General features: G+C 43.8%; 1 protein-coding gene across 1 annotated transcript; it reads left to right on the top strand.

The window, feature by feature from the left end:
* The first annotated feature begins 20757 nt into the window (after positions 1-20757).
* Positions 20758-57996, top strand: EFCAB2 (EF-hand calcium binding domain 2). Its single transcript, XM_054021472.1, has 7 exons — positions 20758-20855; positions 34033-34117; positions 47286-47358; positions 53498-53577; positions 54534-54576; positions 54684-54750; positions 57747-57996. Exons 1-7 carry the CDS (start codon positions 20804-20806, stop codon positions 57860-57862), a joined length of 516 nt encoding a protein of 171 aa, XP_053877447.1. The 5' UTR covers positions 20758-20803; the 3' UTR covers positions 57863-57996.
* Positions 57997-72089: the final 14093 nt, after the last annotated feature.

The raw sequence follows: 72089 nt of genomic DNA, 5'->3' as shown, positions 1-72089 counted from the left end.
GTCTCTAAGGTGCCACAAGGACTCCTTGTTGTTTTTGTCTTTTCCCGTGTCTTTTAAATTTGGTGACACCAGTTTATGTGCCCCCATTGGGGGGTGAAGGATAGATTTAAAAGCAGTTGGGGTTTTTTGCTTTGTCCTTTAATTATCAGTAAGTGGAGTGACTATCAGAAGTGTCTGTTCACTTTCCTTTCCACATGCAGCCTAACCTATGCCTGATTCAATCCCTTGTGTTCACGTAGCAAACAACAGAATGACAATCAGACAGATGATCATCAAATATTACAGCCATCTTCCAAGTCCTTTAAACTCCCATCCCATTATGGTTGCTTAATTGACAACCTGAAGTTGATTACTTTGGCTATCTTTCTGTATCTATTTGTATTCTTATATGGCCCCCTTCACTGTAGTATTTTACTGCCTCCCACATATTAAAAAGCCACATATTCAATAACAGTATATATCATTATCTGTCTCTGTTTCTTCCTTCCTTCCAAGTCTGTACAAGTAATAGTTTGATTAGTTTATAGGATTTGTTTTCTTTTGTTTGTTTGCTTGTCGAAGTTGGATTATGTTGTGTGTCTGGTGTGAGTATGAAGAAGTTAATGAAGGAAAACTATGCTGAAGGGATGAGCTTTGCATTTAGTTATGAATCTCTTGTAAAAGTAAGTTCCATTGTCTAAGTCCAGCTCCTGTGAAAGTTCTGCCTGCCTCAGTCATGAGCCTCCTCTGTGGGCTGACAGTTTCGTTGTTTTGGTAAAACAGAGATGTTGTAGGAGGTCATAGTCATTGAAGGAGAGGCAATCATTCAGGTAGTTAGGCTTTGATTATTAGTACAGGAAACTTGAACTTGACTTTATATTCAATAGAGCATCAATGCAGAAAGCGGAAGTGTGGTGAAGTGCTCATAACAGCCTATGTTGCTAAGCAGATGGACTATTGCACTTTGTTCCAGTTGAAGTGTTCTCAAGGACTTAGTTGCTAGCTATAATGAATTACAATAATCAAGCCTGGAGGTTACCAATACATGGATCGCTGTGTCTTAGAGAATGGGGCACAGTCATCTGGATAGTTGCAGGTTGAAGTGGAGGTTTTTGCTGCTATGGCTACTTGGGCATAGAGTTCAAAAGGCCCCCAAGGCTGAGGAACCTCAGTAGTGTCTTTTGACAGTGAGGGATGTTAGTGAGGGGTAAGTTCATTCAAGTGTTTCCCTCTGCCTATTAGTGTCACCCCTGTTTTGTCTAGGTCCAGCTTTTGCCAACTGGATTGCTTTTATCCAAGTGCTGATTTTGATAGGCATGGAGAAAGCTGGGAGATAATGGTGTTCATGATTAATGTGAGGGAGCGGGAATGGTGTTCTCTGCATATTGCTGACACTTCAGCCCATGTTGTCTCACCAACTCTCCCAAGATCTTCATGTAGATATTGAAGAATACTGGGGAAAGGATTGAGTCTTGTGGGACTCACAGATGAGACATTTGAAGGTAGAGGAACATTTACCCATAACTCCTCTCTGGGTTCAATCTGAGGTGAAGGATCTGAGACACTTCTTCGTGGAAGTGGGAGAGAAGTATTTGGAAATCAATAGGCTCAAGTGCTGCTGAAAGGTCCAGCAGTATAAGTATGGATATATATTTAATTTGTCACTGGTGGGCAGGAAGTTATCCTGTTTCTGTACCATATCCTCACCAGAAGCCTGACTGAGAGGGAACTGGAATTCTGACACCTTATAGGTGGTGCTGTATTTTTTTTTTCTTCTTCTTCCTAGCTTGTAGTTAACTTGCTTAGAAAAAGGAGATTAGATAATGATTGGTAGTTTGGAAGGCCTCTAGTGTAAAATAATAGTTTCTTTAATATTGCTTGTATAAAGAATGAAGGAGGTATCTCTTTTTTATGAATACCATAGGCACTACAGTTTATCTGCTTGGTATTATTTTGTGAGTCTGCATGAAGTTACATCAAAGGAGGCTGTTGGGGGAAACAAACAGAAAACGAAACAATGATAGTGAGAATATCCAGGATCGTTAGGAAAATGATGAGGGATCTATTAACTGGGAAAAGCCCACCTACCTGGCTTCTGCCAGGCTATCACGTTTATTTTTCCCAGGCCTTTGCCTAAGATCAAATGCACACTAACCCACTAAAGCCCCCTGTATCAAGAGGAACAAGGAGTTGGTGGGCAGAAGCAGCTGTAGGTGAATCTTTGACAGAGAAACACTGTAAGAATTTTTCATACACTGTTTGTTTCTCTCAGGCCAGGAGTAGGGATGTCTAGCTTGAGTGAAACTTACCAAAAACATGTAAGGAAAAGAATCAAGTTTAGGTAAGAACCAGACATATAGACCTTTTGTTGTTTTATTACTTTTCTCTGCTTGCTATGTACCTTTGGGTGAATAAATAAAACATTTTGAAGAAGCTATTTTTAAGTCACTTTAATCAGTAGTTAGTAACAGGGTCCTGGAGAAAAACTGTTTCGAGGTGCCAAACACAGATGGGCCTTTTGTGTTTCTAAAAATTGATAAAGAATTTAGTCCAAATGTGGTAGGACTGTGTGGTTCCACCCAGAGACAGGGCAAGGTAGTAGCACCTGTCAAAGAGAGGGGCACTTGAGAGGGGACTAAAAAAAAAATCTAACACTCAGCTCGCCCTGTACCTGTGACAGCTTGTTTGGGGGTGAATGGTAAATTCCCTATAAAAGGAGGTATTGACAGTCTGCTAGTAGAGGTGTTAGATGTTCATTCTTTTACCATCCAGAAATTGCGGGGGTCAGTGTGAATGGAATAAATCCTCGAAAAGAGGGTGTTCTTGGTGGCCTAAAAAGGTGATCACCATGAAATAAGATGCCATTGATGCTCTTCTGTGTCTTATCCTTCCTTGCATTTGCACAATGAAAATAAAAATACCCACCAAGCTTATTTAGCTCTTTATCCTTCCATTTTGGGTTACGACTAAATACAGAGGCTATTTGTGAATGCCTAAAGTAAAGCAGCAATGAGCCATGTGGTTATGAAGCAATTAAGGGCTTGTTCTGAGAGTCCAGTGGAAAGCAAAGCTTCTCCCACATCTCAAGATTATTGTTGTCATACCCTGATTGGGGAGGGGGAGAAATTTCTTCCCATCCCAAATTTGACAACCAGTTAAGCCCTGAGCATGTGACCAAACTTTGTTATGGTTAAGCCTCTAATCCTATTTACGCTCTGAGATACTATTGGTAACTAAGTAATTGTTCATTTCCCCCCACCATCCTAGAAGGTAGATTTTGACTGTATATCTGGAGACAGAGGATTTAAAATGTTGATTGGCCTTTGAGAATAAAAAAACTCTTTACTTATGGTACTTATTTATTGAAATTGACTGGTTCCACATATCTTAAATGTATGAAGACAGAGATGGTCTCTCAAAGAGCTGGAACCCAAACTATTTGAGGGGCAATAATTTCAAAAATGAACTGCGTTCTAATTTGGATTGCGAATCATCAACATCATCATTAAATAGGTGACTTTATATTACAGAGTCAAATTCTATCCTCAGTTACACCTGACAAAAGGAAAAAGCAATGAGGTTTCAATAATGTAACTAATGGCAGAATTTGGCATGTAGACTGTTAATTAAAAGTGATGATGCATGAGCCCAAAAGAACCCAGCTTGACTTTCAGATCCTAGATTGAGTTGCAGAATTGACAGCTAGAAACACATCCATTTACTTGTGAACTGAGCTTTTCTTGGTATGGTGTCACTGAGACAACAAACCTGCCATTTCCATGATACCTATTTTACAGAGTCATTTTTCCACAGCCGATCTGTTCTTTAGGCACTTGAGCCTATTGGCATAAAGGCCCCAATTCAGGAAAGCATCTTTGATAGTCTCCTCAGGGCACCCAGAATCATAAGCCACTGTGCTATCTCTCTGCCTCAGCAAGAATGAGCTTTGCTGGGGCTTAAACTGTGTGTCAGTTCCCTGCCATACCAGTCAGTCTGTCTCACCAGCCCATTCCTCGAGACACAGCCCATCTAAACCTGGCCTTACAGGTAACAATCAGTGAACTCTTCTTCCCGAGTTCCCCAGAGACATCTCTCTGTAGTGTCCAGTCCCTCTCACCGGACATTCGCAAAATTGTGTTCACTGACTCCAAAGAGACAATACTCGCACCAGCCTGTTGGTTTAGCTGAGGACTTACCCTTTACTTCAAAGTTACAGCATTGAGATATTCTTAGTTCATAGTAAAACTAAGTTTGTTAATAAAGAGCAAAGATTTAAGTGATACTAAGCAAGAGCAAAAGGCAGGATTACAAACAAAACATGTTTCTAGTGTCCAAGACCCACTTTATCAAGCCACAATCTTTGCCTAAACAGCTATCTCACTTATGTCAAGTTACCAGCATCTCTAGCCCTTCTGTCAGGAGGATCCAGCATTCTGAGAACTAGAGGGTGCTGTCTTCTTTATCCCCTAAGCAATGGATAACTAAAATATCTTTTTGCTCCTCTTATATTGCCAGAGTCTATTGCCTTTGTCTTAAGAGCTAGGAAAACCTCCTGCAGGTTCAGACTCTGGTATGTCCCTCAGTGTGCTCACCAAGTTGTTACCTGTGCTGCTTGTTAACTTGTTGCTTTGCTTGCCTTATATATAAATGTACTTTCATTGTCTATGGCTTACAAACCTTGACCCAGACAGGTAAATCCACATTCCTTTGCCCAAGACAGACTTATTTATCAACTCTCTCCACAACATATTTTAGCAACATATTTCCTGCACACATACATAACTCTTTATACACAACCCATAAACACACCAAGCAAGGATATTCTTGACCAGCGTGTCACCAGTTCTTATACCCTATAAGACACTGTTTGACTAAATATTCTGACAACAGTGTGTTGAATGTGCCCTTTGCCACCTGGCATAAAGGGACTCTTAGGGTTACAGCATCCCAGGTCAGGACATAAGTATGTGCTTATGGCCTAATAGGGCTTAAGCACATGCTTAAATATTTCCTAGAATGGAACTCAGAGTAGGCAAAGGCCATTTGCTAATTCTAGTGGTTCCTTTCTATGCTTTCCTAGAATTTGTATATTAATATGAAGGTAAGGTTTCTATGCTCAGTGTAGTATTACTAAAGGGGATTCACCATGACCTTGCACAATTGTATAAATTTGTCTTGTTTATAATAATGATTTTAATGCAGGCACTATCATACCATTATTGGACTTTGCTGCAATTGACCAGTGTGTTCCCACCATTCAGGTTACTGCTAACCAGAATCCCTAAATCCATTTCATAGTTAGTAATTTCCAATATTTTATCCAGCAATGTATAGGTTGCCTTATTTTTAGATGCAGAATAAATACATTTGTTCATGTTAAAATTAACCATCCGTTTCATAGATCCTAAAGCTTTAGGTCAATTAAGGTCTAACTTTATTTCCAATTTTTATGCCATGAACAGCTTTCTCCGTACTGTGGCCACACCATAATTAATGGAGGAGGCGAATGGAAAGAGCCTGGAGAAGGGTATCAAAAATTCAGTGACTGAACTAAGCCAATGGTAGTTATACTTGTGTTAATTTCTCCTGCTGAGATATTCCCTGTTGGTTCTGGTTATTTTGAAGGGTAGCAATGAAGCTCTCATCATAGTCTGAAACAGCATAGTCTGGTTTTACAATCCCATTTTGGGTATTTCCTTCGCACACAGCCAGTCTCTCTCAATGGACCTGGATCCACCATATGATCTTTTCCCCCCCCCTTCAGCTATTGAGACACAAGCTGTTTCCTTCCCAAATCTGTGTGATCACTAACTTGTCTTCCAGGAATGAAGACTGTAGTATGAACTCCCTGCTTTGTTTTTTAGGGGGTAGAATAGGTGTAAACCATAACATTTAAAGACAATACACAATTAAAAAACACATCATCTTGCTAATATATGTCTGGCTTAACTGAGGATGTAAATAGGTACGCCAGTTCTGCACAGAATATTGGTATTTAATTTTATTATTGCCTCTTGTAGTGGTTACTAATTCATTTTCCCCATGAGGAACAATGCATAGATTTTTTTTTTAAATTGTAATTGGTCCAACAGAGGGAGGTTCCAAAGTCAATGTCTTATATGACAATTATTCAGAATGAAGATTTTGTGCTTAAATCTAGCAGCTATTGTATTCTATTTTATAGAGGTTTTTATACTATGCTTGTCACCATTGCATCTGAGTGCCTTCCAGTAGGACATTAAGCAGTGTGAATAACATCTGTCACATGTTTGTTCTCTCATTCTCTTCCTAGGGGAAGGAGAATGAGCAGTGGAGTGTTTCATTTTAGTAAGGTGGCTTTTCTGTGTGTTTTTAATATACATGTTGCTATGTATTTAAGTTATAGAAGGCAAGGTCAAAGAAATGTACTTTGCACTTGGATTAGGAGGTGTTTTGTGATGGTCCTTAGTTCCCCAGGGAGATCATTCCACAATATTCTTGGACTAGCCCCCACAAAGTTCTGTCTCCCACATAGATGAGTTTTAGCCTTGTTATGGAGCATTGTACCAGAGGACATGATCTTCATCTTGGACCTTTTAGACAGTATTTTAGAAATCCTGGACCCAGGCCATAGAGCACTTTGAAAAGGGCTGAGACCTTGAACTTGATAGTCTACAGGAAGCCAGTGTAGAGACCAGGAGACAGGTTTGATGTGCTTACAGTAGCCTGTATTGCTGAGAAGAATCTCTGCAGCATTCTGTACTACTTGGAATATCCTAAGTGCTGAGGGCTTCATGCGCAGATATATTAAATTGTTTTAGTCCAGTTGAAAGGTGACAAAGGCATATCATCATCCACTGGAATGAGACAGACTTAACCAAAAGTTACAGAAAAAGCTACTTGTGGGGGCTGCCATGTGGGAGCTTAGCATCAGTGAGGAATCCACAAGGCATGTCTACACTGCAATAAAAGACCTGCAGCACAGCCGTGGCTGGACTGGGTCAGCTGTCTCAGACTGCAGGGCTATAAAATTGCAGTGTAGACGTTCAGACTTGGGCAGGAGCCCAGCCTCTGGGACCCTCCCCCCTTGCAGGGTTTCAGAACTCAGCTCCTGACCTAGCACAAACATCTCCACTGCAATTTTATAGCCCCACAGCTGGAGCCCCATGAGCCCAAGTCAGCTGACCTAAGCCCGCCGGTCTTAGTTTTATATGGCAGCACATCTGTACTACCGACTATTACATACCATTGGGAACATATCTACTTAACATTTTGTTCAGCATTCAAAATACAGTACTAGAGTCTGTATGGAAAGTACCTCCCAGGGTATGTGTAATAGGGCCCTGGAAAGTGGGAACCACTCACAGAGGGCTGTTTGTGATGCAATCTCTTGGGCACAAATGGATAGAGTTAAAAGTATAACATCAATAAACTTTGGTGGATTCAGTTCTTAAATTAACAATGCAAGCTTCTTCCATTGCTTTCCCTGCTATTATTTCCTTAAGAATTTGAAACTATTTTTTCCTTAAAAAAGCTTTAAAGGGTACATTCTTTTCAGAACTCTTAAAAATCTTGTGTATAGCAGCTGACATTCCAAGCTGTTCAATTAGTTGCTCCGGGTTTCCTTTAGCATTTGTCTGTGCCAAAACACGATTAGTAATTTCAACCCACTCATACTCTTGAGTGAGATGTTTGTGCATTAAGTTAAAAGGGACATAGTCACATAGTTTAGGTCCCAACACTTGATCATCACTATAATTGTTACAATTTTTCTACATGTAATTTTTCAAGGCATATTGCCAGGAAGCTTAAAAAAAAAAAATCACTATTTTAAGAGACATCCAGCACTGTGTTCTGCTCTTGTAGTTAGCTGAGAGATTGAAGCCTTGAACATTCAGGAGAAAAACAGGTGTTGACATTAGGCCACAAGTTACTTGTAAACAGAAGGAAACTCTAGACTGGAACAGGAAACATGAAAGAAATCTCAGTTTTACCATACCTTCACCCAAGCGGTTGAGAGTCCATTCACAGGATGGGACTAAATGCTGTTGCTGAGCTAAATAGAGCTGTAAGTGACAAAAGACTCTGCAGCTACATTAAAGGAAGCAGAGCTAATGCTTGTGGAAACAAAGGATATTTTAGATCTTCAGTATAATGCTCTCCTGAATGAGCTATTCTGGCCATTAGTGAAGTCTTCTCTTGGGCAGTGCACATTGGAATGTTGATATATTTGGTACATGAAGGGGAACCAGGTTTTTCCCTTGCTTGCTTAATTTGCTTTTACATATTCTTGCAGCCCTTATGATTGTGAGAAATGAAAACAGGCCTGCAAGGAAGAGCTAACCTCAAAGACCTAGTCTGCTGAGGAGGCCAAAGCACAAACCTCTGGGGAATCATTGACTTGCTGGGATGATATCAAGGCACAGGTCTGAGTGAAGTCTTTGCCTCACCTCCTTATTCTTGCAAGGACATATTCGAGGTTATAGGCTACAGTGAGAAATAAAAGATCCTTGAGGAGCATAATGTTTCTGCCCAGTTTCAAACCAGGGGTTTCACAGTCTATGGGAGTGGGTTGGATTAAAATAAACAAACAAATAAATAAATAAAAGAGTAGAATAGGATTTTTAAAAGGCATGTGTTAAGTGATGGGTGAGGAACCTCCAGCCCAGATCTGGCCTGCTGCTTCATTTAATCTGGCTTGCAGCAAGTCTCTGTGCCGTGGACCTAAAGCCCCGAGCCTCAGCGCCCCCCACACCAGGCTGGAGCTGCAAGCACCAGCATGTCCCTGTGGCCCCTAGACAGAAGAGTGATAAGAGAAGCTCCGCAAGCTTGCCCCACCCACAGCACCAGCTCCACAGCTCCCATTGGCCAGGAACCATGGCCAATGGGAGCTGCGGGGGTGGCAATAGCCCACACCACACAGAACCACCTGGCCCCTCCACCTATGGGCCAGACATGCCAGCCACTTCCAGGAGCAGCACAAAGCCAGGGAGCCTGCCTTAGCCCCGCTGTGCCACTGACCAGGAGCTGCCTGAGGTAAGTGCCGCCCAGAGCCTGCACCCCAAACACTCTCCCACACCTCAACTCCTTTCTGGAGCCCACACCCCAACCCCCTGCCACAGCCCTAAGCCTGCTCCCACACTTCCAACCCCTTGGCCCCAGCCCAGAGCCCCCTCCTGTACCCCAAACCCCTAATCACCTGCCCCACCCCAGAGCCTGCACCCCCAGCCAGAGCCCTCACCCCCTCCTGAACCCCAACCCAGAGCCCACTCCCCACCCACCCCCCATTTCTGGCCCCACCCCAGAGCCTGGGAAAGCTCTGAGCCACCACACCCTCTCCTCCACAGTGCTGGAGCTGCAAGCAGCTGCTTGCTCCGCTGCAGGGGAAGCCCTGAGACTCCATGCCCCCCTTCCAGGACTGTATGTGACCCCCAACTAATTTTCTATATGGGTCAATGACCCCAATAGAAAAATTTCCCCACCCCTGTGCTAGGCGAATGTGACAAGCACTCTGACAGATACTGTGCTGAATTCAGAGGCTCCAATGAGTCTTATTAAATTAGGAAACCAGAGGGGAAAAAATGCCAGTGCCAGGGAAAGAGGAATAATAGAAAGAAAAAAATGAAACTGCAGAGCTGTGATTGGGGAAAGGAGGCAATGGGAAAGTCCCTGGGTTAGTTTTGAAATGATGATGTCTCATCATTCCTTAGTTTCAAGCATAACTGCTTGCAATGGGGTGCACTCCTCTCACAAGCTCCACCTGGTCAAGTGTGTTCAGGCTTGCACTTTCTCTCCCCGTAGCCCTACTTGGGCTTAGGTCCTTAATTAGTCCCATAGTCTATCACTGGTCTCAGCACCATACTTCCTGGCCCTCTCTGGGTGTTTTAGGCCCCAGCTCTCCTGCTGAGAGGAGAAAAGGTTCAGTTCCCCTTCTGGGCTGCCTCAAAGTCCAGGCCACTTTCCCCTTGTGAATAATAGGGTGAGGGGGACCCAGGCTCACCCTCTACTCCAGGTCCCAGGCCAGGGACCCTGTAGATAGCAGCCATCTACCATGTCCCTTCATCTAAGCTACACCACCACCCTAATTTCCTGGACCACTTCCCCATGGCCCCACACCATCTTCACCCTTATCTCAGGGCATTGCCCTGATGGAGTCTGAGGCCTGGTCTACACTACGACTTTAATTCGGATTTATCAGCTTTAATTCGAATTAACCCTGTAACCGTCCACACAACGACGCCATTTAATTCGATGTAAAGGGCCCTTTAAATCGATTTCTGTACTCCACCCCAACGAGCGGAGTAGCGCCAAAATCGATTTTAGCAATTCGAATTAGGGTTAGTGTGGCCGCAATTCGATGGTATTGGCCTCCGGGAGCTATCCCACAGTGCATCATTGTGACCGCTCTGGACAGCAATCCGAACTCGGATGCACTGGCCAGGTAGACAGGAAAAGCCCCGCGAACATTTGAACTTCATTTCCTGTTTGCCCAGCGTGGAGAGCACAGGTGACCACAGATACCTCATCAGCACAGGTAACCATGCAGGCTGATAATCGAAAAAGAGCACCAGCATGGACCGTGAGGGAGGTACTGGATCTGATCGCTGTATGGGGAGAGGATTCAGTGCTTGCAGAACTTCGTTCTAAAAGACGAAATGCAAAAACTTTTGAAAAAATTTCCAAGGGCATGATGGAGAGAGGCCACAATAGGGACTCTGAGCAGTGCCGCGTGAAGGTCAAGGAGCTCAGACAAGCCTATCAAAAAACAAAGGAGGCAAACGGTCGCTCCGGGTCAGAGCCGCGGACATGCCGCTACTACGCCGAGCTGCATGCAATTCTAGGGGGGGCTGCCACCACTACCCCACCTTTGTTCGTGGATTCTGGGTCGGGGATAGTCTCGACGCCTGAGGATTCTGCCGATGGGGTAGAGGAGGAGGAGGAGGAGGATGAGCTTGCAGAGAGCACACAGCACTCCATTCTCCCCAACAGCCAGGATCTTTTTATCACCCTGACTGAAGTACCCTCCCAAGCCTCCCAAGCCAGTACCCAAGACTCTGACCCCATGGAAGGGACCTCAGGTGAGTTTACCTTTTAAAATATAAAACTTGTTTTAAAAGCAAACGGTTTTTAATGATTACTTTGCCTGACTTTGCATTCGCGGTCAGTTCAGCTACTGGAAAAGTCTGTAGCTACTGGAAAAGTCTGTTAACGTGTCTGGGGATGGAGCGGAAATCCTCCAGGGACATCTCCATGAAGCTCTCCTGGAGGTACTCCGAAAGCCTTGCCAGAAGGTTTCTGGGCAGTGCATCCTTATTCCCTCCTCCATGGTAGGACACTTGACCACGCCATGCTTGCAGCAAGTAATCTGGTATCATTGCCTGACAAAGCCTGGCAGCGTATGGTCCCGGTGTTTGCTGGCATTCAAGCAACATCCGTTCTTTATCTTGTTGTGTAATCCTCAGGAGAGTGATATCACTCCTGGTAACCTGGTTGAAATACGGGAACTTAATTAAGGGGACAGAGGTGGCCGTTCCTACTGGGCTGTTTGCCTGTGGCGGAAAATAAATCCTTCCCTGCAGTTAGCCAAGCGCAGATGGGAAATTGGCCCTGAAGTTTTCCGCGTTTGGCTAGCAGGGATCTTCCCTGTTACCAGCCACGCGGTGGGGGGAGGGTACCGTGATCATCCCAGAGAATTCATGGCGAGGGGGGGGGGTCGGCGGCGGGGGGGGGGGGGTAGTTTGGTGCCTGCAGGGATCTTCCCTGATACCAGCCATGCGGTGGGGGGAGGGGTACCGTGATCATCCCAGAGAATTCATGGCGGGGGGGGGGGGGTTAGTTTGTTTTCTGGTGCTGCTGAATGTTAACAGAAAAACCGCAGCACTCTACTTGCCTGAAGGGGCCCAGACAAGCCCCCCCACACTGCCCCCCCCCCAACTGGCTGAGATTGGCCAGGCTTCTGCAGCACTCTACAGGCTATGCTTGGTATGTGGGAAAGGAGGGTGCAGAAGCTGTAAAACAATGGCTTACCATGGCCTCATGCAAGCCGAATTCTGTTGCCCAGACCTGTGATCTCTAGCAGCAAAGCCACAAGCACTCAGCATTAAGAGGCAAAATGCGACCTTGCACAGAAATCACATGTGCTATGTAATGTGAACAGTGTTGGTCACCGTGAAAGAGTATAAGCATTGTTCTGCAAAATGTAGCTTTTAAAACAATTCTCTCTTTTTTCCCCTCCCTACAGCAGCTGCAAATTCCTCAAGCCTCCCTCCTCCATCCCGAAGGTTATCACAGATAAGGCGTCGTAAGAAGAAGACGCGGAAGGACATGTTTTCTGAAATTATGCAATCCAGCAGGAGTGACAGAGCTCATCTGAATGAGTGGAAGGAAACAGTTTCAAAGTATAGGAAAGAAGTCAGTGAACGTGAGGAGAGGAGGGACCAACGTGAGGAGAGGAGGGACCAACGTGAGGAGAGGAGAGACGATCGAGATGAGAGATGGCGGCAGGAAGACCAGAGGATGAAGGATGCAACGCTGGGGCTGCTCCGGCGTCTGGTGGAGGTTCAGGAACGGCTGCTGGAAAACAGACTGCCGCTTCAGCCCCTGTTCCACCCTCCCCCCTCCCCATGTTCCGTATCCTCCTCACCCAGACGTGTAAGAACGCGGGGGGGGAGGCTCCGTACACCTTCCCATTCCACCCCAGTAGACAGCCCAAGCAAAAGGCTGTCATTTTTTTAACCTTTTCTTTGTGGCTTTTTCCTTCCCAGCAATCCTCCTCCCAAATACCACCCGGGTTCCCTCCCTCTTTTTCTAATCTATTAATAAAGAATAAATGATTTTTAAATGATAGTGACTTTATTTGGTTTGAAAGAAAGCTGGGGGAAGGGGCAGGGTGGGTTCCTTACAGAAAATCAGTCAGTAAAGGGGGAGGGTTTTCATGAAGGAGAAACAAACAGATATTTCACACGGTAGCCTGGCCAGCCATGAAACTGGTTTTCAAAGCTTCTCTGATGCACAGCGCTTCATGGTGTGATCTTCTAATCGCCCTGGTGTCTGGCTGCGCGTAATCAGCAGCCAGGCGATTTGCCTCAGCCTCCCACCCCGCCATAAAGGTCTCCCCCTTACTTTCACAGAGATTGTGGAGCACACAGCAAGCAGAAATAACAATGGGGAGATTTCTTTGGCTGAGGTCAGAGCGAGTCAATAATGAACGCCAGCGACCTTTTAAACGGCCAAATGCACATTCTACCACCATTCTGCACTTGCTTAGCCTGTAGTTAAACAGCTCCTGACTCCTGTCCAGGCTGCCTGTGTATGGCTTCATAAGCCATGGCATTAAGGGGTAGGCTGGGTCCCCAAGAATAACTATGGGCATTTCAACATCCCCAACGGTTATTTTCTGGTCCGGAAAGTAAGTCCCTTGCTGCAGCCCTTTAAACAGAGTAGTGTTCCTGAAGACGCGAGCGTCATGAACCCTTCCCGCCCAGCCCGCGTTGATGTTGGTGAAACGTCCCTTGTGATCCACAAGTGCTTGCAGCACCATTGAAAAGTACCCCTTGCGGTTTATGTACTCGGTGGCTTGGTGCTCCGGTGCCAAGATAGGGATATGGGTTCCGTCTATTGCCCCACCACAGTTAGGGAATCCCATTGCAGCAAAACCATCCACTATAGCCTGCACATTTCCCAGAGTCACTAACTTTCGTAGCAGCACCTGAGTGATTGCTTTGGCTACTTGCATCACAGCAGCCCCCACCGTAGATTTGCCCACTCCAAATTGATTCCCGACTGACCGGTAGCTGTCTGGCGTTGCAAGCTTCCACAGGGCTATCGCCACGCGCTTCTCAACTGTGAGGGCTGCTCTCATCTTGGTATTCTGGCATTTCAGGGCAGGAGACAGCAAGTCACAAAGTTCCATGAAAGTGCCCTTACGCATGCGAAAGTTCCGCAGCCACTGGGAATCGTCCCAGACCTGCAACACTATGCGGTCCCACCAGTCTGTGCTTGTTTCCCTTGCCCAGAATCGGCGTTCCATGGATAGAATCTGCCCCATTAACAACATGATCTCCAAAGCACCGGGGCCTGTGGTTTCACTGAATTCTGTGTCCGTGTCCGTGTCCATGTCCTCATCATGCTTGTCGCTGCGCTGCCGCCGCCGCTGCCTCCTCGCCTCATTTTTCTGGTCCTGGCTGAGCATAAACTCCACGAGAACGCGCGAGGTGTTTGCAATATTCATGAGTGCTGTCTTGACCTCAGCGGGCTCCATGCTTGCCGTGGTATGGAGTCTGCAGTGTTCACCCACCCAGGAAAAAAGGCGCGAAAATGGTTGTCTGCCGTCCGTTGCTTTCATGCAGGGAGGGAGGGAGGGAGGAAGTGAGGCTGTACCCAGAACCACCTGCGACGATGTTTTTTGTCCCATCAGGCACTGGGATCTTAACCCACAATCCCAATGGGCGCAGGAGACTGCGGGAACTATGGGATAGCTATGGAATTGCTACCCACAGTGCAACGGTGCAGAAATCGACGCTAGCCCCGGTACTTGGACGCACACCACCGAATTACTGTGCTAGTGTGGCCGCACTCATTTCGACTTTATACAACCTGTTTCTCAAATCCGAATTATCTAAATTCGGATTAATCCCGTAGTGTAGACATACCCTGAGGAACCAGCACAGAATTCCTTCTGACTCTCCCTGGCTTCTGGCAGCACTGCCCTGTCCAAGGTCCTGCAATTTTCTCAGCCAGCCATACACACCATCCACACTCCTCCAGCAAGGAACTGATCTCACACTGGTCCTGCAGCTTGTCTTATACTAGCCTGGTGGGCCCTGATTGGCTGCTCCCTTACGCCTCTCTGATTGGCTGTGTCCCACATAGCCGCTCTAGGGCAGTTTGAGGACTTCTCTTCTGCCCTTTTCTGGGGTGGGGCGTGGCAGGGCCACGAGGCCTCCAGCAGGGAGCCTCCAAACCTAGTCTATTTCATATTGCAGCTCCACTGCACAAACCCTCTTAGTCATTTCTCCAGTGTGAACTGAGAGTTCTATTTTGGTGGGGAGGTGGAACCACTAATAGTTAAGGTGGAGGCAAGCTTTGACTGATGTCAGAGAGCAATGTTTGTTTGGAATTCTTCCTTCTTCTCCTGTCCCAAGAGTCCCTTTTTGTCTCTGTCCTGCCACCCTCCCCAAACTACTTCCCCAAAACTTTCATCAACTTCAGCTGGAATGGGTTCACACTCCTAATGAGGTCAATAATTTCTTTTTTAGTAATATTTAATATTTCTGTGCACTGGTAGCATAGATCAGATAGACCACAACATTTCCTGCTGCATTACAGAGGCTGTGGATGAACTCCTAGGGAAACAGATCCTAAAGACAAAACCTAAAGACAGACCAAGTGCCAGCTCATGCCAAGACCCCAGGCCTCACTGAACAGTGACAAATACATAGCTGGAAACCACTCTGGCTTATCTGTATGTTTTGTATAGCTAACATAGGTATTATACTTGTAACAGTGTGTTTAGACTTCATGAAATGCTTGTAAATTGCTGCAAGCATTAATCTCACTTATGGTATCTGTAACCCATATTATAAGGTAATACTTAAGTGTCTATTTTGTAACTATAAAAATGTTTGCTCTGAAACTGTAAATCCAGTCAGGAAAGAAACATCACCAAGTGTGAAGTACTGGTTTGCACCCATGAGGATGGGTTATCTCTAGCCCATCAGGAAGGCCTATTGAATCCAAATGGGCCATTGTAAGCTATCAGAGAACAAGGACTTTGTTGATTACTCCCAGCACATGAAAGGGGATGTCCAGAAGCACTCATCACATCAGCTTGGACTCTATGGAGATGGGGATAAAAATCTCTGACCAGAAGGAATTAAAGTATTTTTATGCGGTTTGGACTCTAAGGGTAAAGATTCCTAAACATAAGCAAAAGATCCCCAGGATTAACCTGGGTTAACCTGAAAGGATTTATAGAGCTGACTTATTTCCGCAGCTCTATTGCCATCTGAAACCTAAGACTGCAGATCATTTGTGTGTGTGTTTACCTGTTTTAACCTTGTAAATAACGCTCATTTCTTTTTCTTAGTTAATAAATCCGTAGTTTACTATAGGATTGACTACAAGTGTTGTTTTTCAGAGTGTTTCAGAATGCCCAAGGGTACTGTCTGTGACTCCATGTTAAGGCTTTTGTGATGCCATATAAAAAGGGAGATGACTGTTTGCACTAATATAGTCACCACTGTTATAAGATTGCAATAAATCTTGTACAAAGTGTGCCTTGTAAGGTATCATTGGAAGAGCTGTGATCTGTTGAACAATGCTGTCTTGTTGAAATGCATGTATTATCACTGGTATGAAGTCATGAAACTTTGCTATGTGTTTGTGTCTCAAATATGTTGTGTTCCTGGGTAACATCTACAAAACAGATTTACATTGAGACTAGCCAGCCATGTGTTGATGGGCCATAAAGGAGAATCAACTCTTCCAGTGGGCCCCTCCTGAAGATGCCTCAATGAGCACAGAGACAATGTATGCCTCATGACTCAGCAAGGCACTAGAACATGTGATTCACGACTCCATGTTTGAGATAGTATTTTTCCAGGTATATGGAGGTATAAATTGGAGACTGTGACATCATCTCTTTGTCTCATTCCTGCCTCTCATCTCTGGCCTGTGATTTCTAACAAAGGCAGCTTGACAATTGTATTGTGCCTGAGGAGTTTACACTTGTTACGTGGTTGGTGAAATCTATATACAGAACTCACAATAAGTCTGGGGGTTTGTGCCCTTCTTCTTAACAGTCTGCCCTGTTGTTGGTATTCTTGCTTGTGAGCCACTCCAGACAAGGACACACATGGAGAATATTATCAAATTGTGTGATCAATGAAGGACGCTAAGAGAGAACAAAAGAAGATGGTTCTCTCATGTCATATGGGAATATTGTTATCTTGCAAACTGCAAGAGAGCAATATTCCCATGTGACATGATAAATAGATGCACTGATTAAAGTGGCAAAAGAAGATTGGCTTGAACAACAGTGGATTGATATACAGAATCCTTTGTAGCAAATGCCATTAGGAAAGCCTACCAAACCATCAAAACTCTTTTGAAAGGTTTCCCTGGCAGGAAAAAATACCATTTCACCCGACATTTGGGATAAGTATTGCTGTTAACTGTATAATATGATCAAAATGAACTCTAAGTTGGAAGTGAAAGAGGCAGAGGGGATCTACTTGAGAAACTTGACTTATCCTAATGAACCTCCTCCTCCAATCTACAAAGTTGAAGATGTGATGTGGACACTGAAAAGCAATAAGGTCCCTGGAATGGATAACATACAAGCAGAACTAATTCAAAGTGGTGGAAAGGCACTCATCTGGGTATACCATACGCTTGTCAATGTGATTTGGGAGTCTGGTAAATGGTCCAAGACTTGGACACAATCCCTGATGGTTCCTATTCCTAAAAAGGGGGACCAAGCTATCTCATTATTGACACATCAGAGCAAAATATTATTGCACATCATCCTGAAGAGAATTGCGCCCAAGATAAAGAACTTTCTGGCTAAAGAACAAGCTGGGTTTGGACCCAAAAGAGGTACAGTGGAGCAAATATTCAATCTGTATGTGCTGTGTGAGAAAGTAATGGAGATGATGGGAATCTGGCCCATCCCTCTGTGGATTTTGCTAAGGCATTTGACAGCATATGGCACAAATCTCTTTAGGCAATCCTGCAGCTGAGTGGAATTGGTGAAAATGTAATAAGTCTGATACAATATCTCTATGGAAATGCAATGGCTTCAGGGTGTGAGCAAAGTAGTTGGCTTGACTTGAGGACTGGTGTCAGACAGGGTTGCATGCTATCACTGACCCTCTTCAACTGTTATCTTGAAGAAATTTTAGGGATGGAAACCTACAGGAGGGTGTACCTGTTGGTGGACGAAAAAATAGTCATCTGTGCTTCACTGATGACATTCACCAGATGGGATCATTGCAAGAAGAGGTGCAGAAACTGCTAAAAGAGTAGTGGTGGAAGGGGAGAAATTAGGTCTTAAGATATCACACAAAAAGACAAAGACAATTGTGGCAGCTAAGTCTGCTGAAAAGGCAAAGATATTCCTACCCAAATCTGAGGAGGCCCTGAAGTGCATTGAGCACTTCAAACACATAGGTTGTGTGGTAAACGTCACTTAGAGATCTGACATAGAACTGGAATCACAACTGTTGCTCTAGCGACACTCAGACACATTTGGAGAAGCAAAGGAATTACCATGAAGTGTAAAATGAAATCGCTGCCATCTCTTGTCTTCAGCATCTTGCTACACGTTTGTGAGATATGGATCCTTAGGCTATGTCTACACTACCACTTTTGTCAGTATAACTTTTGTTGCTCAGGGTTGTGAAGAAAACACACACAGGAGTGACAAGTTACACCAACAGAAGCACCAGTGTAGACAGTGCTATGACGCCGGGAGAGCGTCTCCGTCTCCCACTGACTTAGCTACTGCCGCTCATTGGGGGTGGTTTAATTATATCATTGGAAGAGCTCTCTCCTGTTGGAATAGAGTGACTACATGAGAGATCTTATAGTGGTGCAGCTGTATTGGTATACCTGTGCCGCTGTAAGCTCTGGTGTAGACATGACCTTAGGAAACAGGACATTGAAGGCAGAGAGTCTCTTAAATTGAAATTCTACAGGCTATTGCTGTACATTAGCTATAGCTTGTACCCCTGACTAACGAGGAGGTAATTGCCCAAATGTACAGCATAACTGGAGTGATACCTGATATCATCAAGATGATCAAAGAAAATTTGAGTTTGCAGGACATGTGGGTGGAATGAGCTGAGGAAGATTGCTGAAGCAAGTTTGCAGGGACTGGTGCCAAGTGCCAGGGGCAGGAGGGTGCTCATGGCAAACATGGTTCGATGATGTGGCTAACTGGGCGGGATGCGTTATGGTGTTTTTCTCAAAGCTGTGTGAAGACCAGGAAATATGGAGGAAGATTGCTGGCCAAAGACTCCCATCTGTTGTGTTCACTTTTAATTGTGATGTGACTGTGGTGCTTTGCACTAAGAGAGACTGTATGTATGTATGTAATATTTAGAGTAATTTGCCCAAATGTTTCCAATCCATTCATAACCATTCAAAAGCATCTATTTTACTCAGAGAGTATAAAATGTTGTCCCAGTAGGCTAATTATATGTTGTCTTAGGACTCTTATCGGGCCCATTTTTTTTATTCTACATTATGTTTGAGTAAAAGAAAAAGACAAAAATAACTGGTGCAAGGGGTACATGGTTTGGTCATTTCAGCAAATAACATGTTATAGTATTAAAAAAACATAATTTGTTTTATCAAGCAATGAGGTCTGGCTTCTGTTCAATTTTATAGCTGAACTGGCTGTTCTACATTTTTATTATTTTGCATGAACTCTGAACTCACCATAGCTGTATGTTTGTTTAGGAAAAAATAATCACCCACTTCTGCTTTGCTGCACTTCAGCATTAAAAAAAGAAGCAGTTACATAGGGCAAAGACAAGGGTCTAGTTCTGGGACTTTCATAATGAATGTGCTTGATGCGAAATCCTACATGAATACTATGGATGCATCTCAGTGAATCCTTGACTTAAACATTAATATTCCTAAATAATCTTGTTTTCTCATTTAAAAAAAATAATACTCCAAAATAACAAATGACACACCACTCTCAGTGCAGCTTAATTTTATTCTTTTATCTATATTTTATATTTTTCAACTTTCACAGTTGATTTTGAAAAAAACATGAATTGCATACATGTCTAAGTTCTCAGTCAAAATTCCAATCTGGATTTCCCCTCAATGTCAGTGGATATATAGAATATCTTAGCTATCTCTGTTTTTCTTTTTTTAAGAATAAAATATCTTTTAATTGTTTGATGCATAGATGGAGATTTCTTTCATTGCTACTAAATGCTATTTTGTAAAAACTGATACCGCGAAAGGGCAAGATTGTATAATTCACAGCACAACATTATTCATTTGGGGAGGCTACCCCAAAAGCAAACATTTTACGGGGAGAAGGGACTCTTGATAGAAAACTCATATATTAGGGACTTATGCTGCAGACAGAATGAAGGGGGATTGCTTACTACTGAAATCAACTTCAGATTGATTGAAAGCAGAGTGGAAATGCTTCCACTCTGTATGCATCCGAAGAAGTGGGCTGTAGTCCACGAAAGCTTATGTTCTAATAAATTTGTTAGTCTCTAAGGTGAGTCTATGATTCACAGCCGTGAGGCTGCAATCAGAGGATCACCAGGAAATGGGGGGTTAGCGCGGGCCAGGGCCAGGGCCCTAGCTGAGCCTACTCGATGCGGCCTGACAGCACACAGGCCCGCAAGCGCGTCTGGCTTCCCTCCCCCGACACACACGGTTCTGGGGGGGCTGCAAGGTGTGGGCGCCTCCCCAGGATGGGGGAGCCGGGTGAGGGGCGAGTGGAGCCTCCGGCCGCCCCGGGGCCAGGTCTTGTCAGCAGCGGGCCCCGACGGTGCCTCCGCGTCCGCCCCTCAGGCTGAGGAGGCGCTGCCGGGCACCGGGCCGGGGTTTGGCTGGGGGCGGACGAGGGGAGGCGCTGTCGGGCACCGGGCCGGGGTTTGGCTGGGGGCGGACGAGGGGAGGCGCTGTCGGGCACCGGGCCGGGGTTTGGCTGGGGGCGGACGAGGGGAGGCGCTGTCGGGCACCGGGCCGGGGTTTGGCTGGGGGCGGAGGAGGGGAGGCGCTGTCGGGCACCGGGCCGGGGTTTGGCGGAGCTGGGAGCGCGCGGGCGGGGCCGGGCCGGCAGGAGCACGCGGCGCCCCGCGTTGCCATGGTTACGGCTGGGGCCGACATGGCGGAGGAGAAGGAGGGAGCCGCCTCGGGTAAGAAACAGCAGGGACAGAGAGCGGCCCCGGCAGCGCTAGAAACACCCCCTGACCCCGGGCTCCTCGAAAGCCCAGAGACCCCCCCTGAGCCGGAACCGGAGGCGAGGGAGGGGCAAAGATACTGTGGCGACACTGGGAGATGGTATAGGGCAGGGAGGTGGTGCACAGGGACACTGGGAGATGGTACAGGGCAGAAGGTGGTGCACAGGGACACTGGGAGATGGTACAGGGCAGAAGGTGGTGCACAGGGACACTGGGAGATGGTACAGGGCAGAAGGTGGTGCACAGGGACACTGGGAGATGGTATAGGGCAGAAGGTGGTGCACAGGGACACTGGGAGATGGTATAGGGCAGGGAGGTGGTGCACAGGGACACTGGGAGATGGTACAGGGCAGAAGGTGGTGCACAGGGACACTGGGAGATGGTACAGGGCAGAAGGTGGTGCACAGGGACACTGGGAGATGGTATAGGGCAGGGAGGTGGTGCACAGGGACACTGGGAGATGGTACAGGGCAGAAGGTGGTGCACAGGGACACTGGGAGATGGTATAGGGCAGAAGGTGGTGCACAGGGACACTGGGAGATGGTATAGGGCAGAAGGTGGTGCACAGGGACACTGGGAGATGGTATAGGGCAGGGAGGTGGTGCACAGGGACACTGGGAGATGGTATAGGGCAGGGAGGTGGTGCACAGGGACACTGGGAGATGGTACAGGGCAGAAGGTGGTGCACAGGGACACTGGGAGATGGTATAGGGCAGGGAGGTGGTGCACAGGGACACTGGGAGATGGTACAGGGCAGAAGGTGGTGCACAGGGACACTGGGAGATGGTGTAAGGCAGGAAGACTAAACCTGCCCAGACCAACACATGGAAGGAGCACCCTGGTATGTTTGTTTCTTCACATTCTTTGCTGGGGTCAAGAATGTCAAACCCCCCCCCCCCCTTTTTATCCAGCCACTGTGCTTTTGTTTCCTGTCATGATGCATCATATTATAGTTATCATTACTGACTTCAGGGAGTTCACAGTCCAGAATTAAAAGCCAATATCAGCTCACATGTGAACCAAGGATGAAACCTGTCTTTATAGTTTTAATTTTTGGATTTATGGTCTTGGTCAGTTTGTCATTGTTAAACTCCTGGTTTGCTAAATAAAAACAATCTTGCCCTTTTCAGGGCTTTGTTACCATAATAATTATTATATATATCACCTTAGTTCATAAAATGATTTAACAAACTATATACAGTAGAGTGAGATGCATCTGACGAAGTGGCCATTCACCCACGAAAGCTCATGCTCCAATACATCTGTTAGTCTTAAAGGTGCCACAGGATCCTCTGTTGCTTTTTACAGATCCAGACTAACACGGCTACCCCTCTGACACTATATACAGTACCGTACATGGTGAAAATAATTCATCTACCACTGAAGTGTATTTGTCTGAGGTGAAGGGGATTACTTTTGGCCAAGTACTCTAGGGCAAACCTTACAAAAAGTGTCATGGGATTGTTAATGACCGTGGAGAGTAGACAGGGGTTTTGTTTTACCACAGCAGAAAGCCACTCACAGTAAACTGTATGCAACTTAATTTATCTACGTTGGATGAACAAACAACCAATCCCCTCTTGGGATCTGACTTTGTGTTTCCAGAGGATCTAAGTAGTTGGAATCAGATGTTTCAACCAGTTAGCTGTTCTGTCTGTACAATTTGTTATATTTCATTTTCAAATATTGCTAGTCACCACTGCCAAGAAAAAGTCATCAGTGTGATATCATTAAATGAAGTGATAATGTTCATGGTATTTCAGTATAGGAGGCATTAACAAAGACTATGTTTAATGGACCACAAGTATGATTTGTAACAAGAATATTCAAACATCATGAATGCTAAACTCATTATATCCCAAGATAAAAGAGCAATAACATTTGATTTCCTATAAGTCTCAATATTTTTATTTATTTTAACCCTTATTCCTCCTTTCACTCCCTACTAATAACAGTTGTTATTCATAATTTGCAAACTCTAAACATTGTATTTGAAATAATCAGATTTCAGTAGTGAACAATGTAACGTTTGTTAATTAAGAAAAACGGTATGATCAATAGAGCAGTTCTACAGAAATATTTGTTGTTAATAGCTGTGATGAGAAGTTGGAAATTATTGTTATATGTATTTCTAAGGAACCCATCACTGTCATATGTAGACACCATACATAAATTAAGAAAAAACATCAACCTTCAGAATAAAGAACTGATTTTTTTTCTCCCTCTATTCAGTTTTATGGGACTAATAAATGAGTAATTAAATCTATATAGTACACTTGTTCCTGTAGTCAGGGCCACTTCATGCATAAATCTTAGGGGAATGCCTACCAAAAGGGAGAAGTCTTGCATCATGATCTGAAAGTAGTAAGACTTGGTCTCATCCTGATTTCTGCTCATAACAGATTCCACAGCTCAGAGCCTTCTACTTACTGAGCATTCACCAGCAAATTAGAATCTGGGTTGTATCAGCCAGTGTTCATGTTGAAGCAGCTACTATGGTAACTTGAAGAGGGCCTTTGAAGTAGCTTGACCCTCATTTAGACGCATAGGACTTTAAAGATAAGGACAAGGACTTTTAATAATAACTGGAATTTGCCAGTGTCGCACACAGAGTATTGTGATGTACTTTCATTGGTCTGTCCAGCGGACTAGCTGCTGCATGTTGAAGCATGTGTAGTTTGTGGGTAGACCTCTGGCTCAGGTAATTTGGTAGAGTGAGATGCAGTAATTCAGTCTCAAAATAGTTCCACATCTTCTAATATAACAATACTTAGTTCTTATGTAGTGGTTTTCATCCATACTTAGCCTTTTCTGTAAAAGCACTTTAAGTTGTATGATTATTATTCTTATTTTACAGGTAAGGAAACTGAGGCACAGACCAGCTAAGCAGCTTTGCCCAAAGTGACACAGCATATCAGTGGCAGAACTGGGAACAGAACTCAGGGTACACGATTAAAAATCAGGAAGTTTAGCTAATGACCCATAATACCACCTAGAGAAAGTTGAGTGAAAAAGGTCCAGCTAGTGTCCTGGCCAACTAACAGTAACGGGACATTTCTGGCTCCATGTCTTTCTGGCCATCATTTAATAGGATATTGGGGTTTTGCACCATTTTGGCAATATAAGACCAGACAGAGGAGAAGGTCAGAATTCCTGGTGGATTGTGTGGCTAATGTTATTAATGCTCTGGCATTCTGCACAATTTTCACAGTGAGAATATTTTTCTGAAGACAAATCATGGTGATATTGAAGAAATCCTGCACCTTTTGTTCAGTTTTGTTTTCTCAAGTTTTGAACATCATTCAGAATGTTATTTCTAATAGGACTAGTTAAGAATAATAATATCTCCTTTGAGAAGGATAGTCCAATGGTTAAGGGCACTAACTTGGGACTTGAAAGATGTAGGTGCAGTTCCCTGCATTTTTAAACTTCCTGTGTTATCTTGGGCAAGCCACTTTAGTCACTCTGCCTCAGTTCCCCATCTGTAAAATGGAGATAATACTTTCCTACTTCACAGGATTGTGAGAATAAATACATTGAAGATTTTGAGGTGCCCAGATAATACAGTAGTGGGGCCTATCTAAGTAGAGAGATTTACAGCCATTCAGTGGGATTTTCTAATGTATCTAAGTAAATTAGGTGCCTAACTCTCATTGAAAATTGATAGGAGATAGGCACCTAACTTGCTTTTTTAGCATTTGTGAAAATCCTGCTGTGATGGAGCTTAACTCCTATCACCTGCAAAGCAAGGGGAAGAACTTATACCTGCTCTGCACCTGGTGGGTAATTAAATAATTGCCTCCTGGCCAGAGCAGATGGAGCTAGCTAGGCCTTATAAATAGACTGAGGGAGTGTAGTTGTGTAGAAGAGATTTGTTTCTAGCATGGAGAAGTGCATAACAGGAAATGAGGGTGAATGCATACTACAGAAGCAAGATAGCTCTTGCAAGTGAAACCTTGAGGTAGAGCTAACAAGGGAGCTACCATGAGGTTTGAGAGGGGTGGAAGGGCTGTTATTTTTGAAGATTTGTTTGGACTTATTTATGCTACCCTTGAAGGGGTATAGACTTTTATGTGACTTGGCTGGAGGGCCAAGCCACAGAACACCTAGTGGGGGAGACAGGAGAAGATAGAGGCTATTACAGGTCCAAGGGAGAGCCCCAGTAGGTGGTACTAGAGCTAAAACCCCCATGCAATGCTGTGATCTGAGGGGAGGCCCATGAAGTGAGGATGTGCTACTGTGCATTTGCTATTCCTCATAATGCCCTTGTATTATTTCCTTTTTACCAATGATGAGCTGAAACTGTGTGGTGAAGTGACTTGCCTCATTAGTCTTCAGAATTAATCCCATGCTGAGATGAACAGGAATGGTTTGCTCCCCTTTCAGATGAAGTGTTTCTGCAGACTCTAGGTAGGAATCAATTAGGGCTCTCAGAATTGAGGCATCTAAAATCACTAGTTGCTAGAGCTGGATGGAAATCTTATAATGAAACTACATTTTGTCAGAAAATGTTGACTTACTGAAGTGAAAGTTTGCCAAATCTATTACAGATTTGATAAAACTTTTGCTGAAACACTAGGAAGCCCACATTGCAGGGCTGCCACAGACCCTAGGAGCCAGTCCTAAGACTTCCAGGTCCATGACAGGGACCATAGCAAAGCTGAAAGCCTTGACTCCCTGCCAAGAAGCAGCTGAATGAAATTGACATTCTTGTCAGTTTCACGACTGCTATTCATTCAATAACAGCAATAAAACTGACAAGAATATGGATGTCATATTTTGTTTTAGGATTGCCATATCTTGGAGTCTTCAGAACAAAACTTCCAAATTGGTACAAAAGCAAATTTGTAAATACTGAAACTACTTGTTAAGCAAAACTCCTGAGTTTGGCCAGTTATACTAGTCGCTTTTGAAAATCTTGGCCCTAGTTTGTAACCAAATAACCTGTGTTCTACAGTATAAAATAGAAATTGCAGTGTGTATATTGTGGTTCAGAGAGCACAGTAACATTAATTGCATTGCCAAATTAGCCTTTGGGGTATTCCCAGAAATTCTTTGTTGTAGGCTTCTACTAGTTTTCATGGTTAGTGCTTCCTTTGGGGCCTATTATTTTAAACTTTTTTTCTTCATATGAGTTTTAAGTTCCTGAGTCTGTGTTTTATGGATGTACACAGCAAGAGACAGTATAGGAACAAATGCTGCCAATTCTTGTGCACGTGCTGAACTTTACTTGCACAAGTCATCCTCTTAACTTAAATGATTATTCATAAGAATAGTCTCACTGAAGTTAATGGGACTACTTGTGTGAGTAAAGTTATGCATGTGCATAAATGTGTGTGGGATCAGGACCATAATCTATACCTATTCTCATTATCGATTATTTTGTTTCTTTATTGTACTGCTATTTTTTTTCCTAATGGTCTTCTGAAAATGTATTTTATACTCAGCTGATTCTATTATTCCTTTTTTTTTTTTTTTTGCTCTCCACTGTTTCTCAATATATGTATTTTCCCTTCTATCATTCTGTGCTTCTTTCCCTTTTCATGCTGCTTAATTCAATCTGTTTTCTTTTTTTTTGTGCTGATGGTTTCTTTACACTTTGACATAACATGTCAAGGCTCCCAAGCTTTAACATTGCATAGGTTAATGCTGCTGTTGTAAGAACCTGAAAGCAATATGTCAAATGGTGCCCTACTAGAGCCTAATGTAGAACTAGTGAAAATAGGTCTCTTTTCTTCTTCCAGGTGGGATTTCAGTAATCATATAAAAGGCAAGTGTTGAACATCCTTATATCTTTATGGGAATGTCATGTAATTGATCAGTCTTTCTGATATAATAAAGATGGTCTGGTGGGGGGGGAGAGCAAAGTTAAGATTCATAGATATTAAGGCCAGAAAGGACCAATAGATCATCTAATCTGACCTTTTGCATAACAGAAGCCAAAGATTTTCACCCAGTAACAACTTGTATTGAGCCCAGTAACTTGGTTTGACTAAAGCATATCTTCCAGAAAGGCATTCAGTCTTGATTTGAAGTCTTCAAATCATGGAGGATCTACCACTTCCCTTAGTAGCTTGTTCCAATGGTTATCAATTGCTTTTTTTGGTAGTTTGATTACTGTTTGAAATATGTATTCACCCTTGACAACTTCATTCCCCTACCTGCATTTTGCAATTTAACATTTCATATATAGGATTACATTACATTTAAAATCAAATACAGAACATTGCCAACACGGACATGAGTGAGATCCCATCCCAAAATCATGAGGTTTAAAAAAAAAAAAAAAAATCATAATTTTTAAGCCAAAAATAACCCCGGGTGGTGGTTCTTTGCTTCTGGATTTTGATCCTGTAGGTTACTCTTACATCCATTTCCCAGTTTTTCTTTGTAACATGAAGGGCTAGAAATGTACTACTTTTTTCAATCAGAGATACAAGGGAGGTGAGGTAATATCTTTTATTTGACCAGCTTCTATTGGTGGAAATGACACTCAAGCTTCACAGAGCTCTTCGGGTCTGGGCTAGGTTACTGGGGTGTCTAAAATAAAATCTGAATTTCTGTTTTAATGCCCTGATTCCAGGAAATGGGACTTTAAGAAAAGCACTAAATATTGCAAAACTTATGATTAAATCACAAGAGCTGGCAATACTGACTACAGGTAGCCTAAATTAGTGTAACACATACCTTCTTCTGGCTCCTTCCACATGTGTGTTACCTATGTCTACACTAGAGACCTTACAGCAGCACATCTGTACTGATGCAGCTGCGCTGCTGTAAGATCTCTTGTGTAGCCACGGGAGAGAGCTCTCTTGTCAACATAATTAAACCACCCCCAACAGACAGTGGTAGCTATGTGGGCGGAAGAAGCCCTCTCACCAACATAGCGCTGTGCACACTACCACTTTTGCCGGCTAAACTTACATTGCTCAGGTGTGTTTCCCCCCCCCCCCCCCCAAAAAAAAAAATCTACACCCTTGAGTGACATAGTTATACCAATATAAGTTTGTAGTGGAGACCAGAGCTCATTTAGCAATGTTGGGAGCCAAAGCATAGGCAGGCTGCTGGCTGCTATTGAAATTTTAAGCCCTGTGGCCCAGGACTTCAAAGGTATTTAGGCACCCAAATCCTATTGAAATCTATGGGAATTAAGTCCCTAAATATCTGAGGATCTAATCCTGTGTCCTTTAGGTCTTCTCAGAGCATGTAGAATCAATACAGTGCTCAGGCCCTGATGCAGCAAACCACTTAAGCACATGTGTAACTTCAAGTAATACTACCGAATGGGAGAACTAATGTGCTTTAAGTTGCACATATACTTAAGTGCTGTCCTGAATCACAGCTTTAAAATGCATTATGCAATTTTCTGCATGTTTTCTAATTTTGATAATTTTTTCACATTGCAGCCACTCGATTTCCCCCACTCTCACAGGCCTTGTGAGACAGGCCAATCCTTGCTTACAGACCGCCCCCCAGCCGGAAGCAACTACAGGCCACAGAAACACTAACCCAGGAACCAATCTCTGTAACAAACCCTGTTGCCTTCTCTGTCCCCATATCTACTCTAGCAACACCATCATAGGACCCAGCCACACCATCAGGGACTCCTTCACCTGCACATCTACTAATGTGATATATGCCATCATGTACCAGCAATGCCCCTCTACTATGTACATTGGCCAAACCGGATAGTCTCTTTGTAAAAGGTTAAAGACATCAGGAATGGTAACATACAGAAGCCAGTAAGAGAACATTTCAGTCTCCCTGGACATTCAATAACAGATTTAAAAGTAGCCATTCTTCAACAAAAACAGACTTCAAAGAGAAACTGCAGAGCTACAATTCATTTGCAAACGTAACACCATCAATTTGAGCTTGAATAGGGACTGAGAGTGGCTAGCTCACTACAAAAGCAATTTTTCCCTTTCTTGGTATTGACACCTCCTCATCAATTATTGGGAGAGAACCACATCCACCCTGACTGATTTGGCCTTCAACATTGGTTCTCCACTTGTAAGGTAACTCCCTTCTCTTCATGTGCCTATATATGTTTATGCCTGTATCTGTAATTTTCACTCCATGCATCTGAAGAAGTGAGGTTTTTTTACCCACGAAAGCTTATGCCCAAATAAATCTGTTAGTCTTTAAGGTGCCACCGGACTCCTCGTTGTTTTTTTGGATACTGACTAACACGGCTACCCCTCTGATACTTCATTATGGACTATATACACACAAACTTTCAAGCTTAAAGGTTCAGCTTATATTTGAGACTGAAGTAGACAACAAAATGCAATTATGTTTATAGACAAAGCCATGGCTGACTTTTAAGGCAATTGTGGATTTTCTGGAGAGAGAGATTTTCTTGTTTTCATGGTGCATACAAGTGCGGAAATTTTGCAGATTAACTCTACCTCTAACTCACTAATTCAACAAGAAATTAGCTGGTTTGTAGAAAGTTGTCAATATTTTGTCTTCTGAACAATGCCAAGATCAGATTCACAATGCTAAAAGGGATTTGCAGCACTCGTACAAATGATCTTTTCTCCAACAGTAGTTAATATGCTGTTCAGAAGAATTTGGGTTTTCATTCCATGTCTGTACGCTAATTTTTTCACATCTGAGATTTGCTCCAGTTTACAAGTACTTTTATGTGGGAACAAATATATATTCAGTGACATTTGCAATAAAATTTGGCAAAATGGAGTCCATGTGAGGAGCTTGATCTACTGGTTAGCATAGCTTCGCAATGGACCTGTTGTGTGAAAAGTCCCATCAATTTTTTAAAAGTGGCTTCTAATGCTGGATGCCCAGCTTTAGAAATCTAGGGTCTGATTTGTTTTCCAGAAATTGTAAACACCCACAATTCAAAATGAAGTAAGTGGTTATGGTGGGTGCTCAGAACCTCTGAAAAATAAGGCCACTTACTTAGGGACTCCAGTATGGATTTAGATGTCTAACTTTAGGCATTCATGTATGAAATGTTTTCAGGTATATAAAAGGGTGTCATAAGGAGGAGGGAGAGAACTTGTTCACCTTAGCCTCTAAGGATAGAACCAGAAACAATGGGTTTAAACTGCAGCAAGGGAGGTCTAGATTGGACATTAGGAAAAAGTTCCTAACTGTCAGGGTGGTTAAACACTGGAACAAATTGCCTAAGGAGGTTGTGGAATCTCCGTCTCTGGAGATATTTAAGAGTAGGTTAGATAAATGTCTATTAGGGATGGTCTAGGCAGTATTTGGTCCTGCCATGCGGGCAGGGGACTGGACTCAATGACCTCTCAAGGTCCCTTCCAGTCCTATAATCTATGAATCTATGAAAAAATTTTGGCTTCGGTAGCTAAAGTACAGCACCCAAAATTAGAGGCTACTTTTGAAATTGTTCCTCTTAGTGTCTGTGTCCCTCTACTTCCTTATCTGTAAAACAGCAATAAAACAACCAATTCATTGGGTTTTTATGAGGATTAATTAACTGATAAATGTACCGCATTGAATATGTCACATACGGCATGATATATAAGTGCAGAGTATTGTTCGACTGTAGGCAAATAGAAAACTCAGGTGCCATGTAGCGCATGGGCTTCTAGTAGCCAGTCTTAATAAATGATGATACATAAGCAATAACACATGATGAGCTTTGTGTGTTAGTCAATAAATGGGCTCTCTGTCTGTGGTGTGATGCTCACATACTATAGTGATGTACGCCATAGAAGGCCCTCGATAAAAGCTCAACGTACCAAAAGTTGACATCCATTGACTGACACAGGCACGTGCAGAAGATGTGCTATTGTATTTATAAATAATTATTTTAAGACCAATTTTTAAAATTCGTAATCCTTTTGCTTTTCCCCTCCGCTTTACATAGACTTCCTCTGAAGGGCCAAAACCAGCACTTCAGAGCGGTGAATCTGAAATTGTACACTAGGCAGAACATGTGTGTTTTACCATAGACCAAGCATTGTCAGCAGAACTCTAGTGGTTAAGGTACTTATATATACAAAAGTCATACTTCTAAAACCTTTGTTTCTTATAAAGTAATTGCATGAAATCCAATGTAATCTTCTGGATTGTAAGGATTTAAAGAATAATATTTTTTGGAATATATTGTGCCCTTCATCCCAAATGACTTTACAAACGACAGTATTATAGCACAGTGGCATCTCTTTATAGTTAAGGTTGAGAGTTCCTTATTGTTTAAAGGATGACTATTCTAAGAGCTCCAAAATCCATGTGATTATGGAGAGAGTCTCAAAACACACTATGCCTCATGGTCGTGTGGGGTAGGGCCATGGGTATGGGAATTAGAGGTGCGGGGTGGTGCTGCAGCTCCCCCAGGTTTTACGCAGGGCTCTGCTCCTGGCCCCGCACCTGGGGTCCTGGCTGCCGGTCCCATGGTAAAGGGGGGCATAAGGTAAAAAGCTTGGGAACCCCTGCTTTACAGTTTCACTGGCTTTCAGCACCCCCACTATAAAAAGTGTTCCAGCGCCACTGAGTAGGGCTTGTGCTCCAAATTTGGGGTCATTTGAGCAAGGGATTCCTATGGTACTGTCTCTCTAAAATCAGCTGTTAACAAAATCACTTGGTTCTTCTAACTTCTTTTGTGCTCACCAGGGGCTCAAACTAGGCTTAAAATCCTCCCCAAACTGATCTCAGCTGCTTAAGTTTATCTCAGCCAGGGTGGGGCAGCCGCCCAGGATGTAAAGCCACAGGGGTGGCTTGGGCTGGCGATGCCAGGCAGCTCAGGCCAGCCCTATGTGTGTGGGGGGCCCCATGGGAAGACCCCCCCAACTCACCTCAGCATGCCACCCAGCCTGTCTGGGATGGGGGGAGTGCAACCAAAAAATCTAGGGGGGCACATGACTCCAAATGCCTCCCATGCATCGCCTCTGGTATGAGGTGCAGATATGCTTGTTTGCCCTGGATGCTGAAGTGCTTAGTTACAGCTTTGATATGTGTCTGTGGAAACACAACACAAACAATGCACCTTCTCTTAGTCTTTTCTTATGTCTACTTATTATGCCACCCACTTACAGAACCATTCTCAATAGCTATTGCTGGCTCCAGGGGGAGGAGTTAAGGGTGAGCTGGGGGATGGTGTGTTCCTTAACTCTGTATTTCCTGGGTTTCAGAAGTTTGTTTGTATTGCCTTAACTCTTCAATTCCTGATTTTCTGAGATTTGAGTAAAAAGAACAGGAGTACTTGTGGCACCTTAGAGACTAACACATTTATTTTTTTTTCACACCCCTAAGTGATGTAACTGGGTTGATTTAACTTGTTAGTGTAGACCTGGCCTTAGTTTGGTGGGAATTACAGGTGCTCAGTAGGGGCCTGATCCAAGACCCATTGAAGTCCGTGGAAAGACTTCCATTAACTTCAGTAGGCTGAGGATCAGACTTTAGGTGCTCGGCACCACTAAGGATCAGGTCCACCTAGATTTTAACCATAGCTGAAAGCAATGATGAAAACAGTTTAGCTTTAAGTGGATACAAATACAAACCACATTCAGGGTTTTAGCCAGTTGGTGCTACGTGGTGCAGTTTTGTAGTGTAGAGAAGGTGTAAGGCACCAAATGCAAAGTAATGCGTTTGGAGCCTGATACAAACCTATTTCTGTGAATAGGAGTCTTTCCATTGCATTTAGTGTACTTTTTATCAGACCTGTAGGCTCTAACTGTAGACCAAACTATACACTGATGGAGAATTGTAATGTCCTGACAATGGAAGAAGTCAAATTGGTAATAAGTTACAGTAAAGACAAATAAGATGTTAGTGTCTGATCCTCTCCTGCCTTGTACTTTTTATAGCTGTTTACACTTGTGTAGACCAGTGGCTCTCAACCTTTCCAGACTACTGTACCCCTTTCAGGAGTCTGATTTGCCTTGTGTGCCCCCAAGTTTCATGTCACTTAACTACTTGCTTACAAAATCAGACATAAAAATATAAGTTTCACAGCACACTATTGCTGAAAAATTGCTTACTTTCTCATAATTATATGGTAAAAATAAATCAATTGGAATATAAATATTATACTTACATTTCAGTATGTAAATTCCAGAGCAGTAAAAACAAGTTATTGTCTGAAATTTTTGTTTATACTGACTTCACAAGTGCTTTTTATGTAGCCTGTTCTAAAACTAGGCAAATACATAGATGAGTTGTTGTACCCCCTGGAAGACCTCTGCATACCCCCTGGGGGTACGCATACTTGGATGAGAACCACTAGTGTAAAATATATATAAATGCTACCGAATCAGAATTCTCTACTCTGATACTTGTGATAGCATTTTACACCTATTTTCACAGATATAAATTAATACACAAGGAGCAAGACAGAGGAGGATTAGGCCAGTAAGTTATATCAAAAACATTAATATACACAAAGAAATACAATATTTTACCTATGTAAAATACCATGGTGAGGACTCAGTAGAGTTATTGCATCCATTTTGGGGAATTGCACATCTATGTGAACAGACACGTTCTGGCGTGGGTCCAGAGAAGAGTTACCAAATTGATCAAAGTGGGGGAGAAAAAAAAATCAAATCAAAACAAAAAAAAACCCCTCATAAGTAGATGCAGGAAGAAAAAAAACTAGATGAATGAGAAAGAGACAAAAATTAGAAGGGAAGAAGACCAAGATAAGGAAGAGAAATAAATTGAGGGAAGGAGGAGGAAAAAGAAGATGGATAACAGGAGGAACAGCTAATCTGCTGAGAGCAATGCAAAGAGAGCACTAAAGGGCGATGTATCTATCCCTTAAAAGGTGGAGGGATTGTTGCTATGATGTGGGACCCTTTGAACAGAGGAAGAAAGTAGAAGGAGAAAGATGAGTTCTTTCATCTCTCCCTTCCCAAAAAAGATCCTCAAAAAAAGAGGTGTAAGATTAAAGAGGCAAAGAGTAAGATGTTTAAAGACATAAAGGAGTGGAAAGAGAGACTGACATAAGACCTGATGGTAGAATGGAAATGTGTGAAATGTAAAGGTAGGGTGAACGGGAGAAATTCAGAGAAAAGTGAATTGTTCCATTTTAGGGTGGAGACTGTATTTGAGTCTTTCTTTCAGATGATATTTAAACTAGAAATAAAATTCATTGGAGTAGCTTGGTGAAACTTTTTTTTGTTTTTGTGTTTTGCAGAAGCCATAATAGCAGACATTCAGAAAAAGATTACAGATGCTTTTGAAGTGTTCGACCATGAATGCAATAAAACTGTGGATGTCAGGTTTGAAAATCTTTTCTCAGAAATATTATGGAATTTTTTTGCAGAGCAAAACACTGCCCTAAATCCTAAATCACTTTAACAAGAAATAAAATTGAAATAATGCCCTGTGATCTTGATTCTGTAAACATTTATGTACATGCTTAACTGGACTAGTGTGAGTAGTTCCACTGATTTAAGACTGGTACTGGATTAGGAGCGGAGGCAGTGGGCTTAGTGGGCAAAGAGACTGACCCAAGGAGCTGGGGTTGAGGAGAAATGGGGGTTAGTTGGGCAAGGAGATAGGGATTAGGAGCCCAGGAAGGGGAAGACTTAGATTAGATGACAAACTGGGTGGGGAGAGGGAGGGCCAAGACTGGAACAATGTCAGGCTTGGGTAGAAGAGGGGCAGAAAGGTTAGCCACTGAAGCACACACCCCTCCAGAACCTGAAATGGAACCAAAGAATGACATTCTGGGGTGCAGTCTTGACCAGTGAGGGGCTGTCACCCTTGCCCTGCAACCTGGGGTACCTCACAATGCTTTGCTCCTACCTGAGCTGCACACAAACAGCCTGCCAGCATGCAGGTCACACCCTGAGTGTCTGTGAATAGCCAGAGCCCTGGTCTGCCAGTTCCGACCCCAGCAGTCTGTCAGCAAACACCAGCTACATTCTGGCTTCTAGTAGCCTTGGTTACTATTTGCAGGGTGACCCCAACACACTCCCAGTCTTGAATTTTCCTCCAAATACACATGTTCTGCACCGTCCAGCCCTCTCCAGCACAGTTCAGATATATTAGGTCCATTGCTCCTCTTAGGGGATCAATATATAATAGTTTACTATCCCAAATAGCATTACCCACATAGTTCACAACACTGGATTGGTTTTTATTACATAATAAAACAAGTTTACTTCACTACAAAGAGACGGGTTTTATGCGAGTGCAACTACAAGGCATTAAAACCAGAAATGGTTATGAGAGAAATAAAGATAAAATGCTTCCCAGTATTAAAACTTAACAAATTAAAATTAGTTCAAGATAAGTCTTACCAAGTGCTCCCAGCAACAAGGCTGACCAAATGACCAGGATCTCTCCCAAAGTCAAATGGGCTGGTTTCTTTTGTCAACTTAGGGGAAACAGAAGAGATAGATGGGGGAGGGAGCTTGGGGTGTTTTTGCCCCTCACTTTTACAAAAAGGATTCTGCGTGGACTCCTCCGGACGGTCGAAACAACAGACTGGACTTCTACATAGATTGCTTCCGTCAGCGTGCAAAGGCTGAAATTGTGGAAAAGCAACATCACTTGCCCCATAACCTCAGCCATGCTGAACACAACGCCATCTACAGTCTCAGAAACAACTCTGACATCATAATCAAAAAGGCTGACAAAGGAGGTGCTGTCATCATGATGAATAAATTGGAATATGACCAAGAGGCTGCTAGACAGCTCTCTAACACCACATTCTACAGGCCATTATCCTCTGATCCTACTGAGGATTACCTAAAGAAACTACACCATCTGTTAAAAAAACTCCCTGACAAAGCACAGGAACAAATCTGTACAGACACATGCCTACAACCCCGACCAGGGGTATTCTGTTTGCTACCAAAGATCCATAAACCTGGAAATCCTGGACGCCCCATCATCTCAGGCATTGGCACCCTAACATCAGGATTGTCTGGCTATGTGGACTCTCTCCTCAGGCCCTACGCTACCAGCAATCCCAGCTGTCTTCGAGACACCACTGACTTCCTGAGGAAACTACAATCCATCGGTGATCTTCCAGAAAACACCATCCTGGCCACTATGGATGTAGAAGCCCTCTACACCAATATTCCACACAAAGATGGACTACAAGCTATCAGGAACAGTATCCCTGATAATGTCACAGCTAACCTGGTGGCTGAACTTTGTGACTTTGTCCTCACCCACAACTATTTCACATTTGGGGACAATATATACCTTCAAGTCAGCGGCACTGCCATGGGTACCCGCATGGCCCCACAGTATGCCAACATTTTTATGGCTGACTTAGAACAACTCTTCCTTAGCTCTCGTCCCCTGAGGCCCCTACTCTACTTGCGCTACATTGATGACATCTTCATCATCTGGACCCATGGAAAAGAAGCCTTTGAGGAATTCCACCATGATTTCAATAATTTCCATCCCACCATCAACCTCAGCCTAGATCAATCCACACAAGCGGTCCTGGACACTACTGTGCTAATAAGTAATGGTCACATAAATACCACCCTATACCGGAAACCTACTGACCGCTATACTTACCTACATGCCTCCAGCTTCCATCCAGGACACACCACACGATCCATTGTCTACAGCCAAGCTCTAAGATACAACTGCATTTGCTCCAATCCCTCAGACAGAGACAAGCACCTACATGATCTCTATCAAGCATTCTTAAAACTACAATACCCACCTGCTGAGGTGAAAAAACAGATTGACAGATCCAGACGAGTACCCAGAAGTCACCTCCTACAAGACAGGCCCAACAAAGAAAATAACAGAACACCACTAGCTGTCACCTTCAGCCTCCAACTAAAACCTCTCCAGCGCATCATCAAAGATCTACAACCTATCCTGAAAGATGATCCCTCACTCTCACAGATCTTGGGACACAGACCTGTCCTCGCTTACAGACAACCTGAAGCAAATACTCACCAGCAACCACACATCACTGAACAAAAACACTGACCCAGGAACCTATCCTTGCAATAAAGCCTGATGCCAACTCTGTCCACATATCTATTCAAGTGACATCATCATATGACCTAATCACATCAGCCATACCATCAGGGGCTCATTCACCTGCACATCTACCGATGTGATATATGCCATCATGTGCCAGCAATGCCCCTCTGCCATGTACATTGGCCAAACCGGACAATCTCTACGCAAAAGAATGGACACAAATCTGACATCAGGAATCATAACATTCAAAAACCAGTATGAGAACCCTTTAACCTGTCTGGTCATTCAATGACAGACCTGCGGGTGGCAATTTTGCAACAGAAAAACTTCAAAAACAGACTCCAACGAGAAACTGCTGAGCTTGAATTGATATGCAAACTAGACACAATCAATTTAGGCTTGAATAGAGACTGGGAATGGCTGAGCCATTACAAACATTGAATTTATCTCCCCATGTAAATATTCTCACACTTCTTATCAAACTGTCTGTACTGGGCTAGCTTGATTATCACTTCAAAAGTTTTTTTTTCTCTTACTTAATTGGCCTCTCAGAGTTGTTAAGACAACTCCCACCTTTTCATGCTCTCTGTATGTGTATATATATCTCCTCAATATATGTTCCTTTCTATGCATCCGAAGCAGTGGGCAGTAGCCCACGAAAGCTTATGCTCAAATAAATTTGTTAGTCTCTAAGATGCCACAAGTACTCCTGTTCTTTTTGCGGATACAGACTAACACAGCTGCTACTCTGAAATTTTCATGAGGGTTACCCCTAGATAAAGTTCATTCCTGCTGTGAGAACGAAGACAAGGAATCTGGTGGTGAAACAGGTTCCATGCTGCTGTTTTCTAAAATGCAGAAAGATCTTTTCCTACACCCCTTGTTGCCAAAGAATGGCCACTTGACAGGTGATTGCCCATCACCTTTGATGATGCCTGACTAGAGGGGTCAGTTTATCCTTTATCTTCGAGAAACAAGTTTATCCATTCCCCAGACTTGTCTGGTAAACACCCTTCAGTCATAATGTCAGCTTATATTCATAACTTTACATATAATTTTACTACGTACATCTCACCATGGTATTATTGATCAGCAAATAATTAGCTTTCAAATTATATCTTACAAGGGATATTTGGTACAAAGATTATTACAATGGTGTGTAGGGTGTGAATACAAGGGTGCATTTGATTACACCAAGTTTGCCAAGTCTCAGTATTCCTCTGCTGTCAGCAAATATCTGTAAAATCCACTGGCAAAAGTATGTGTTTCCTCCTCCTCTAATGCTGGTCCATGTAGAGGGTGACAACTTACTATTGTAATTAATTTCTCCATTAGCTCAAGTGGCAGAGGTCTGCACTGTGGAGCTAAAGGTCCAACTTTGATGATGATCCATTTAGATATCAATATGAAGTCACAGATGGAACTTCAAGTTTTTAATTTGCTTTTTAAAAAACCTAGGAAGTTGCGCGTGCACACACGTACACACGCAGCTCTCGCCCCCCACCCCCCCGTTAAAAGGACACTAAGATCATAAATGAAGCAGTTAAAAGTTAGGAAATACCAGAATTAAGGTTGCCTATGCAACCCAAACTTGGTTCCCTTGTGTGTATGCATTATGCTATAGTTTTGAATTATATGATCATACACTATTTTTCCCATAGGACCTGTGCCTCATTCACTGTACAGGATGGACCTGGTTTGGGGATGTATGATGTGACCCGAGGTACAATTTGGACTGTGGAATTACTGTGCCTCCTTAATTCTCTCACTAAGGGTGTCTTTTACTCAACTCTGCTAATGACAAGCAGCCCCTTTAGGCTTTGCTCTGTGAAGGCAAGCCCAAAGTTATATGAATGCTTTCTCAAGCCACTGATGAACTGAATACAGGGAGACCCCAGCAAATTGTGCCAGCCCCAGCCTTGCACCCAGAAATGTGTGTCGTACACTGCTCAAGACTTTCTTGATCAATGCAAGCTCATTGATTAGTTCGCCACTCTGTCAAAGGGTAGTGGATGTGCACCAGCCTCTGTAAGTTGAGCAGATCCCCCAAGCCCTTTAGACAAACTCACTGGTTTACATTAAACATCAAAATAAGTTTATTAACTAGAGAGAGAGATTTTAAGTGATTATAAGTGATAGGCATAAAGATCGGAATTAGTTATGTAAAAAATAAGTAAACACATACTAAATCCTAAACTTTATCAGGCTAAGCAAGATTTGAATCAGTTTTTCTAGCCCTACTGGACATTGCAGCTTGTTTTCAGTTCAGCGTTCATACTAACTAGAAAGCCTTCTAGTTAGGACCATCCCTTCCCTCCAGTTCAAGGAGACTTCTCTTTGTCTTCCAAACGATCTTGCTTCCAGATGTTGATGGGGGAGGAGAGAGGTGAACTGATGATGTCACTGTCCCTTATTTTATACTCTCCTTCAGGTGCTGGAAAAATCCATGCTATCATGGGGGTTAGGCTACCCCCATGGTGTACATGAGCTGCTGACCATCCTTCATTATGAATTGTAAATTTTTTGTTTACAACTCCCCTGCTGGTGAATGGCCAGTGATGGTTACTTAACGCTGGGTGTTGGTCATTCTTTTGTTGCTACTGAAGAGCTAGTCGGTGGGTGTTTCCCAGACTCTTAACATGTTTCAGTAACAAGCATATAACAAAATCTTATAACTTCATATATAATGATGATACACACATTTAAACAGGATAGTGAGGTTCATCAAATTAAGACTTTTCAAATGATACTTCACAAGGCATACTTTGTACAAAACATATTATATTCATATAATAGTGGTGGATATATGGGTACGGAGGGTAATATGGGGTACAGTATGTCACAGGGTGAACCAGGGTTGTGTAATGAAGGAGTCTGTAGCACCCGTGCATCATTTGTTGCAGAAGTTGGAAGGTGTGTAGTGATTGAGGTGAGGAGTTCTAGGAAAAGAAAGGATGGCCTCATAGTTAAGGCAGCTGACTGCCACCCTGGAGAGTTAGAGTTTATCCCTGCCTCTGCCACAGAGTTCCTAAATGATGTTGGACAAATCACTAAAGCCAAACTTTTCACAGGGGGTCACTAATTGTGTCGTCTTCATTTTCTTGGTGCCAAACTTGAGACCTGGGTCTGATTCACAGAAGTTCTGAGCACTCACAACTGCAACTGAAATTAATGGGGAGAGCTATGTTTTGCATATATATAATGCTAAGGACTGTGAAAACTCAGGCCCTAGATTTCTCAAATTGGGCATCCAAAATTAATGGACACATTTAACCTTAATCTCTCTCTAAAATGGGGATAATATCATCTTTCTCACTTCACAGGGGTGTTTGTGAAAATAAATTCATTAATATATGTGACACACTCAGATACTACAGTGATAAGCACCATTGAAAAGTCCTTGAAGAAATAAATAATTCTGTCTTCAGAGCAGGGTTTGAATAATGTGGAGTAAATAAGGCATTTGATCCACACATGGAACAATAATGATTTTAAAAAAAAAAGTATTGAATAGCTCCTCATTCAGTGAACACTGTCCATCTTGTGCCCAGAATGAGACAGGAGAGTTGTGGAAAAAATGGAATGTCATCAGGTAATTAAAGAGTGTATCCTAATGCATACTCACAAGGTGGTCAACTAAAGGGTATACAATGAACTTTAATTCTGGCATTTCCTAACTTTTGAGTCTTTGGCTTTTCAACCTTACATTCTTTTAACATATATATTGTTTTATATAATAAACACAGGATCGAGTTTCAGAGAAGAGACTTCAGAGATAGTCCATTGTCATTAGCATTTACTTTCAGTCGTATTTTCATTATTCTTTTCATAGTTTCACTAGTGTGGATGCACTGAACAATTTTTTTTCACTAGTGCAATCTCATCAATTCAGTTTCCAGGTGTTCAGTTCTCCAGTGTAAATATAGCAAAGGGTGACTGGAGAGCTAAAGAAATTATGACATCAGAAGAGACTGGAGGCTGAAAGACTGAAATTGATAGTGGAAGAGATTTTTATTTCAGACAGTTTAAAACCCTTTTTTCCCACCACTACCACCCCCCCCCCTTTTTTTTTTTAAAGATTCAGCACCCCAACCTCTCCAGTTAAGGGATGAGAGCTCACAGTACACATTTCTGAAGAATCACCCCTCAAGAAGCCTTACAGCAAAAGTAGGGCGGAGAAGACTTGACATTCCTGATATTTATAAAATAAAACCAGAGAAAAATCTTTTAAAAATGTTCCAGCCTTCTTTTATACAACCTAAAGAAAGGGGGGGGGGGGTAGGGGGGAGCATGAACCCAATTAAAAAAAAAAAGTCTGTGCTGATTACTTGAAAATAAAATAATATGAATCCAAGGGTGTCTGTTTTAATACTTTATTTTGAAAGAAACATGCCCTGATTTTGAAACACTTTCATACATGCTTATCCTTAAGTGAGTATTTTCCATTACTTTCACATACCACATACTTAAAGCATATTTGTAGGGTCAGGGGCAATAATGAAAATGATTGTGGATTTTTTTTGCCATGCATTTACCCAATATTTATAAGAACATAAGAACAGCTATACTGGGTCAGACCAAAGGTCCATCAAGCCCAGTATCCTGTCTTCTGACAGTGGCCAATGGCAAAGGGAATTAACAGACAGGTTATCATCAAGTGATACGTGCCCTGTCACCCAATCCCAGCTTCTGGCAAACAGAGGCTAGGGACACCATTCCTACCCATCCTTGCTAATGCCATTGATGGACCTATCTTCCATGAATCTATCTAGCTCTTTTTTGAACCCTGTTATAGTATTCATAACACCCTCTGGCAAGGAGTTCCAGAGGTTGACAGTGCTTGCGTGAAAAAATATTTTCTTGTTTTTATTTTAAACCTGCTACCTATTAATTTCATTTAGTGGCCCCTTGTTCTTGTATTATGAGAAGAAGTAAATAACTCTTCCTTATTTACTTTCTCTATACCACTCATGATTTTATAGACCTCTATCATATCCCCCCTTAGTTGCCTCTTTTCCAAGCTGAAAAGTTCCAGTCTTATTAATCTCTCCTCAGACAGAAGCCATTCTATACCCATAATCATTTTTGTTGCCCTTTTCTGAACCTTTTCCAATTCCAATATATCTTTTTTGAGATGGAGCTACCACATCTGCATGCATTATTGAAGATATGGGCATACCATGGATTTATATAGATATATTAATATGATATTTTCTGTCTTATTATCTATCCCTTTCTTGATGCTTCCCAACATTCTGTTTGCTTTTTTGACTGCCGCTGCACATTGAGTGCATGATTTTAGAGAACTATCCACAATGACTTCAAGATCTCTTGCCTGAGTGATAACAGCTAATTTAGACACCATTATTGTATATGTATAGTTAGGATTATGTTTTCCAATGTGCATTACTTTGCATTTCTCAACATTAAATTTCATCTGCCATTTTGTTGCCCGGTCACCCAGTTTTGTGAGATCCTTTTGTAGCTGTTCGCAGTCTGCCTGGGACTTAACTATCTTGAGTAGTTTTGTATCATCTGCAAATTTTGCCACCTCACTGTTTACCCCTTTTTCCAGATCGTTTATGAATATATTAAATAGGACTGGTCCCAGTACAGTCCCCTGGGGGACACCACTATTTACCTCTCTCCATTCTGAAAACTGACCATTTATTCCTACCCTTTGTTTCCTATCTTTTAACCAGTTACCAATCCATGAGAGAACCTTCCCTCTTATCCCATGACTGCTTATTTTGCTTAAGAGCTTTTGGTGAGGGATCTTGTCAAAGTCTTTCTGAAAATCTAAATACACTATATCCACTGGATCTCCTTTATATATTTATAAATTATATATTTATTGGATATAACCATCTAAAAATGTTTTTAATTCGTATTACTCTTTGATCTAGAGCCAGGGAGTTAGTAATTAAGTCATCTATTTATGTTTTCTGCACAGTCTTTGTTATTGAATGTCTTAATATTCTGATGACCTAAATCAGTACTTTTTCAGCAATGCACATTTACTAAGGTCTCCAAGTTTAGGACATTCTGGCTTTCCCTCAGACATCAAATGAAATAATTTTTCAGTTGAAGTGGATGTGCAGAATTGTAGGATATGTCTCCATGCACAACTTAGGCTATGTCTACACTACAGCTTACGTCAGTATAGGTTATGTTTGTAGCTCAGGGGTGTGAATAAACCAACCCCCAGAGCAACATAAGTTATACTGACCTAAGCGCCGATGTGGACAGCGCTATGTCAGTGGGGGAGCTCCTCCTACTGACATAGCTACTGCAGTTCGCAGCGGCGGGAGTAATTAAGTCGATGGAAGAGCTCAGTCCCGTAGGGTTACAGTGTCCGCACTAGCAGCATTACAGCTGCATCAATGCAGCTGCACTACTGTAAGTTCTGTAGAGTAGCCATAGCCTTTGTAGCTACTCATGCTTCAGTAAAAGTATTTGAGAAAAGTGTGCTCTTTCATTTTGAATACCAATGAGGAAATCAGCTTACACCTTGCTGTTTTTCCTGACCTGGCTAGGAAAGAGCTTTTAAATTAGTCTTCTTTTTCCTTTTGATATTTCTATCTACTAGGTGCTCATTTTAGCTGTTATTTGCTTCTGTATATTCTGCTATTTTTTTTTTTATATTACTTAGGGTTACCATTCATCCGGATTCTGCCGGACATGTCCATCTTTTTTGAGTTAAAAATAGCGTCTGGGGGGAATTTGTAAATGTCTGGATTTCACCCCCATGCAGAGCGTGCGTGGCTAACAGGGCAGCCGGCCGGATCGTGCCACTCGCACGGGGCTCCGGCAGCCAGAGCCCTTCCTCCACTTCCCCCTCCTCTCCCCTGCAACTTGAGACCACTCCCCTCCTCTCTCTCCCTCCCTCTTCCCCCCCTGCATTCACAGATCGCTGGTCGGCCGTTTGCCTTGGGCCTCCGGCAGTCTGGAGCTCCAACCCTGCTCCCCACCCCCTGCTGCCGAGCGCGCTGCTCTGCAGCACGGTAAGGGGGCCAGGGGGTCAGAGAAGCGACAGGGAGGTTCTGGAGGGGGTAGTCAAGAGACAGGGAGCAGGGGGAGGGTTGGATGGGTAAGGAGTTTGGGGGAAGCTGTCTGGGGGTTGGGGGTGTAAGGTTTTGGGCAGTCAGAGTACAGGTGGGGGGGTCTGAGGAGGGAGCAGTTAGGGGACAAGGCACAGGGAGGCTATATAATAAATACTATAATAACTATATAATAAATACTTATTACTGGATGAAATTCCAATTTAAATTATTAGTTTTTTTTTTTTTAACTACTGGATGTGGATGCGGACTGGCCGCGTATAATAACCAGGAAAGGGCAGGTAGTCACGCCTGTACATAAATAGGGGGTGGGGTTCTGGAGGGCAGTTAGGAGCAGGGGTCCCAGGAGGGGGCAGTCGGGGACAGGGAGCAGAGGGGTTTAGATAGGTCAGGAGTTCTGGGGGGGGCTGTCAGGGGGTGGGGGTGTGGTTAAGGGTTGGGGCAGTCAGGGGACAGGTAGGGGGTAGGGTCCTAGGGGGCCAGTTAGGATGGGGGGAAGGTCTCAGGAGGGGGCAGTCAGGGGACAAGGAGCAGGGAGGCTTAGGTAGGGGGTGGAGTCCTGGGGGGCAGTTAGGGGCAGGGGTCCCAGGAGGGGGCAGTCAGGGGACAAGGAGTGGGGGGGAGGGTTGGGGGTTCTGAGGGGGTGGGAAGTGGGAGGGAGTGGAAGGGGCGGGGCTAGGGCAGGACAGGGGCGGGGCTAGGGCGGGGCTCCTCCCGTCCTCTTTTTTGATTGTTGAAATATGGTAACGCTAGTATTACTGTAGTGCCTAGGAGCCCTGACCTCATTGTGTCAGGCACTGCACATGTGCATGCACACACAAAATACCAGTCCCTCTACCAAGTTGCTTACAAGCTAAGTATAAGACGAGACAACAGATCGATACAGACAGGTGGGGGAGTACAAGGAAACAATGAGACAGTGTTGGTCAGTATATGACCAATGGACAGTGGCCAAAGCATGCTACCAGCCATGAAGTTTGCTAAAATCTTCATTTTATTTTGAGGGAAATGCTGGGACAATGAAATGATGTGAATACACTTTTCTTTGACAGTTTCTTTCTTGAGATGATAAAACCATAAGATATGAAAGGGGAGGTTAGAAAGTCAATTAAATGTAACAAACTCACTACTTCATGTCAAAATTCTTACCTTATAAAAATCATTAACAGTATTTCTTCACTCACCCTTCCCTGATTCATAAATGCAATTTCTTTTATCCCAAATGTTTTATCACATAATAGGTGATTATGTTGTGTCAGAGGGTGGCAGTACAGCACAATTCTTAACCATGGTCATAAAAGTATTATGAATATTATCTCTTGGAACATCAGATACCCTTGAAGAGAAGGAGAGATTTTTAACCTATTTGCAGAAAGCCAATACCAATATATTGCCTGACCTTTAAGCATGCACCTACAAAACTAAAAAGAAACAAGCTTTGCACAGGAAGATGTTCTGCTCTTCTTCTCTTCACAACATAAATTACAAAGAGTTTTTTTTGTGATTTATGCAAAGTTTTTCCTGCAAAATATTACACTTCATTTGATAAATATGACATTAGGATTATATTTCACCTGCAGTATAAACTCAGATTAACAAAATGAGCATTAAACTATGATTCACTAACTCAGATTCATCAAGTAGGTGAGCATTATGCTTCGATTCACCATCACTTCTGTGTGCTAGAAAGTACACTGGCAGAAGCCAAAGATGGTACACCAACTGGGAGGGGGAGGCTGGCAGGGAAAGATAGTGATTCAGCTGGGGTCTTTAAAGCTTCTTTACCCTATGCCAACACTAGAACCTGGCATTTAGCTTCTTTTAATCCTGGACACCTAAAACAACCTACATGGCCTTATTTTTACAACCCTTGTCCACCCATCCTACTATTTCCCATCTGCTGCTGCTGCTGTTACTTTTCATCATGTGTGCGATTTGAATGTAAGCTCTTCAGATCAGGGACTGTCTTCCTCTACATCTGTTCAGTGCCTAGCACATTTTGGGTGTTACAAAACAATCACATTATTACAGTAAGTGTTTTATTTTCATCTCTACAACTTCCACTAGAAAACTCTAATTGTCTGTTAGATGCACTGGCAGTGATGGATGATCCTCAAAAGTTTAAGCATCCTATAGCATGGATGTTTATGCAAGATTATCTGAACTTCTTTGCTCTGGAATTGGACTGGAAAAGTTTCAAGAAACACACAAGAGTTCCTGTGTTTCTTGGTTTACATCACACCAGAAATATCATAAGAAGTTTTCTGTGCAGTATTTCTTTTTTCTTCTGATCCTAGGCCAGGTCTACTCTACAAAGTTTGTACGTCGGTCAAGGTGTGAAAAAACTACACCCCCAGTTGACATAGATTTGCCAGCCAAACCCCCAGTATAGACACAGTTATGCCAACAAAGGCACTCTTCTATCGGTATAGCTAATGTTGTTCAGGGAGGAAGTGTTAATATGCTGATAGAAAAACACCCTGTGTTAGCACTTACACTGGGGGGGTTCTGTGTCAGTATAGCGATACCAGTATCACTAATATAGACAAGGCCTAAGATGCAACTGGGAAGTGCAAAGATGGGTGGATATATTTTTTTAAATTCACAGTTTTTTCAAAATTGGAAAAAAATTAAGTTTGAGGTGGTTCGGGTCTTTTTTTAATCAATTCAAATCAATTAGCCCATCTTTCACCTCTAGAAACTTCAGATGAATTCATATGTACACTGTGACACCCTTTTAAATTTGTCAGATAGCATCTCTTGATATTTAATTTGTTTCTATTTGAGGCATCACCAGTTTGGTCATACATTTTATTTGGAACTTCATAACAAGTGCACTAGATTTGATAGTATGTTCTTCCATTCCTGAACCACTAATGTGTGCATGCGACATAGAGCCAGGCTGGTAATGTTGACCATGTTGTGGTGTTTTCAGCTTTGGCAAAGCTCACTCAGCAGTGCTGCACCCACCTTCAACCTCTAGTAACGTTTATATTTTATGGATAACTTTAATGTCATTTTACATTTATACAGGACTTTTCATCTCAATGGATCACAAAGGGCTTTATTAACTATGGTATACAGTATAAATATAGACCCTGCTGAAATCCAGTCATACTAAGAAAGAGAACTGCAGACAGGAAGCAATCTGCATACAACACACTGCACTGCAACAGGGGGAGAGGAGATTTTGGGTTAAGGCCACAGGGCAAACCCATACTCTTTCAAAAAGTGGCATGAGATTTTTAATGTCCACACAAACAAATAGGATCTTAGTTTTAAGGCCTCGCTATAAACCACCACCCTCCCCATTTCCCCCGACACTTGCTCTGGATTGATAGCTGGTTTTCTTGTACTCTAGATAGCTGCCATAGGTTTTCTTGTACTCTAGATTTACCGACAAAAATGTTTTCTTTTTCAGAGAGATTGGTACAATCATCAGGTCATTAGGATGCTGCCCAAGTGAGAGCGAATTACATGATATGCTTGGAGAGGTAAGCGGTTTGTCTTTTGTAATTTTTCTTCAATCTTACAATTTACAAAAGTTTTAATCTCTGCATTACTGTGTGGGAGACCTGAGCTTGTTTCCCAGAGGCTGGAAATGTTATGGAGACAGGTCACTTAGCAAGGGAGTCCCTCAGATTGCCCTGAGCAACCCCTAAGGCTGATACGGGAGCAACACTGATAGAATACAAAGAGGAATCTTTCCAGGTATGGCTATGCATTGGCTGACAGACATGGGCTAGCGGGGCTTACACCAGTACGTTAAAAATAGCTGTATAGGCAGAGTTTCGAAGTTACAGCTTAAGCTGAAACTCAGGATCTGAAGCCCACCCACCTCCGTAGGTTTCAGAGTCCAAGCTCCAACTTCAAAGCGCTGCCTATGCAGCTATTTTTAAAGTGGAAGCCCCATAACCTCAAGTCTGTCGACCTGGTCTGGGAGGCTTGCTCCAAAGTGCTATGTGGAAGTACCTTCTGTCTTCTGCCAAGGATGGTTACTGTGACCCAGTGCCAAGAGGGTGGGGAAGTTCTTTGTCAAGAAACAAGAAAAAATATTCCTTTGCAGATGGAAAAATAAAAGTGAGTTCCAAACTGATCAGGTTACACAAACCCCAACTGTATTATCTTCTTGACACAATCAGGCCAAACAATGAACAAGTAATACCAATTAACTCAGGAAATAGCATTGAGTTGTGACTTTAACCTCAAAAAGCTTCTGAGGGAAGACCTGCCATGTATCCTTCATCTGTCCCCTGTGATTCCTACATATTTCACATGTCTGATGCATTATTTAGTCTATTTCAGTCCGCCCTCCTTTGTTTCTGCAGTTCAACATAATTGGTCGAGCTAAGCATATGATTGTACTCTTAATGGTGATTTTCCCCTTTTTGTGGGTTTGTAATAACTTTAATGTTTATTTTATTTGGATTTTAAACATTGTATTGCCTTTTCTGTAATCCTAGGTCATAATTATTTGAACAGTATGAAAGTTGGATACAATAGGATTATTAAACCAGTTTATCTGATTATGCTGATGCTAAGAATCTATCAGCACATTGAACTTCTGTACCTTTAGCAATATTAAATGGCTCAACCTCCTCAGTCCAACCCTTTTTTTCCTGATTCTCTTTGAGTCTTCATCCTTTCTCCCGGGATTGTCTTCTCCTAAAGTTGCTATGCAATCTTTATTCTTAAATATAACATTTAAAAGGGTTTGTTTTTTCTAAATTAATGGAGTTGTACTAGTGTAACTAAGCATAATTTGATCCAAATACATTTTGAAACTAAAAATTGCATCCCACAAGTCTAAATTTAGGTTTAAAGGGAGTAATACTCTACAGTCTAGCTATTTACAAAACAGGAGGTTTTGAGTTCTCATGCAACAATCTGAACAAGCAACTTAGTTCCTTTGCTTTCTGCTACAGACAACAAAAAACTGAGATAGTTGGAAGCTGCAGCTCTGTATATAACCTGGTGCTGAATGTTCGGTGCCATGAGGTGATGCTTTTGGAGCCCCAACAGACATGGCTTTCTAGAAGGTTCCAGAAACGTCAGTCCTATGAGTGTGAATGTCCAAAGCTTTCTCTTGAAGATGCACAGTAACTAGCCAGTAATCTTTTCTTGCTCATTTACTTCATCCTATAAGTCTAAGTTCCCACTCCCCTAATTGAGTGCAGGGAGTAGGGAACTTCTACTGGTAAACACCAGTCCAATGTTTTTTTTTATTTTTTATTTGAACATTGATTTTAGATTGTAATTTGTCCGTTCAGTTCCTGCTCTACTTTCACTTCCTAGTAGGAAGCTGGGGTCACCACAGTGATGATGCATAGGGTGGAGCCAGAGTGTGGGACACAGCAGCAGAAATATTTCCCACCACAGCCCTCTCTTCTTCTCTTTGCAGGTGATATCAGGTTGAAATGCTACCTCAGGGGAAGGAAAGATCCCTTGATTTGGAAGGATTTCTTCCCTTGGAAGTAGCCTGAGGTATATATATCACCCACACATGTCATGATGCTGGAGTTTGGCTCCCACCCAAAATGTTTTGCTATCCCTGCCTCTTATCTGTATGCCAACTCCATCCCCCCTAGAGTCTCAAATAGCAGTGGTTCACTCCCTGGCTCAGCTGCCTCCGCTCTTTAGATGAGGAGAAAGTACAAAGAACCAGCAGAATAGAAAGTTGTCTTGCGTGCTACAGCCTGCCTCCTGTGATTTTGCGCCCCTTATTAGCAGAGTTCCCCAACTCCTATCTTCAACCAAGAAGTAGAAGACAGTCTGAGGAAAGAGAAATTGTGCTCCAAAATATAAATAATACAAAAAAAATTAATAACCACATGGATTGTTGTTTATTGATAAAAGAAAATCTCCCCACCCTGGTCCAAGATTTACAAAATAGAAGTGGAAGGGGTGGAGGAAAGATGGACCCTGACCTGGGGACTCTGGAGACCTTGGGTCCAAACTTTTTCCATCATAGACTTTCTGTGTGACTTTGAGTAAATCACTTAGTTTTCCCTCTGTAAAATGGGGAAAATACTTCCCTATCTCACAGCAGGGGTTAGTGTAATAATACTCACAAGATTGTGCAGTGTTCAGATACTATGGTAATGGAGATCACAGAAGTACCTAGAGTAGATTGGAAAGAGAAGTACCTGGAGTAGAGGAGAATTTGGAAAGGGTCCAGAGAAGAGCAACAAGAATGATTAAAGGTCTTGAGAACATGACCTATGAAGGAAGGCTGAAAGAATTGGGTTTTAGTTTGGAAAAGAGAAGACTGAGAGGGGACATGATAGCAGTTTTCAGGTATCTAAAAGGGTGTCATAAGGAGGAGGGAGAAAACTTGTTCACCTTAGCCTCTAAGGATAGAACAAGCAGCAATGGGCTTAAACTGCAGGAAGGGAAGTCTAGGTTGGACATTAGGAAAAAGTTCCTAACTGTCAGAGTGGTTAAGCACTGGAATAAATTGCCTAGGGAGGTTGTGGAATCTCCATCTCTGGAGATATTTAAGAGTAGGTTAGATAAATGTCTATCAGGGATGGTCTAGACAGTATTTGGTCCTGCCATGCGGGCAGGGGACTGGACTCGATGACCTCTCGAGGTCCCTTCCAGTCCTAGAATCTATGAATCTATGAATAGATAGATGAGTATAATAATGCTTTAAATATTTCACCCCGCAGTAGCTATTACTGTCATAGCCTCCATAAAGAGAGCAAAAAAATACAGGCAAGAAGATGAAATTGTAGTGAAAAAGCAATTTTAAGATAGGAGTGACTATGAAGGTGGATAAGATGAAGATAAACATCTGCAAAACTTGAAGGACCTAAAGCAAAGCATTTATTTGGCCTCTCATTACCACCTGTCCAGTGTTAGGGAAAGAACCTATTTTCAGTCTTTCTGCATTTTAGAGTAGAGAAAAACCCTAGACTCCTCTGGGCCTACAGTGCAAATGAATTGGTGGGTGCTTTGAGGTCAGTAGGAGTTGAGGTTGCTCATCACCTCACAGTAGCAGGTCCATTATCAGTGATGAAAGATTTCTTTTACCAGGAAATGCTTTATTGGGATAAAATGCAAACAGCAAACCTACTAAGAGAGACAAATCTAATACTTTATTTTGTAAGTCACATATACATGTTTTTGTTACGTGGTGGATTCTGGAGCAGCTATTTGCTACTAATGTTTTTTTCTTCCCAGTCTGAAAATTAGGACCACATTTAGCCCTGTGGTGAGCAGCTGCAAATCCCATTGATGGAAATGGCAATTGAGAGTGCTCAGCCCCTGACAGGATCAGGCCTAATGGTTTTGGCTTTTAAACATGATTTATTTGCAGTATGATCTTTATGTGCCCTTTGGGACCTTAGTTAATGTATAATATAAGATGTCTCTGTATAGTTCCTATAAATAGTTACCACATTACTACTTCTGTCTTTTTGGTTTCCTGACCTACAGCCTGTTGGAACATAGGTGCTTCATAAAACACCCTTACTACAGTCATTGTCTCAATATTTGTGAAGCATGAAATAGTTCAGTTTATTGACTAACTGTTATGTCATGAGAGGGAAATTAATTTTTGCCATCCATTTTATTGCATCTTTGCAGTGGATTCAGCTTTAAAATAAACAACCCTGTCATGATCAAAGACAGTTTTATTCATGTATAGAAGAGCTTCATTTTCTAGCAAAAGATTCTCTGTTATAAGGCACAGCAGACAGAGGGCAACACTAGCTTCAAGACACTGTCTGCACTGAAGGAGTGGGGGATGAAGATGGACTATTCATTGGTGGCTGCTGTTAGAAGCATTGCCCCTGAGGCAATCAAAATGCCTCTCAGAGTACAGAGAGAGTACACACAGCAGCTGCTGCTACATGCTTTAACTAGGTGCTGCATATGATGTCCCCTCCTCTAGCCCAACTCCACCGATCATGCAGAAAAGGACAGCAGGAGCCTTCTTGCCCCATCATTTCCTGAGGAATTTGGAACCACTGCTTGTGCTAGACTTCTTCCATTCTTGCCTGCTAAGAGTGCAAGGACTGAGAGTGCGTCTTGTCCCCATATGGGGTTGGTTTAAACCCCATTGCTCTGTGCCCATACAAAGGTGGGCACAATGTAGCCCAGTGTGTTCCTTTTGGGAGTGAAACTTGAAGTCTTCAATACAGGCATGTTCCTGAACAATTAGGAACTCTTTTTGTTCATGCTGTTTGACCCCTATGGAAGTGTAGGAATGCAGTGAGATCCCTGTTAGAAGTCCCTGTAGTCTTTTCTACAGTGTGTAGAAAATCTTTCATTAATATACTTGGTTGGCAAAAAAAGCCTTTTCTTTGTATGTATGGTATTTGTCATTTTCCCCACCCTTTTGTCTGTTTTAGACCCCCTTGAACTGAGAGCCTCTGCCACTTTGGCCTCTCCCTTGACAGCACTGTGTGGCTATAAAATATCTGGAAACAACCATTCAGTCTTTGGGGGAGAGTATACTGTATCTTTAAAAACACTTTGTATGATAACTTAGTATCGGTTACTGGGTATTTTGCACAAATTTCTAACCACTAGAGGACAATATTAAGTCGTTCAAAGCTCCCACTGTAACTGGCCTGTAGCTTGTCTGGGGATATAGTCTCCTCCTTGTAATTTTTTTATTTGATCACAAGTATTTCACTCAGATGCTGTGATGATGAGTGAGTTATAAAAAACTTACATAAATTGCTTAGAAAAAGTTAAATTAAAGTGAAAAATCTATTACTGCACACTCTTTGGCATACACTCTTGAGCTACATCTACATTATGAGCTAGAGGGTACAATTCCCCTGCTCATATATACATACCCAGGCTAGGTCTCATCAAGCTAGCAGGAGTATAAATATAGTAGTGTAGCTGCAGTAGCATGGGCAGTAGCAGTGGAGGGCACGGTTTAGCCTTGCTGAGTACAAACCTGCCTGAAACCGGTGGGTATGTATTTGGCACAGCTAAGACGTGGTTCCACTGCCACTGCTCCGTGGTACTGCAGCTACACCGCTTTTTATACTCACATTAGCTCCATGAGAGCTAGCAAAAATTTGAGCAGTGGAATCATACCCCTAGTTCATAGTGTAAACATGGCCTTAGTTAGATACTAGATTTTCTGCCTTACACTCTTGAGAACAAAACCCAGTAATATTCACCTAGCATAATCAATTAACTACTACATATAATGTATCATTACTATTTATTTATTATAGGCTAGATCGAGCCTTTATGCTCAGCCCTGCGTATGGGCTGGGGTGTAGCCATGCCACCTGACAAGGAGCCATGGAAAAGAATTGTGATTGAGTCTCCTGTTCCCCTCTTGCTCTACAATATGGGGTGACTGAAAGTGCAGATTACTTCCACCCATGCTCCCCTCTTGCTACATGGGAGTGGAGTGCAATTTACATCTCCTCTATGTCTGGCCAGATTCTGCCCCTACTCACCCACTTTGCTTATGACCACTCAGGAATGAGTGAGGTCTTATAGATCCAACCACTTCTTTCCTGCCTGGCATCTTTAGGACTAGTCAAAATCTAACCCTACTATTTTAATGCAGGAGCCAACTGGTTCTCTGGTTCTCTTTTTAGTTTTCTAATGTGTCATCTAAGATTTAAATTTACAGTCCTTCTGTTTTAATATCAGGTAGAAGAAGAAGAACCTACTGGGTATATTCGTTTGGAAAAATTTCTTCCAATGATGACAAAAGTATTAATGGAAAGAAGGTAATGGAAAAATAATTTTTTTTTCTGTGTTGTAGCTTGGTTCAGATCCATGGGTGGTTGATTTTGACCAAAGATATCAAATATGCCTTTATATAACTGGAAAAAGTAAATTTTTTTTTAACTCTGAGTTTGATAGTGATGAGCATTTTAGTTTAAGCTGATTTAATCTAAAAATATGTTTTACAGTTACTAAAACCACACAATATCAGAGTTTATAGTCACTGTGAATTATGATAGTGTGTTGCTTCTCTTTTATAGTGTGAATCAAAATAAACTTCCCATTAATCTGATTTTGTGTGTCTCTAAAGAGATTTTATCAAAATAAAGGTCTTTAATCATCAGGTTTTTGCAAACATGAGTTTCATTTATGGGTAGACAAAGCGTGTTTCTAATAACATAAATCATCTTCATATTAATGTATTAACAAAATAACTGCCATGCACAGTAAATGTACATGATTAGCAGTCTAAAAGTCTAAAAGGTTGACTGCTCTGGAACTAGAAGGCTAATATACACTATTCAGAGGCATGCAGTGGTCTTTTCATTTACAGATGGCCTTGATGTGTTTCATTTGTCCTTCATTGTAACAGTATTACCTGTAATGAACTTATTTTTATTCTTAAAAAAAAAAGGTGGCAGTGTCTTTACTTAAAAGTTTTGTGAACCCCATTGTTTTATATCCAATGCTGCAAAGTTCTCTTGTATATAAAACTCCAACTGACTTCAGTGGCAGGTAATTCTGCATGATTGGGTTACATTGTTTTCTTGCATATATATTCTTGCAGCACACAACTTGCAAGCTGCAAGTATGTTTGTAAGTAAATTTTCATTTCAGTGTTTTCCTTTTTCTTTAGTGTTTAGGATTTATTGTGTATTGTTTTGTTGTGAGGTCCTGCTTCCAAAACTGCATAGCCCTCCAAGTTGCGGCACTAATTGTTCTAATTCAATTATTTCAGATACCGGCCTATTCCAGAAGATGTACTTTTACGTGCCTTTGAGGTCTGTAACCACAATTTTAAAGCATCTAGCTAAGGGGAAAATAGTTACTGAATCTTGACTCTGTAAGGTTAAAAACCAAAAGGTTTTATTTATTTATTTTTCTTTAGGTTTTAGATGCGAATAAATGCGGACATCTTACTAAAGAGGAGTTAGTCAAATATATGACTGAAGAAGGTAAAGATTTTTGCTAATTAACTTATAAAACTTATATTTAATAAAAGAAAACTCACTTGAGTAAATGCTGCAGAACAAAACCTTTCAGTTGCTACTTCTCCAGGGAAAGGATGTTATTATATCTTTACCTGTTTGTACCATGTCATATATACCTCTGGCACTTGAAAAATAATACAAATTAATAATTACATTAATAATAATCATGAACAGTTCTTTGAGATGGCATCTGCATATTTCCACTTGTGACGGGCACCCTGATACCACTGAGCTCCAGAACTTTCTAGAAAATCAGTGCCCAGATGAGCACCATCTTGTGGCATCAAATAGTCAGTAAAATTTATAAGAGGTTGTACAGTTTCCAGCCACTTCATTTCTTTCCTTTCTATGGCTACCTATAGATATAGGGACCTATGTTCTGTGTTTGAGGAGCTACTTTTTTTTTAACCAAAGATCTTCTGTTAATATGTTGTTTAGAACTGTAGGCTGCTTAGGTAGTTTCTGTGCCAATGCACATCTTTCTTGCAGGACCATCTCTTTTTTGGTTTAAGGGCATTATGTCCAACCCAAAAGGACCAGATTTAAGCCATGTATTTTATGCCCTTCCATCTTCCCAGAGTTTGATGCACATTTCTGCTGCCTGAAGTGTTTGTATTTATTGTATGGGTTGTTTGGCATACCAGCTCTTTGTCTTTTTGAAGTCAAGGCATAAACATACTTCACTCCTGACATTCCAAGGCCTTTCCTTAGTTCAGGGCCCTATTCTCATGCAGGGACACAGTAGCCCTTCATCAGTTCTTAAGCCACCTGCCGCAGGAAAACAGAAGATTTTGGTGCTGCGGTTTGTCCTTTTTCTGGCACCAGCTCAGTGGAACACTATCCTCCATCATCTAGGAGGCCAGCTCTATCATCTAAGTCTCTCAGTGCCAAGACATCCTTACTGCTGTGAACTTGGACAGTGCCTCCTCCCAGACAAGAACCAGATGGTACAGCCAGTGCAATTTCCTCAGTTCTGGAGTCTCTCTTAGCACTGAAGGAGCCTCCAATGTACTGACCTCTCTTTGGATGAGGGTTTTCAGCAGGGCCGCCCAGAGGATTCAGGGGGCCTGGGGCATAAAAAAAGGCACCACCTGCTGCGGCACTTGTACTCACTGAGTGACGGTCCGAGTCTTCGGCGGCACTTCGGCGGCGGGTCCCTTCACTCGCTCCAGGTCTTCAGCGGCACTGAAGGACCCGCTGCCGAAGACCCGGAGCGAGTGAAGGGACCCGCTGCCGGAGACCTGGAGCGAGTCAAGGGCCCGCCGCCGAAGATGCAGAGCGCCGCCGGGTGAGTAAAGATTAAAAAGGCGCCTCTACCCAGGGAAGGGATTCTCGGCCAGGGCTTGTGGGGCCCCTGCAGAGCCCGGGACAAATTGCCCCACTTGCCCCCCACCCTCTGGGCGACCCTGGTTTTCAGTTGTGTTTCACATTTGTGAAGGTCTAGTTTCTGCTCTTCTTTGCCCTCAAGTGTGGGGGCTCAGAGAGGTTCTCTGAACAGAAGGACTCGGTGCCACCACAGAGAAGGAAGAGGAAATATCACGATGGATCTAGGAATTGTCTGGGTGGATTTCAAATGTTGGTTCCTCTTTCAGACTCTCCCTCTCTTGGGAGACAGTGATGGTCCATCTGTGCCAGTGCGCCTCTATTTTTCAGTGTCCCTTCTTCATGGAAGGGAGCCAACAGATTGAGATCTACATCAGATCTGGAGGATGTAACTGAGTCTTTTTCAGTGTCTCAGTTCTGGGGCTGCCTGAGTTAGCCTTGATGCTATCCATGATGGATTTGAGGCACACCTGAACATTTCTTGGGATGAGGGAGCAGTGTCTTCTGATAATTCACTTTTCCCTTCAGGCTCCACTAGGAGCTTCTCTCCCACAAGTGTGAATATGTAGACAACACTGTTGAAGAATTACAGGTACTGACAACTCTTTCTGGTAGCATGTGGAGTGACTGAAAGCTCAAGCTCTTACAGCATGCCTGAAAACTGAAGATAGATTCCCTAACAGGACAGTAGTAGAGAAAATACCGCTCCATCTACAACCTAATTTGCCTTTGGTGTTAAGATCAATCTATGACTGAATATGTGGGGAAAACAAACTATGGTAGTTTCAGATGAGAGAGTTTTAAACATCTCTAGTGTAGCTGTTGTTGGAGGAAGGAGTTTAATGCATACAGGGCACTGCTCAGCACAGGGGCGCTCATCCTGTGCAGGGAGAAGGAGTAAAATCATTCCTCTAAAGTACCTGTAACTAGTTGGAAAATATGTTATGCTAATGTAGGAAAGATCTACGTTTTTTTGGACAATCAGAAGGTAATGTTTTTCAGGAAATCTCCCACCATTTCACTAATGTCAGTGCTGCTCTTCCACCAGTGGTAGCAACAGTGGGAGAACAAGTGTAGACAGGGTACAGCCATGGTGGAAATGTGCCCTGTCTACATTAACAGTCCCACTATTACTATCCCAGTTTAACCGCACCGGTGCTAGTGAAATGGTGGAAAGTTTCCTGGAAGGATGGTGTCCCTAGCCTCTGTTTGCCAGAAGCAGGGAATGGGCAACAGGGGATGGATCACTTGATGATTACCTATTCTGTTCATTCTCTCTGGGGCACCTGGCATTGGCCACTGTCGGAAGACAGGATACTGGGCTAGATGGATCTTTGGTCTGACCCAGTATGGCCATTCCTATGTTCCTGAAAAAAGACGCTGCCTATAAGAGAATTCATCCTGATTGACTAGAGCTTTTGTTTTGAAATCACTCCCCATTACAGAAAAGGCCTAGAAAAATGATAAACATAAAATGAGGTGGTTTTGTCTTTTATCATTATTTTTATCACCCATGCCTGTCGTTTGTCTGAGTACCAAAAGGATTTCAAGGGAGAGCCCAAACACTAAGTCTATTGGATAAGGTTGAGTAATATATAGTATCAGGACAAACTGTTGACTTTTCTGCCCTCTTGCAGGTGAACCTTTTACACAGGAAGAAATGGAGGAGATGCTGTCTGCTGCTGTAGATCCTGAAACAAATACTGTTCGTTACAGAGATTATATTACAATGATGGTAGTAGATGAAAATTAGGGTTATCCTGTAGAACTAATGGGCCACTTAGTTACACCAGCATAAATTTGGAGTTAGTCTGGATATACAGTGGCATCATAGAAATCAGAATCTGACACAGTGTTTGTAATACCAATAAAATCTTTGTGAAAGCATTTCCTTGGATTTTGTATCTTTGAACACAAGAAACATTTAAGATGTCTGAAAAAGGGTTATTGAAAGAAGTGTTTTATATGAGATGGAAAAGAGGAGAGATGGAAAGCAGGGAATTCAGATGTATAAGTGAGACACAAAACAGGACAAATAAGAAACAAGAAATGATTTTAGAATTACATTTGAAAAAGTGAGGGGGGAAATGGGACTGTTGCAGATCAAAGTAGCAAGCAGATCAGTGTGGCTCTTAATATGGCTGAAATTTTAAAGGGATACTATCAATATCAACTTTTATATTTAAAATAAAATTTCTATTTTAAAATAGCACTTAAAATTGAAAGTATTTTACAACTCTAATTTTCAAAATTTATTTGTTGTTTACTTTTTGTATTTTACTCACCTTAGGCAATGAAACTAGTCAATTCCATTTCAGGTTCTCATTCACCAGTACCCAGTATTTTGCTTCAGTTTTAAAAAGAGCAGGGAAATCAAAAAAATGCTGCTAATTTAAATGTAAAATAAAAGAAATCATTAAAACATTTCTGTTAATATGGGAATTGACAGAAAAAATGCACCCCTTTTTAACATAAATAATTGAGACCTCACATTTAGGGTTAACAGTGTGTCTTTTAAATAACAATTATGCTCAGTTTTGAATGGAAAGATAATGGTGAGGAAATCAGAAATCTTTGTGTAACAACAGGGAAATTATGGAAGAACATAACATTATGGCTGTATTTTAAAGAATCCTTATTGCAGTTGCAGGAACAAACCATACCGATGTGTAGAAAGAATAGTAAATATGGCAGGCGACCAGCTTGGCTAAACAGTGAAATCCTTGCTGATCTTAAACGCAAAAAGAAGCTTACAAGAAGTGGAAGATTGGACAAATGACCAGGGAGGAGTATAAAAATATTGCTCAGGCATGCAGGAGTGAAATCAGGAAGGCCAAATCACACTTGGAGTTGCAGCTAGCAAGAGATGTTAAGAGTAACAAGAAGGGTTTCTTCAGGTATGTTAGCAACAAGAAGAAAGCTAAGGAAAGTGTGGGCCCCTTACTGAATGAGGAAGGCAACCTAGTGACCGAGGATGTGGAAAAAGCTAATGTACTCAATGATTTTTTTGCCTCTGTCTTCATGAACAAGGTCAGCTCCCAGACGGCTGCACTGGGCAGCACAGTATGGGGAGAAAGTAACCAGCCCTCTGTGGAGAAAGAAGTGGTTCGGGACTATTTAGAAAAACTGGACGTGCACAAGTCCATGGGGCCGGATGCGCTGCATCCGAGGGTGCTAAAGGAGTTGGCAGATGAGATTGCAGAGCCATTGGCCATTATTTTTGAAAACTCATGGCGATCGGGGGAGGTCCCGGATGACTGGAAAAAGGCTAATGTAGTGCCCATCTTTAAAAAAGGGAAGAAGGAGGATCCAAGGAACTACAGGCCAGTCAGCCTCACTTCAGTTTCTGGAAAAATCCTGGAGCAGGTCCTCAAGGAATCAATTATGAAACACTTAGAGGAGAAGAAAGTGATCAGGAACAGTCAGCATGGATTCACCAAAGGAAAGTCGTGCCTGACTAACCTAATTGCCTTCTATGATGAGATAACTGGCTCTGTGGATGAGGGGAAAGCAGTGGATGTGTTATTCCTTGACTTTAGCAAAGTTTTTGATATGGTCTCCCACAGTATTCTTGCCAAGTTAAAGAAGTATGGGCTGGATGAATGGACTGTAAGGTGGATAGAAAGCTGGCTAGATCGTCGGGCTCAACAGGTCGTGATCAATGGCTCCATGTCTAGTTGGCAGCCGGTTTCAAGCGGAGTGCCCCAAGGGTCGGTCCTGGGGCCAGTTTTGTTTAATAACTTTATTAATGATCTGGAGGATGGTGTGGACTGCACTCTGAGCAAGTTTGCAGATGACACTAAACTGGGAGGCGTGGTAGATACACTAGAGGGTAGGGATCGGATACAGAGGGACCTAGACAAATTAGAGGATTGGGCCAGAAAAAAACTGATGAGGTTCAACAAGGACAAGTGCAGAGTCCTGCACTTAGGACGGAAGAATCCCATGCACTGCTACAGACTAGGGACCGAATGGCTAGGTAGCAGTTCCGCAGAAAAGGACCTAGGGGTCACAGTGGATGAGAAGCTGAATATGAGTCAACAGTGTGCTCTTGTTGCCAAGAAGGCTAACGGCATTTTGGGCTGTTTAAGTGGGGGCATTGCCAGAAGATCGAGGAACGTGATCGTTCCCCTTTATTCGACATTGGTGAGGCCTCATCTGGAGTACTGTGTCCAGTTTTGGGCCCCACACTACAAGAAGGATGTGGAAAAATTGGAAAGAGTCCAGTGGAGGGCAACAAAAATGATTAGGGGTCTGGAGCACATGACTTTTGAGGAGAGGCTGAGGGAACTGGGATTGTTTAGTCTGCAGAAGAGAAGAATGAGGGGGGATTTGATAGCTGCTTTCAACTACCTGAAGAGGGGTTCCAAAGAGGATGGAGCTCGGCTGGTCTCAGTGGTGGCAGATGACAGAACAAGGAGCAATGGTCTCTAATTGCAGTGGGGGAGGTCTAGGTTGGATATTGGGAAACACTATTTCACTAGGAGGGTGGTGAAGCACTGAAATGCATTACCTAGGGAGGTGGTGGAATCTCCTTCCTTGGAGGTTTTTAAGGCCCGGCTTGACAAAGCCCTGGCTGGGATGATTTTGTTGGGAATTGGTCCTGCTTTGAGCAGGGGGTTGGACTAGATGACCTCCTGAGGTCCCTTCCAACCCTGATATTCTAGGATTCTATGAACAGTTGCGGAGACCATTGTGAATAAAGGTTATGCTCTTACAATTTTTTTTACTTTTATCTCAGTTATTTGTTAAGCATCAACAGTAAGCTTGGTTCTGTATATGATACATATAGAAAGAAAGAAATGGTCCTTGTTCTGGGAAGCTTACAGAATACGTATTTTTCACTCATTTCACCTTTCATCTAAAGATCTCAAAACACTTAACATACATTAATTGAGCAAAACTCAGAACATTCCTATATTATGCATATAAAACCTTTTTACAGATGGGGAAACTGAGGCAGTGAGCCATGAAATGACTTGCCCATCTCACACAGTGTCAGTGGCAGAGTTGAGAACAGAACATAGGGTTCTTCTTTGAGTGCTTGTTCATGGCAATTCCAATCAGGTGTGCGTGTGCCACATGCACGACAGCCGGAAGATTTTCCCCAGCATAGGGTCGGCATGGGCGCCCCTGGAGTCGCGCCTTCATGGCGCTCAATATAGGATCCTGCTGACCCGCCACCCCCTCCGTTCCTTCTCTACCGCCTGTGATGGCCAGCTGGAGCTCCCCGTTGCTCTTGCCTCGGCAAGCCCATGTTCTTCGCAGTGTTCTTTTTAGTGTATATAGTAGTACAGACGCCCCCCGACTTACGCAATTGTTCCGTTCCAGAAAGCCTCGCGTAACTCGAATTTTGCATAAGTTGTAAATGTACGTTACGCAAAAATTTCCACAACTCGAAAATCCTATTTCTAGCTTATGGAACTTTCTCTGTAAGTGCGATTTTGCATAACTCGGGTCTTGCATAACTCGGGGAGCGTCTGTAGAATAGTTCTTATTTGTATTGTTAGTGTAAATAGCTTCATAAGTTTTGTTTGGGGGGCTTCCCCCCCCCAACATTCCCCCGGTACTGGGGCATGCCTCTGTCCCTGGGATTTAAGGCATGTACAGACTGTGGCAGGACTATGCCCAGAAGTGACCCACACACTTTGTGCTTGAAGTGTCTCAGTGAGGATCACCTTAGAGAGTGTTGTAAGATCTGCAGAGTGTTCCACCCTAGGACCCTAAAGGACAGAGATTAGCGCCTCCGGATTTTGCTCATGGAGGCAGCACTTCGGCCTCAGTCAGAAACTGGTGCAGGGGAGCCAGCCCCAAGCACCGCTTCCTTGGCGCACGGTGCACCGGCATTCTCGATGCGTGAGCCGGTGCCGAGGAAGGACTCCTCTAGAGACCCACGGTCTCAAACCCCAGTGCCACACAAAAAGAAGAGGTCAGACAGAGGCCATTCCCCAACCAGGTGTAAGGACCAGGTGGTCGGTAACCCTCCATCCAGTGCCCAATTGCCACAGGTCATGTCAACTCCTGCCCCAGCGGGGGTCCAGTCGAGTCCGGACCCTCATTGCTCACTGGCCTCCCACCAACAAGACCTGCAGTCCCCTCCATGCCAGAGGCATTTGAGGCTGCATTGGGCCTTCTGGCACTTATGGCACCCGCCTCCCCTCCATTGGCAGTGGTTCAGGCCCCTGTGCAATCCATGGACAAGCCGGCGATGATGGCTATGCGTGCACCATCCCCAGCGCATCCACCCCGGCACCGGCTGCCCTCATGGAGGAGCCACTCCGGTCCCCCAGTTTGCGGCACCCATCACTGGCACCGAGGGACTCCACTCCTTCGTGGCTGTCCCAGTCAGAAACCTCAAAGTTGGAAGCAGAGTCATCGCGTTCCAGTAGGAGTAGGAGGTCTGGCTCCCACGCGAGACCGCCATCCCTACCTGGCACCATGGCTGGGCCAGTGGCAAGCTCCTCAGTGGCCATTCTGGATGCCCTGGGCCTATCATGAAAGCCAGGGGCAGAGCCACAGTTCCAGATCAGCATCAGTGGTCTCGGCATCCTTTGGGCCTCTGCTCACACTTTCAGCACTGGGGATTTCAATAGTGACCCAGCTGACTTGCATACCAGTGTTGACGGTTCTGGCACTGACTGCGGCATCGACAGCTGCGGCTCTGGTGGCGGCTCCAACTGTGGCATCGACTGTGGCCCCGGAGGTCCTCACTCCTTGGGACCCCAGAGGAGCCAAGGGCAGAGCAGGCTCCTGTACCAATCAGCCTCTCCTCCTCCTCCTCCCTGAATGAGGCAGTGGCTGGCACATCAACTGCCTAGCCCTGGAGGACAGCAGGGTCTTACAGCAGCTGCTGAGATGGATGGCTCAGAACCTCAATATTAAAACAGAGAAGGTAGTGGAGGAGACTGACCCAATGGTCGATATCCTTTCCCTTCCCGGGACATCCTGTATCGTGCTGCTGCTGATCAAAACCATCAGTGAAGCCACTAAGACACTGTGGCAGACCCCATCCTTGTTGCTGTCCACAATGAAAAGATCTGAGTGGAGACACTTTGTCCCCTCAAAGGGTTACAAACACCTGTATACTCACCCCTCACTGGACTCCCTGGTAGAGGATGTGGCCAACCAGCGTGAGCTCCACGGCTACCAGGGGTCTCCCCGAAAAGTCAAGAGGCCAAAAAGTTGGACCTTTTCAGGAGAAAGGTTTACTCAACAGGGTAGTTGCAGCTCTGCATCACTAACCATCAGGCAGTGATCAGCAGATATAACTTTAATACATGTGGGGCCTTGACAAAGTTTACCAATCTCCTGTGTCTGGACTCTCACGTGGAGTTTTCCGTGCTAGTAGAGGAGGGTAAACTAATTTCCCGGGCGTCTCTGCAAGCAGCTTTGGATGCAGCAGACGTGGCTTTATGCACTATGGGGTGGCCATGAGGAGGAGTTCCTGGCTGCAGGTCTCTGGCCTCCTGTATGAGGTCCATCAGACCATCCAGGACCTCCCCTTTGAAGGTCAGACTTTATTTTCAGAAAAGACTGACTCCCGCCTGCACAGCCTCAAGGACTCTAGGACCATCCTAAAGTCCCTTGGCCTTTCACCCCCCCCCCACAACTAGTGAAGACATTATAGACCACAGCCCCCACCGAGGAGTTACCAGCCTGAGAATAGGCAGGAGGGTTCACACAGGAGGAATAGAAACTCTGGAAAGAGACCTCATGCCTCCTCTGTCCAGGGCTCTGGACAATCTAAACCCTCCTTAGGTCAAAAACAGGCCTTTTGAAGGTGCACACAAGGACAGTGCACCAGTGCAAAGACTGGATCCAACCCACCTTACCTTTTCATCCTGTTTATCCCCTTTCTATCTTGCATTGGCCCGTATCACATCGGACCATTGAGTGCCCTTCAAGGTAGAGAAGGGATATTCACTCCAATTCTCTGCCCTCCTGCCCTTCCACCCCCCATCCTTGTTCCTCTTCAGGGACCTTTTCATGAGCAACTCCTCATACAGGGGGTGCATTTGCTTCTATCACTAGGGGCAGTAGAAGAGGTTCCTCGCGAGCAGAAGGGCAAGGGCTTCTATTCCTGGTATTTCCTAATACCAAAAGCCAAAGTCGGATTCAGGCCCATTCTGGACATGTGAGAGGTCAACAAGTTCATGAAGAAACTCAAGTTCCGCATGGTCTCTTTGGCCTTCATCGTCCCTTCCTTGGATCCAGGGGACTGGTATGCCACCCTCCACTTTAAGGACGCGTACTTTCTATTGCAATCACATCATCCCACAGAAGGTACCTCAAGTTTGTGGTCAGCCACAGCCATTACCAGTTCACAGTCCTCCCGTTCGGCCTCTTAGGGGCACCACGAGTTTTTACCAAGTGTATGGCAGTCATGGCCACCTTTCTGCGCTGGCGGCAGGTACAGGTGTTTCCATACCTCGACGACTGGCTGATCAAGGGCCACTTCAGGGCTCAAGCGGAGGCACAAGTCGACCTCATAAGAACAATGTTTGATGAACTGGGCCTTCTCCTGAATGTGGGGAAATCAACACTGTTCCCGCCCGGTTCAGCAGATAGAATTTATAGGGGTGGTACTGGACTCAATGCAGGCCAGGGCATATCTCCCGGAATCGAGCTTCCAGGCCCTAGGCGACATCATTCGAGGTTTCATGCAGTTCCTCACCACAACAGCAAGCAATTGCCAGAAGCTCCTGGGACACATGGCTGCTTTTACCTTTGTGGTGCAACATGCCAGGCTCAGGCTCCAGCTGCTTCAATTGTGGCTAGCCTCAGTGTACCAGCCGGTTTGGGACAGTGTGGACAAGGTCGTGATTCTGCCTCCCCTGGTCCTTGACTCCCTCCAGTGGTAGCTGGAGCCAACTTGGCAGGGAGATGTGTATCAGTTATCTCTACTCAAAATGTCAGTGGAAGCCCGTCACCCTGCCACTCTTCCCGGACTTAATAACTCAGGATCACGGCCATCTCCAGCACCCGAACCTCGAGTTGCCGCACCTCACGGCGTGAAAGCTCCATGGCTGAACCGGATGGAGCTCTTCTGCTTGGATCTGGTCAGACAAGTCCTCCTTGGCAGTAGGAAACCCTCCACCAGGGCTACCTATCTGGCCAAATGGAAGCGATTTTCAAACTGGTCAGCACAACACTGTCCATCTCCGATGCTCACCTCCATACCACTTATACTGGACTACCTTCTCCATTCTAAGCAGCAGGAGCTGTCCATATCGTCAATAAGGGTTCACTTGGCCACCATTTCTGCCTTCCGTTCAGGTGCAGAGAGCCACTCGATATTTGCCAACCCTATGGTCAACCGTTTCCTGAAAGATCTCGACAGGCTATATCCACAAGGCTGACAACTGGTCCTGGCCTGAGACTTAATCTGGTCCTCTCCAAACTGATGGGGCCGCCCTTTGAACTGCTGGTGACGTGCTCCCTGCTCTACCTCTCATACAAGGTGGTGTTTCTGGTAGTGATAACCTCGGCCAGGAGGTTGTCTGAGCTCAAGGCCCTAACATCAAAGCCTTCTCACACGGTTTTCTATAAGGATAAGGTTCAGCTCAGGCCCCATCCAGCTTTCCTCCCGAAGGTTGTCTCCCAGTTTCACATCAACCAGGACATCTTCCTCCCGGTGTTCTATCCTAAACCGCACACAAGTGGCAGGGAGCAGAGGCTTCACTCATTGGACATCCTCAGAGTGCTAGCTTTTACATAGAAAGAATTAAGCCATTCCAAAACTCAATTCAACTATGGCTGTGGCAGACAGGATGAAAGTCTCCTCTCAGTCAATTTCATCATGGATCACGTCCTGCATCTGAGGCTGCTCCTCCGCTCACAGCGCACTCCACCAAGGCACAGTCTTCAGCAGCATTCCTGGCGCAGGTTCCCACCCAGGAAATATGTAGACCAGCGATATGATCCTCAATACATACCTTTACATCACATTAATATATCACCCAGCAGGCCAGAGACGACACGGCCTTTGGTAGAGCAGTACTCCAGTCAGTGGACATCTGAACTCTGACCCCGCCTCCGGAACTTAGGCTTGGGAGTCATCTGATTGGAATTGACATGAACAAGCACTTGAAGAAGAAAATACGGTTTCTCACCTTCTCATAATTGTTGTTCGAGATGTGTTGTTCATGCCCATTCCAATACCCATCCTCCTACCCCTCTGTCGGAGTAGCCAGCAAGAAGGAACAGAGTGGGTGGCAGGTCGGCAGGGCCGTATATTGAGCGCCATGAAGGCGCGACTCCAGGGGGCACCCAGGCCGACCCTATGGATATTGCTAGAGGAAAATCTTCCAGCTGTTGTGCACGCGGCGCACATATACCTGATTGGAATGGACATGAACAACACATCTCGAGGAACAACAGTTACAAGAAGGTGAGTAACCGTTTTTTTCTGACTCCTAGACCCTTGTATAACCACTTGGCACATTCCTTTATGATATTATTATACATATAATACTCATCATTTAACCTCCGTCTGCTGTTTAATACACTACAGAGTGAGGTCTGCTGTCTGTCATAGACCAGTGTTTAGCATGATTTGTCTTGCTTAAGGTTACCATACGTCCGGATTTTCCCGGACATGTCCGGCTTTTTGGGCCTCAAATCCCCGTCCGGGGGGAAATCCCAAAAAGCCGAACATGTCCGGGAAAATAGGGAGGGGCTGGCGCCACTGGGTGCTGGGCCGGGGGCTGGGCCGGGGCCGGCGGTGCTGGGCCGGGGGTGTGGGGCCGGTGGGGCCGGCCGGGGAAGCGGGGCCGGAGGCCGGTAGGGCCAGCTGGGGCTGGGGGTGCTGGGCCGGGGCCGGGGCCGGGCCGGGGGTGCTGTAATGTCTTAGATGTGTTTAACTGAGTTATATAACAGGGTCCTTTTTAATTTTCAGTAATTAAAATATAGGATGGGCTTAGGAACGATTTGTAATTGTCACCTTTTTCCTCTACACAGGTTACTTTGTCTGCATTAAAGTTTTGAGAGATAAACCAGTTCAGTGTATCTTTTATAAATGTATTAAAAGATTAAGCAAGCAATTATAGAACAAATATAAGTGAAATATATCACAGCTAAATTACAAGGGTACAAGGCAATAGTACAATTAAGGTTATAATTAATCAATTAATCAATAAGGTTATAATTAATAATATAATCAATAAGTCCATGGTTCAATTAATCTGGCTCTCCACTTACTACAATTAATAATTAAATCAAATTATAATGAACATGTTAAACAAAACAATTCTCTTAATGTTTTACAGCAAGATTGAGCAGAGAAGCTGTTCCATCTGTTTTAAGATAGTCTGTTAAAGGCAGAGGCTGTTACTGACCTTGGTTTTAAGGAAGCTGAAAATTTACAGTGTGGACACATTAAGTAAAACAATCAAGGTGAAAACTACAGGAAAAGCTGAAATTTAGTTTAAAAATAACTTTCAGTAACAAAGCTGTGAAAAACTTCACAGTTTCAATTACAGTTCAAGAGAACCTCTTTTAAAGTTTCAGTTTACATGGAGGAGTTTTGAACCAAAAAGCATAAGAGAAATCTCAACAAACGTGTCCAACTTTCACCTGGTTTCAGATTGCTTACCAGAAACTACCCAGTTCTTCATAGTTTCCCCACAGACCCAGGTTCACGGGAGAACTCAGCCCAGGTCTGTCAATTGGTTTGTGAACCTGTCTTAGGTTTTGGAATGGTAACAAAACCTGAAACTGATGAGTTTCTTCAGGCTTCCTTATGAAAGTTTTATGAAGTTCAGTTGAGTAGTTAATAGTTAATAATAAACTATTTATTTTTATTAACAATTGAGATCAGCAGGGGAGCTCTTGCTGAAACAATTAGTACATCTCCAAGCAGGAAGCAGAATATTCTAAGTGGAGAGGGCCCTTGACTCTGGAACTCTGTTCCCCTACTGGTCCAACGGAGCCAGAGTTTGTTGATCTGTAGGACATGTTGCAAGGCCTGTCTATTTACTCAGGCTATCTGTTTACTCACCATAGGGGAGCTGGCTTGAGTCTCAGGTTCTCTTCTGTGAATGAAGTTCGTTTTCTTTGGCAGTTTCTTTTTAAATCTCGTAATTTATTGTTGTTGTTCTTTAATATTTATATTACAGTAGCCCAGTGAAATCAGGGTCTTATCGGAATAAGTGCTCTACAAACATATGAAGATATTGTCCCTGATGCAAAGCATTTACAATCTAAGAAGAAAAGAGAAACATGAGGTGTGGGTGAGACAATCAAATACAATTTTTATATAAATATATACATTTTTATTTTGTAATTTATATAAACAAGTATTGATTTCTCCCTCTTTCTCCTCAGTCAAGATTGATTTCTTGCAAATGTCATCGAACCATTCAGATATTTTAATGTGTGTGGCTTTAAACTTTGGGTTTAAACTTGCTTTGAAGTGGTGACTGATCCATAAAGAACTATTGGATTCAGAATATGTAGCCATCTCTTTTGCACTAACATGAAGAAAATTCTCTGCCTCTTCATTTTATACTTGTGACATGCTGCCAATATGTCATCAAGAGGCTACCACAAAAGTTTCCCTTCTAGCCTCTGACAAAACCTTGGACTCATGGGTCCATGCGCATGCAGAGAAGAGGAGTGAGGGACTGGGGAAGCATTTTTTTTGCTTTTTCGCTCATGTAAAAAAATTGTTTTTTTCAGAGCCATAACTAAAAAGGCAGACAACACATCTTAGCAAACCAATTTACCTGAAATGTGCTTGCTGGAAATGTCTATATTTTATTATTGAAAAAAACTCTACAGATTCTCTAGTATAGCACAGTGGAAGGTGAGTGAAAGTGGAGACTGCAGGGAGTATATGGGAGATAATCTTCTCCAGGAACTATTAAAACATTGGTGCAATATGGTACAGCTCAGAAGCAAAAGCCTTGCTCTTCAAAAGGACTTTTCTGAGCCCCATGGATAAGTTCTCTCTAGCAGGGGTGATTTAGCAGTATTCAGACAGATGGTGAAGTCCACCAGATAAAAGGAAATCACCATAAATCTTTTTTTAGCTCAATAGCAAAATTTTAACAAGGGGCTCCCACAAGCTCCCTTAAGCTCCTTCTATCACATTACTGTTTTAGGGCCTGATCATTTAAAAAAGCATGGTCATGTAAATACACGGGGACAGTGCCCACTAACAATGCGAAAGCATGGCAGTTTTGTAAACCATGCCACTGAGCCCATGATAGTGAGAAACTATTGCTCCCATAGGAGGCAATGTCAGCTGGAAAAAAAAAGCCATAAAACACAGTGCGAATACATTCCTGTTATCTCCGGATAACACAGAAGTTGAGTGCCAATGTTCACTCTATGCTTATTCTCTAGGGAGACAAGCAGACTTTACAATGATATGATCACAAAAGAAAATGATGAACGATAAACTCTTGACACTTGGGACAAACGTAGAAATCGTTCTACAGATTAAGGTTTTCATTCTGCATTCCCTGCACACTCAAAACTCCCACAGTTACGCGACATTAGTGCAACCATTTCAGGAGCAGTATCCCAGGGTTCTGGGCCGACAGGGAGACACTCTAGGAACCCCTTTGGTGTGTGTTGTTGGTAGTGCCCCTGCTGTCACACATTTGCCTATGGCAGTTCCTGGTCATGTCTCCATACAAGGAAGACATGGAACAATAGGATGATGATTTGGTTCTGCTCCTGCTCCTTATTGCAGGACACCAGGTTATGCAGTTGAGTAGGTGATCAGTGAGCTGCTGGATAGAATTTGGACAGTATTTTCTGACACGTCGAAGATGGCTGCCATTGAGGGTCAATGACAATTCATTCATCTCCCATGCTACAGATATGGTGAATGCCGGCATTGACATGGTATGCCCTTGGGTGGACTGTCACTTCTGGTGCAGGAGAACCAGAATGGTGCAGTGGTCTCACATCGTTTTGGAAACCTAGGATGACCAGCAATGGCTTCAGAATTCCATACTGAGGAAATAGACCTTCATGGAGCTGTATGATGTGCTTGCACCAAACCTCCAGCTCCAGAACATGTGATTCAGGGAAGCCACAGCAGTGCAGAAGTGAGTGGCTATTGCCCTGTGGAGGCTGGCAATACCAGACAGTTATTGAGTGTTTGCAAACCAGTTCCAGGTTGGAAAGTCCACTGTCAGGGTTGTGACTGTGCGGAGTTGTAATGTGGTCATTTTGCAATGCTTTTGTCTTCACTGTTCACACTTGTTTACAAACCTCTGTTATTGAGAGCACTCAGTCCCTCTTAACGGCCATCTCAATGTTTGCTCTGGGGGTGGGAGGCACATCCATTCTTTTTTTTAATTTTTAACCATTTGTTTTGTCAGCTAACTGCACTTAGCGACTGTTACGGAACAGCAATCCCTACTAAAGTTGAAACCAGTCAAGGCTTTGGGGGACAGCCAGGCCTAGGCAGGGAGCAGGAGGGAGCCACTTCTCATGCCAGCTGAAGGTGGCCGCTCTGGGTTGCTGACTCTGTGCAGCACGGTGGCTGCCTGAGAGAGATCCCAGCTGGGGAGGTGGCGACGGCCTGCCCCCTCCTCTCCCGGCTGCCAGGGACAGGGGCCGAGCAAGCTGGAATCGTGCTGGGGGGAAGAGGGACTACGGCTTTCCCTGGCAGCTGGGCCCTGGTGGGGAGCGAAGGGGGGTGGGATGACTCTGCCTCCCCAGCCGGGTCCTTGCAGGCAGCCACCACGCTGCACAGAGCAGTGACCCAGAGTGGCCACCCTCAGCTGGCATGAGAAGTGACTGGTCTTGCCCCTTCCACTCCCCGTCTGGGCCAGCTGCCAGGGACAGGGGCTGAAGGTGCCGGGGGCTGGTGCAGCGGGAAAAGGACAGAGGCCCTCCCACTCCCCCGCAGGCCAAGCCGAAATCTGGGGTGCACTTGACCTCCCCACGTGTCTCCTCCCAGCCTGGGGCCCCTGTGCTCTCCCTACCTCACGTTACCTGGGGGTGGGCTCTGTTCTCTCGCCGCCTTTTCTCCCCCCCACCCGGCATGTTTGGCTGCTCTTCCAGGCAGCCAGAGCCGGGCAGGGAGTGGGACAGAGCCACTCCCAGACGCTGCCCGGTGCAGCACAGCAGCTGCCGGGACATTGCCTGGCTGCAGCAGCAACGGGCTGCCTCCGCCCGGGCTTGGCTTCTGGGTTAGCAGCTGAACAAGTCTGAGCCCCCCGCCCCTCTGCCCCGGCATGCTCAGAGTTGGCTCCTGTCCCCAGAAGCTGAGCCTGGACAGCGAGTGGCAGTGGAAGCCCGCCCCCTGCCCAGGCTCAGCTTCTGGGGACAGGAGCCGACTCTGAGCATGCTGGAGGGGACGAAGGGGTGGCCTCCAGCTCACTCAGCCACTGTCCTCAGAAGCTGAGCCAGGGCACAGGGTAGCCCGCTGCAGCCAGGCGCTCTCCCAGTCAGCCGGGACGCTGCCCTGCCCCTTCCTCTCCCCATCGGGCCAGCTGCTGGAGGCCGGGGGGGGCACTTGACCCTTCGTGACCCTCCCATGGGTCGCCTCTGTAAACAGGCCATAGAATGTCACCAAATGGTTCCTCCATCAAACCCATCCATGTGACTGCCAGAGCACGTCTTTTGGAAAGGCATCCATGTGCATTAGAGCCAAATGCTAACAGAAAATCTTTCGTGCTCTTGAGACAGGAGGATGTCACGGCCAAGGTGATGCACCAACTTCAAAGCATCTGATCCTTTCACCAGGTGCCTGAGGCTCTGCAGGGGCTGCACCTTTTAGGATGCCTCTGACGGGGTGTATAACCCCACACCAGGCCAGGAGGGGTTAGAGAGAAGTCCTGAGCCACTGTGATCCTGCCTCCACCTCCCCTGCAGAACCTGTTCAAGCTGGAGGAGGAGTTTAAAAGGGAGCCTGTCGTGGTGTGTAAGCTAGCCCAGCCACCAAAGGGTTAATACAGGTACTGCCAGCTGCTGCCCATTGGCAGGCTAACAGCAACTGGGAGGATAAAAGGGCTGGG

The sequence above is a fragment of the Malaclemys terrapin genome, chromosome 3, assembly GCF_027887155.1.
Source record: "Malaclemys terrapin pileata isolate rMalTer1 chromosome 3, rMalTer1.hap1, whole genome shotgun sequence".
Taxonomy (NCBI): Eukaryota; Metazoa; Chordata; order Testudines; family Emydidae; genus Malaclemys; species Malaclemys terrapin.
This window is presented reverse-complemented; position numbering and strand designations above follow the sequence as displayed.

Excerpts from the sequence above, each read along its gene's own strand:
- EFCAB2 (XM_054021472.1), top strand. The coding sequence starts at position 20,804 with ATGGTTACGGCTGGGGCCGACATGGCGGAGGAGAAGGAGGGAGCCGCC. Across the intron at positions 20,856-34,032 it reads GAAGGAGGGAGCCGCCTCGG|AAGCCATAATAGCAGACATT; the intron begins GTAAGAAACAGC and ends TGTGTTTTGCAG. Across the intron at positions 34,118-47,285 it reads AATAAAACTGTGGATGTCAG|AGAGATTGGTACAATCATCA; the intron begins GTTTGAAAATCT and ends TTTCTTTTTCAG.